The sequence below is a fragment of the Pinus tabuliformis genome, chromosome Q (assembly GCF_031772625.1).
Source record: "Pinus tabuliformis cultivar Carrire ecotype Pingquan chromosome Q, CPIR1, whole genome shotgun sequence".
NCBI lineage: Eukaryota > Viridiplantae > Streptophyta > Pinopsida > Pinales > Pinaceae > Pinus > Pinus tabuliformis.
The window spans coordinates 133,487,996-133,560,084 of NC_142296.1; the positions used below are offsets into that span (position 1 = coordinate 133,487,996).

At 36.6% G+C, this 72,089-nt stretch overlaps 1 protein-coding gene and 1 pseudogene across 1 annotated transcript; both read left to right on the top strand.

Annotated features, from left to right (window-relative positions):
• The first annotated feature begins 8,066 nt into the window (after positions 1 to 8,066).
• LOC149218619 (pentatricopeptide repeat-containing protein At4g18520, chloroplastic pseudogene) lies at positions 8,067 to 9,285 on the top strand (annotated as a pseudogene).
• A 4,899-nt stretch (positions 9,286 to 14,184) lies between these two features.
• On the top strand, positions 14,185 to 43,105 carry LOC149218620 (uncharacterized). The gene is made up of 3 exons (XM_089386599.1): positions 14,185 to 14,239; positions 29,741 to 30,060; positions 42,869 to 43,105. Exons 1-3 carry the CDS (start codon positions 14,185 to 14,187, stop codon positions 43,103 to 43,105), a joined length of 612 nt encoding a protein of 203 aa, XP_089242725.1.
• The last annotated feature ends 28,984 nt before the right edge of the window (positions 43,106 to 72,089 follow it).

Below are 72,089 nucleotides of genomic sequence, written 5' to 3' on the forward strand. Positions count from 1 at the left end.
TAGGCTTTTGAATCACCAAAAATGGATGAACACAGCCCCCAAATAGCTCAAGCACTGAAATGGCCCTGGTGGCCCTGAAAGCTTCCTTGAAGCTAAATAGTGAGAAGAATGCCTCAACAGGAAAAAAGAGCTGTAGAAATGGATTCAGAATACTAAAAACCTTCAGGAATGACCTTCGTTCCACATTCACTAGTTGCAGAATTCCCAATGCAACTCCCAAACTGATTTGGCTCTAATGGCTCCTAAAACTTCCACGAAGCAAAAACACCTGCCAATGACCTCAGATGGTTGTGAAACATGTGCCAATGGCTTCAGAAGGTTGAAGAGACCCAAAATGAAAAAGAAAAATTGTCCAGAAAGGACTTTCCTAGCCAAAGTTATGGCCATTTACTCCCAACTGCCAGCTGGTCCTAGAAAGACTCCAGTTAAATTTAATTAGAGTCGAGACAACCCCGACAGTTTGGCAATCCCGCCATTTTTTGGAGCGCTCCGCCAAAAACTCCGCCACTAAACTACCCGTGATCGCTAGTTAACAGTTGGGCTTTAACGTGCATGTGACTGAGTTAATGTAACTGGCAGTTCCCTTGGATTCCGTGCGAGAACATGCGGATTGACGGGCAGTCTAACCGTTTGTTAACTCCGGACTTGTGGAATGTGACCACGTTTAACATATAAAGCGGTGACCATTACATAGCTGCGCAATTTAGGTAATAGGCCAGCGGTCCTGGGGGCTGTGGTCGTATGCATGTGGGTTGGCCCTTAGGGGCTGGCCCCCTTGTGCTTCCGCCCAAACCAAACAAAACATTTAAATATTGTAAATCCACCGTCATAACAAGACCTTGAGTCATGGCATGTTGGTAAGGCTTTGCAATTGTATGTATGAAGTGCGGGTTCAACCCACAATTCAACCAAAATTTTAAACATGCGCCCAAATTGCTGATGTCACCTTGGCCACGTGGCGGCTTCCGGGCCTACCACGTGGCAGCCTGCCATTTGTTGCTTAGAACGGAATATTTTCTTTTGAATTTTTTTGAAAAAATTCAAAATTTCAATGTTATTGGGCAATTTTTCTTTTTAGCATAACTTTCTCATACAACGATCCTTTTTCGAACCGTTTATAGCGTCGGAATCAAGAGAATGAGATCTATCCGGGCGTTCAAGTTCGAACCAGTTCTGAGCACTTTCATTTTCGAGCATTTTACGACACTTGGTCCTGAGCTCTTGATCATCCGCGATACAAAGGTCGCATTGAAGATACCCCTAGATAAACAAAGAAACCAATAAAGGAGGATGATAGAATTCTTAATAAAATGAAAATAAATTTATAACTCAGCTTCCAAGAAAGTCGAAAGCGAACTCCAGAAAGATATAACAAAGAATAAACATAGAGATAAGAACTCCACGCAAGTTTCGACAACCATATGAATCCAATGAACTCACTCGAGACGCTCCCCACTCTTAACTAATTTTTGGTTTAAATTTGGTAATGTTTATATATATATATATATATATATATATATATATATATATATATATATATATATATATATATATATCTTTTAAAGATACTTTACCATTAGCACTTGGTTCAAGCTCATTGTCTCAATTTACCATGAATATGAGAAGTTCAATCGATTTACGCCTCCTCCATCAACGATTGGGTTACTCCACCTTCGGGAGACTCTTTTTGAGTAGTTAGAGTTTTGGCCATACTCCTCTCCTCCATTATGATATACTCTTCATGATAACACCAATGGCTCAAATATGTGTGATGTGACAATTTCTTAATATTATTTTATCGTCATAGATCTATGGGCTCCTTGTCACATTAACCCACATATAATCTCATTTATTTTAGTGATTTGTTTACTTCGTCCATTGTGAATATGCTATATACAACCTCACAAGTCCTTGTAAATTCTTCTCCACATAATTGACTATGGATTCTTCACTTGTTTATGCATATCTTGAGCACGACTCCTGAAAATAGATGTGTTATGCTCAGGAGTCGTGCTCAAGATATGCATAAAGAAGTGAAGAATCCATAACATTTGTTGGCATTTTAGAGCGTAAAAACTAATAAACAATAGAAAAACACTCACAAGGTTTAGAATAACACACAGCGTATATTTTATGCGGTAAAACTCCACGTAAACATCCACTAGGAAAATTAGATATTTTATTATCCAAGATGAACAACTACAATGAGACTTACAACCCACTTAACCCATCTGGTGGAGAGCCTTGAAATAACTATATTTATATTTTTATATTTATATTTATTATACTAAATATTAAGGGTCTTTTAAATCAATTCCATTAGAATAAAAAAAACATTATTATTTAAGTAAATTTTGATATTTCCAAGTTCTCTTTGACTAGTCCTTTGTTCTCATTTTCTAGCCTATAGTATAAAAAAAAAGATGTAATAATCCTACATTGAATGTTAAACCTGAGAAAGTATAATACATCAAATGATGGTATATTGATAAAAACCATCACATATAGAAAATAAGATTGATTTGCAATTAGTATGCCTAACATAGTTAAAAGAAAATAACTATAAAATTTTGAGGTAAACTTGAAATTGGAATTGAAAAAGAGTCAAAACTATAATTAAAAGATTTGTAAAAATCTAAATTTACATTAAAATTGAGTTTCCATATATTTTTCAATGTAAGAGTGGATACTCCCTGATGTGGTCATTGGAAGTTGTGTCAAAAGAGGAGATGCATGGAAGGGGGGAAGCCCACCACCTTGTTCCCTCCCATCACATTTAAGATGGGTGGATGGCGTGCCTATCCTACCCCACACAACCACACATGTTAACCAACATTGATTCCCTTCACATTTAGATGGAATCCTATATTTTGTCTATGAATTCTTCGCTGGGTAACCTCGGCTCCATGTTCTTCTATAGATCATGGAACAATCCTACCTTGCAGGTGGGATATTTGCCATAATGTTCTCTTGTGGATTTTAAATCTGTCTATCATGGCCTCATGTCAAATGGTAATTCCTATGGCTCATATTCGGTAAAATGGGAAGTTGTCTGCCATCGCACTAGTTTAGTGTGAATTGTATCACATGGTGGTATTGGATAATAGGATGTTGACATTTAATGCACACACCTACTGTCAACCATTTGTTTTAGGAGAAATGAGACAATGATCAAGGAAGTGACCTCTGAAACATTAGCAATAGCAATAAAAAGAGTCAGAATAATGGTAGGAGGAAACTGGCAAAGCCTTGTCCTCATCTTGAAGCATATCCAAGCTTGATGGGTGGGTCGCTGATTAGTAATTCATTCCATGCCGAACTTTATATCACTTTTAGTTTTATAGTATTTTCATGGTGCGCCCTAGTTCATAGTTTATAGAGTGCCTTGGTAGTGTGCATTGTTATTACTGTCATTGGATTCATATGGTTGTCGAAACTTGCATGGAGTTCTTATCTCTATGTTTATCCTTTGTTATTTCTTTCTAAAGTTCACTTTAGACTTTCTTGGAAGCTGAGTTATAAGTTTATTTTCATTTTAATAAGAATTCTATCATCCTCGTTTATTGGTTTCTTTGTTTATCTGGGGGTATCTTCAATGTGGCCTTTGTATCGCGGAATACCATGCACCACCAATCGATGCATTGTCGCGAGGGGTCTGGGGGAACAGGCCCTCAAGGTTGGTTGTGAGCTCAATCCCAAGTCAGAATGCAACAAACATAATCAATTCTTCCACCCCTCAGTAAATCCAAGAGGAAGTCTTCCAACTAGAAGCCTTGACTACCAATGAACACCAAGCATACCTTGATTCTAAAATCCAAGCTAACATAGCTCATTGGGTTCTTGACCTTGGGAATACAAGGGGACTATGGAGCCATTATCTTAGTTTCACTACCCTAAGAAACTCTTGGGTAGGGTCCTGAAGGAAAAGCACAAGGACCATAATGATATGATCTCCTTTTTGAATGAAATTTAGTGTGTCCAGTGGAACCAATGGTAATGTCTCATGAGTATCGATGCTCTTTTACTGTACATATATGACCATATTAAATGTGCCATGAAGCCTCTAACCGCAACAAGTATAAGCATCGAAGATCAAATCCCAGTCACTTCATCATATATTTGATTTTTTATTTAGTTTCTTAGATATTTATTCCCTTAACTTTTAGAAGATTTATTTATTTCAATAGTTGTGTATTTATTAGTAACAAGTATTTATGTTTTGATAGACCTAGACTTTTGTTACGTGTCAGTACTTAAGGTTACCCTTGTGATAGACAACGATAGGACTTAATTTTATATGGTTTTGTACGATGATATTTTAAGGCAATAATGAAAAAGAATAAGAATGTAAGAAAGTTAGTGATATATTGCGCAATGATAAAGAAAAATTATAGATATTTTCGCAGAGATAAAACTGATGTAAAAAATTTATGAAATAATGTAAAATTACAAATAAGTTTAAAAATATTTTAATTTAAAATATTAAAAAAATTTATCATCACTTTCGAAAACTTAAGCTAAATTTAAAAAAAATCTATAGAATACGATATTTAGTATTTAATTATTAAATAATTTTAATTGATTATTTAAAAAAACATTTTACATATATTTCATCCGTAGTGAACATAAAGCTCATAAGCAACAACCTTCGTAATAATAATAATAAATGGTTAACTTTAAATTACACATATTTTATTAAATTTTTGTATATATTTGTAGAATTAAAAAAATGATTAAGATTGTTTATGCATTGAAAATTATAAGAATAAATAAATATATTTAAGACGTGAATTGAAAATTTATAAAATTAATTTTTTATAATAAAAATGTTTATAAAAATAAATGAATAAATATGTTAGGTCCAAAACCAAAAATTAATTTTACTCATTATAATAAAAATTGATATCTTAAATTTAAAATAAAAAATAAAAATATTATGTTTTTATATAAAAAATTACTATTAAAATTAATAATGATTAATCCTAAAAAAATAAAAATATTATGTTTTTATATAAAAAATTACTATTAAAATTAATGATGATTAAGCCTAATTTTTGTATTCGAGTGTATATAAGAAATCAGTGTTATATCGACACTGATATATTAATTGATACCAATTGGCAACACTTAGGAACCATTTCCGCATAGACTTTAATTGCAGCTATGCCACTTTATTAAATATATTAATGATTTCAACGACGATAATTACTTGTCGTTAGGATCTTTGTTAATAGGACTAGATATATCAACACTCTCGGCAGAGTTTGCACCATAACATGAACTCAACGACGATAATTACTTATTGTTAGGATCTTTTTTAACAGGACTAAATATATCAACACTGTTGGCAGAGTTTGCACCTTAACATGAGCACTCTTGGCAGATTCCGAACCATTAACATACCAATTAGTCCAAAAATGACCTGGATTTTTGTTCCAGATAGTCTATGTCTTTGAATAGTGGGACCTTGAACTCGTTGGCATTATGATGCACCATGTATGGAAATGAACGATAAGTGTTACCATGCCGACATGTTACCTAAGCAATGTAAAACCAATAACAAGCCTTTTAGTTTCTCTTTTGGATCTACTCACAAGGAATTACATAAAAAGAGTAGTAATAGAGCTTTTACCTTCCTTTCACTATTTACATAACAATCTGAAATTTGAAGAAGTATCAACACAACTTAACCAGTCGCTCTCCCAAAGAAGGTGACGGGAACAATTCCTAATAGACAGCCAGGCAATGTTTGAGGCCTTGAATCCTTCATTAAATTGATTGAACATGACAGCCCATACCATTCGGGCTAGTTAATGGTGCATATTTGAGAAGATGGTTAATAATGATTAAATAAGCCTCTTAACTTGAATACACTACCATTCCACCCTTTCAATATTAATAAATTAATTTTAAACTAGCATATACATCAGATGTTGCAAAGAAAAAGTGGTAAGGCACTAGAATAGAAACTAATATAGGTTGAAGTGTCTTGTAAAATACATGCAATATTGCACAACATTATAATGTTTTGAAATTATATATTTACAATGTCCAAGATAGTTCGATCAACATTTATTACCACTACAAAGAACAATAAAAAGATCTCGAAACTAGAGAGCTTATTCTTCCACGTTCTGTAACATGAAAAAGTATAAGAGGTAGGTGCAACCATACAATCTATAGAGCCATTTTAGCTCTTTATTTACATAAACATATCTTCCTAAAATAAGGAAATGTCAAACACCTCATATAAATATACTGGAATCTTCATGATATGAAGGCTACAACAAGAAATTAGAACATGGGCTTGGTAGCTAATACAAAATTTTGAAAGATGATAACATGACCTAGCATATGCCAAGTCAATGTTATGTTGAAAGGGGCTAGAATAATGTCTGAGAAAAATGCATGTGGGAGCCTATCCTCAACTTGTTTATCATCAAAATCACCCAAAACACAAGGCTAGAAAAACATGTATAAACAAAATCCACATGTTGGGCCACATCTCCAATAATGCTTCAAGTATAGCGTTTGAAGAGCACCATCTACTTAGTTCATCTGTTTGATATCGAAAGGATTTCCAGGTCATCATTGGTATTTATTTTCGAATATCCTTTCCTCAAACATTGAAATGGAGTTCATCCATGACACTAATGAGAAGAAAAATTGTCTTTCCATATAATTGCACAACGCCCATATGCAATTTTCAAACACATAAAACAAAGATTTTTAGAGTGAATTTTCTTCCGATTTCATTGAAATCCAAGAACATACCTTACATTTTCAGTGTAGTTCTTGAGGAAGATGGAACTTGTTCCTGACTCTGCAGTTTCAAATAATTCTCTCAACAACTTAACATTAGTCTCTGTAGTGAATTCTATCAATAATTCAAGGTGAGAATACAATCTATAATTTGACAACAAAAAGGCCCACACATGAAAATGTAATATCTTCCCATGTGGAGAAGTGTTTCCAACCACCTTCATCTGTAACAACCTTAGAGCATTATCCATGGGCACAAGGATTATCAAAAAATTTAGTGTCAACAGTATGATTAGATAACAAAATTACTAGCCTTGTCACATAAAAGCAACACAACTCAAAGCTTTTCTCTGCCTAGAGTTAATATATAACCAACATAATGGATAAATTCTATAACATGAGCAGGTCTACAGGAGTTCTTGAAAACCCACAACATCAAGGGAAGAGTTTTTAACTATCTCCATGTGAGTTGTCATACAAAGAGACAAAGAATAGAATTTAGAAAATCAGGCCCACAACATAAGATTGTAGAGCTTTGTGTCCTAAGGGACTTACATGATTGTTGAGTAATACAAGTTATTAATTAGCATTTTGTAAGTGAAATAAAAGTACATTGCATCCAAATCCTTTGATATTAAGGAATTCCCTAGGTGCATGAGGTTCTAGCTTGTAGTTTCCAGATATAGTTGGCATTTGGCCTTGAGAAATGTAATGCCTACCAATGCTTCAAGTATAAATATTGAAGAGAAAAATCTACTTAGTTCATCTATTTGATGTATGGTGTCAAATTTCATCAAAATTCACAGAAAAATACATTATTTTCTAGGTGAAAACACCTTCCAAATTTTTTTTCCAAATTTCTTCAAAATTGCTGAGGAAAACCATTATTTTCTAGGTGTTTTTAGAATACTATAATTTTGAGCAGCAACAATAGGATCATGGCATGGACGTTAGTATGATATGCAAGTACACCACATCATCTAGTCCAATTTACTCACCTCTCTTACAACTCTAAATTTGGGCTCCTCGTGGCTTCTATTATTCATGATCTCAAAACAAATGTTGCCTCTGCACCTACCCCTATGATTGCTACACTATATGAAGAACCAAATAAAAATCAAATGCTAGAGTAACAAGCCAACGATGTTTCTATTGAAGTGAGAGCACTCTGTAGGAAGGGTTGATTGAAGGAATCTTTGGAACATTTAAATGGTGCTATAGTCGATTTAGACACCTATATTTCCCTCTTGGAACTTTGTATCAAGATGAAAGCTTTTTCAGAAGAAAAAATAGTCCATACCCACATGGGTTTGAATGGGATTGAACCAAATGGAATGCTAGAAACTAAGCTTATTGCCATGTATGCCAAGTGCGGGAGTATAGAGGATGCACGACTAGTGTTTGACAAAATTACTGAACGAATCGGGCCTTCATGGGTTGCTATGATTGCAGGTTTTTCCAACCGTGGTGACTATGAGGAGGCCCTTAAGCTCTATTGTGAAATGCAAGAGATTGGTATGCAATATGACAATTTTGTCTTTCCATGTGTGTTGAAGGCTTGTGCTGGTTTGGGTAATCTGCAGCAGGGCAGGGAGATTCATGGTCAAATAAGCAGAAGGGGTTGTAGGAAAGACATAGTTGTTGAAAATGCTCTGATCGATATGTATAGCACATGCATGGTTGTAGAAGATGCAAGGCAAGTGTTTGACAAAATGTCTCAAAGAAATGTAGTTTCATGGACTTCAATGGTAGCAGGGTATGCTAAAAATGGATATTGTGACCAGGCCTTGGATCTCTTCCATGAAATGCAGTTGGTAGGTATTGAGCCGAATGTGATATCATGGACTACACTGATTGCAAGGTATGTTCAAAGTGGGTGAGGTCATGATGCTTTGGTGATGTTTTGTCGAATGCAGAAAGCATGCATTGCATCGAGTTCCATCACCATGGAAAATGTTCTCTGCATGTATTGCGTATGGGGCTTTGAAATAGGGGAAAGAGATTCATTTGTATGTTATTCGAAGTGGATTTGAGTCAAATGTCATTATTGGGACTAAGCTTCTGAACTTCTATTCCAAGTTTGGAAGAATAGATAATGCATGCCATATATTTGATAGAATGCCTGAGAGAGATGTTGTACTATGGATCGGGATGATTGGAATGTGTACCAAGAATGAGTACAGTGTTGAAGCATTGAAACTCTTCTATGAAATGCAGTTAGTAGGCGTAAAGTCGAACACCTTCACCATTACGAGTGCTCTTCCAGCATGTGCCCACTTAGCGGTATTGCACCATGGTAAAGAGATTCATGGTTACATAATCAGACGAGCATTTGGGATAAATGATATTGTAGGGAGTGCACTGATAAGCATGTATACAAAATGCGGGAGTGTAGAAGATGCGCGTAGAGTGTTTGACATTATAAATCGAAGAGACGTGGTCATATGGACTGTTATGATTGCAGGGTATGCAATGCACGGGCATGGTGAGGAAGCCCTCAATCTCTTTATACTAATGCAATAGGAGGGTGTGAAACCAGATCATATTACCTTTGTTGGGGTGTTATCTGCATGTAGCCATGCAGACTTGGTGAATGAAGGTTGGAAACACTTCAATCTCATGAGTCAAGAGTATGAGACCACACCGAGAGTGGAGCAATATGCCTATATGGTTGATCTCCTTGGTCATGTTGGATGACTAGATAAAGCTTGGGACTTCATTAGCATGATTCCATTAGAACCTAGTGCATCTGTGTGGGGGGATTTGCTTGATGCCTGCAAAATTCATTGCAATATAGAGCTAGGGGAGAAAGAAGCAAGACACCTTCTTGAGCTAAAGCCTGAAAATGCTAGAAATTACGTGCTTCTGGAAAATGTCTATGTTGCATGTGACAGGTGGGATGGCTTTTCAAAGGTGAGATAAGTGATGAATGGCAGAGGGTTGAAGAAGCCCCCTCATTGCACTTGGATTGATGTTAGAAATAAGGTATAAATTTTTCTTGTAGGAGACATATCCCACCCACAAACAGACAAAATCTATGAAAAGTTAGCTAATTTGACCATGCAAATGCAGAGTGTAGGTAAATTAGTAGACAAGCTAATTATGGTAGACCCACATTAATCTATAGCTAAACCAAGGCCCAACCCAAATAAAATGACAAGCATTTACAAAAAATGATGTTGTTGAAGAAAGGAAGTAAAGCAAATTGGAATTTGGTGATGCATTAACCTCAGGATTTCTTACCTATCATCATCTTGGCATGCACATAAATCATAAAATGCCTATTTTCTTGAGCTCTCTTGTAGTCAGAATCTTCCTCTGGATGCTCCTGTGGTATATACTCACCACTTTTCTCGACCTCTCTATTTTCCAAACAAAAAAAGTTAGATAATCCTTGGGATCTGCATCATAGATTTGTTTGGCATGCAGAGCTTACGCAATATCTTTATACATCATCTCCATTGTCCTCCTCTGCCAATCCAAGATTGCCTGCACAGAGCCACTCTCTGGTACCCCCTCTGGCCACATTGGCACAACAATATAGACTCTAAATTGTTCTCCTACTTCTATCTTGGTAACTATTTTTAAAGACAATTCCTTGGGAATAATAAAATGGCAGGAACCAAATAAGAAAACCTCTAATTTAGTTAGGTAAGGGAATATACGAACAAAATTTATAATTATAACCAACTGAAGGAAATTGTTATCGAGTATGAATGTAGTTTGCTCATTTTTGAGACAACATTGGCATACTTACATTGTATACAAGAACTTTCAATGACAACAGCAACTCTATAACCCTCAAGTAATTATATCCCTCCCTACTTAACACACAAATCGCCCATGTCATAAAACACAAAACTAAGATGATTGTCACAATGCAAGACCACATGAGTCATGCATGTTGATACATATACTCCCCCTAGAAAACACCCAACCAAGCAAGAAGGCAGCTCGGGAAATATAGCCAATGACAAAAAATATGGTTTCTTAACTTACAGTCCTTGTTATTGATAACCATTTACAATGGTTTTGAATTTAAGATGACAAAACACAGAGTTCAAATATAACTCCATGTTTATCAAAGATCTTTGCTCTCATTGTGACTAGGGATGTTCACCACATAAGCCACTTCCTAATTTCAACAAACACAATTTATCATATTTCCATAAAGGTCACAAGAAAGCCTTGTCATGTTTTCAGTATATCAAATTACATAAAGAAGATATGAAAATCTTCACTCTTTTTTCTTGGAACATAACAATGAAAAATAAATAATGATGTCTGTGTAATTGGCAGGGATACAAACACAACGAATACATGCCATAAAGAAATATATCAACTACAAAAATCATAATATTAGAGCTTCACATACCACTTGAATGCCAAATATTGAACATTGTGTTATTAAAAAACTACAAATACATAAATAACATAGCTCTATAGGTATCGAATGTAGATGTTATTGACCAAAAGATCAATGCCTAACAATCCCTGTTAGGTTATTGCACAAGAGGTTACCATGCAGATTGATATCAGTTTTCTAGTTTGCCTATTAATCTGCTTGACTAAAGAGAAAATTAAGAGAAAAAGGAAAAAATTTTCACTAGATTAGATATTTCCACAAGCTTTGTGTGAGCTCTAAAGACGACTGTGTGTATTTTAGTGCAAATACCAACAACAGGAAGAAAGGGAAAGAGCTCTAAATATAGTATGGGTTACGAAAGACCAAACAACTATTGGAGTACTACTGCTCCAACTCTCTATGTGGTCAGAATGGGTGGCAAGTAGTCTGATTTGGTGCCCAATTCCTGAGCCTTTGTATCTGGAAAGAATTATGTGCCAGGTAACTCTGTCACTTCACCAACATTTGTGACACCCACAGGATACATCAACAAATGGCCTGACATATTACTTTCCAAACTTTCACTACTATATAAATCCCAGTATTGTTCTGCTATTTTTTTCACTTTCTTGATACATTCTAGGCTTTCAGGCTGAATCTATAAATCTAGTGTGTTTGTACCACAGAGACATCCTGAAACCATGGATTTTCCCTCTGGCTGGCCCATTAACTGCCAGATGATATGGTTGGTAAGCCCCCATTTCTATCTCAGAGTCTCTTGCACCATCCATGGAATGTTGGTTGATATTTTCTGATCCAATAATAATGTACTCATCGTCAACTGCATAAAAGAAACAAGCAAGGTGTCAGAAGAGAGAATATCATCTTGAGAAAAATCCACACGAGACTAAAATTCAAGCCTATCAAATCAAATTCATGCCACCAGTACATTGAAAAGTTTATAAGTTGCAGAACAAAAATTATAGAGCAAGAGGTATGCAAGGACAATATAATAAAATGAAGACAAAAAGATTACAATGGGTTCCGCCAAAATTTTGGGATGTGCGGATGCTGCTCCACATCTCTAAATTTTAAGGATTGTCAAATGAGATATGGAGATGCATACTGGGGCATATGAAGACAACAAGATTTTAAAAATTACCAATGACACTGAAATCCATCCTAAAGTGTATGGAGGTACATCCAAACTTAAAAGATTGTCAATGAAGATTGTTAATGAGGACAAGGGATCCCACATTAAGAACCTTTCTTAATTATTAAAATTCCAAAATTTAAATATATACAGAACATTAATGATACATAATGTTCAACGTCAAAGGAACTTAGTACAAGTCGTACTTAGCACAAGTGGTATGGTTCTTTACTTGATAAAATCAATAACAAGGCTGAGTTTGGATGGGGTGTATCAATAGGTTTATATAAAGTGGAATTAGAATTTAAGGATAGATGCTTTAAGATAATTTGTTTTTCTGTATCTTTTTAAGTTAATATAGGGTACTTCCGAAAGCTACCAAAATGTGGTGATTTGGTTCCTACCCACATTCCCTGGCATCCTCAATGTACCCAGAAACACAGTGAATGTTCTGAGAGCCCCCACACTCTAGTGTATTGCATGGTGTATAACAAAGAAGTTTCTCAACTATTCTCCTTTCTTCTAGTGTCTCACGATGGGACTAGATTTGAGTAACCAACCCAATTACATGTGTAAAAAATGAGTCTACATTCTTAGAATCTTTCATATAAAGTGTTTCAAAATCTCTTCTCCACATTTGCAGTGTTGTTGTCTTGACTTTTGTCATGCCTTGGTAGGTTGTTTGGATGGTGTCCCATGCTTGTTTGGAATTTGTTGAAGCTGCCACCCTTGGGAAAATACTTTCATGAACTATTTGGAAAATGTAGAAGAGGGATTTTGCATCCTTCTTCCTGTTCTCCCTCAACAAATATTGTTTGTCTTGAGACAAAGCATTGTATGATCCTGCATCTACTAGTTCTTGAAAACCATTCTCCACCAAATCCCAGATGTCTAGAGAAGAAAACATGGCCTTCATTGTAATAGTCCAATAATCATAATTTTTTCCATTAAACTAAGGTATCTGAGGATTAGTCAAGCTTGTGCTTGATGTTTCCATTTCTGAGTGTAAAAAAAACCTTCTAGCTACTGGTAGATGTGCTAAAGAACAATCTTCCCTCAAAACAATTTTAACTGCTTGTAAAAACACTTGTTTTTACACTAACAGAGTTTAACCCGCTTTGATACCATGTCATAAAAATTTTACGAGGAAGAGGAGAGGAGTCTCACTCAGAATTAAGTTGCAACAAGGTAAGTCTTCTGAGAATTAAGTTACGTCCAAGTAAGTCGTATGTTTCGGCATGGAAATTGCAACTACAAAGAGGCTTAATAAAACAGAGGAAATAAGTCACCGGAAACAGAGTAAAAGCAAAAGGGTTGCGGTAAATTTACTCATGAATGTTTAAGACCACATCGTAACATAACATACTCTTGATTATAATATAAAACATAGGAAAATACATTCACGTGATAAATGGAGGCTGTGGCTCCAAGTGAAAATACAAAAGACTTAAAAGACACATCACTAGGTTGCAGTGTAAATGTATACAAAAGACTTAAAAGACACATCACTAGGTTGCAGTGTAAATGTCCTAAACTCCGTAAAATTGGTTTTCACAAGCCCTCCAATATTTCCTCCATCATTGTCTCCTCACTACCTCACAACTCTCGCTCTCTAACTTGCCCAACATTATAAGTGAATTTTACATCCATATTTATTTCAACATACAAATTTGACATTAATACATGACAGAGACAAAATAATTAATACTCAACATGGACAATTTTACATAGTAATTGGTTTTCTAAATTTGCAGGTGTTGTGGAGTGCGGAGTGAATTCTAGCCCATATTTATTTACAAAACTTCATTACATTCATTAAACTCTTACCTGTGTTGTGGAATGGTCACTAATGTACTTCTACTCTGACTTCAGTGCTTTCGCGTGCAAACAAAATCACAACCATGCACTGGTTCACTAGGCAAGCATGGTGTTTGTGAGTGTGTTTAAGACGGTAATTGTGATTATTGAGCATGGTGTTTGTCAGTATGTTTAAGAGGGTGGTTGGGATCATTATTTCCAACACATTTGCTCTCTGCTAATACGATTAGAGACAACTTACCCTTTGTTTGCAGAAATATTTTGTCACTGGATCGACGGGTCATCTACTGTGTACCGTCTATTTAAGTTCATTTTAGAGAGAGGACGAGGTGACAGAAGTGTGTAATTGCCATCATATATTTCATAGGAATTGTTTGTACAATTGTCTTGATAATCGTCATCAGACGACTCGCCCACTCTGCACATATTCTGTTACGCTGAACACAATACTGAAACAACGCTGAATAATTCGTGGGTTCTTCATTGGAGCATTTATATCTTCGCTGAAGATTTAGCTATTTCCTCGTAGCAGAGATATTACATGAAAATGATTGAGAGAACGTCGACGATAAATACCATTTTAGGTCGGCGTATTTGTAGAGGCAAATAAAAGCTAATCAATGATGGAATATTATGTTTGCAGGTGAGGGTCTTGTTTCTTTGCCCAAAAAGAGTGGCCAAAACATTTTTCACGTCTCATGCAAAAGCTCATTAAGTTATTTTACGTGGCATCGTTATCGATAGCCGTAACCTTAAAAGTTGTAATGTCTAATTTTACGAGCTACACAAATAAGTTCCAAATAATGAGGGTGAAGGCATATTGTAATGTCTAATTTTACGAGATACACAAATAAGTTCCAAATAACTAGGGTGAAGGCATATTTTACAGCCCCGAGTAACCCCAATGTGTAAATATGTCATATTCTCAAAAAATAACAATTTTAATTTTGGTTAATGTTGGTTTAAATATGGCATATCCTGAAAAAATAACAATTTTAATATTGGCTAACGTTAGTTAAAACATTAGCTTGAATATTTAAATTATATATAACTTTTTTAGTAAGATGAATTCTTAAAATATAACTATGTATTGTTATATACAATTTTAATGGATAATAGCTTATCTCATGCTTATCATATACATGAATTTAAATGTATCATAAATTTAACTTTAACAAAAAAATTTACTGCATTAAAGTTCCAAATTAAGTAAAATTTTAAATAATTTTATTCTTTATGGAAATACCATATCTTAAATCAAAAGAAAAAGGTTAATTGAAAGCAAAGAATAAAAAATCTTATAATTTTTTTTTAGTTAAATATTTATAAAATGAATCTTTAAAAGGAAAAACCATATCCTATGAATGTATTAAAATCCTTAAAGACAAATATTTCCACATCAAAATTGTAATATTTGAAAATATTAATTTGATGTAGTTTTATTATAAATTTTGTTATCATCCCATGAAAAAACCATTAAATCTAATATTAATATTAATATAATATAATATTAATATTATAATATTATAATATAATTAAATTTAATAACTTTGGATTAATACAATATTAAATTTAATATAATATCTAATTTGACATATTATAATATATATATATATATATATATACTATATATATATATATATATATATAATAAAAACATAGAGTCTAGATAGAGGTGGAGAGATAGAGTGATTGAGGTGGAGAGAGAGAGGGGTTGAGAGGGAGAGGGGAGTGGATAAGAAAGACATAGAGAGAGAAAAGTGGAGAGAGAGAGGGGGAGTGACAAAGGAGAGATGGTGATAGAGTGTGTAAGTCTTAGGGTGAGGTAGAGAGACAAAGAAAGAGAGATGGAAGGAAGGGGGCAGAGAAGGAGAGATGGAGGGAGATAGTGACATAGTTGGAGGGCGAAGAGAGAGAGATGGGAGGGGAAATAAAGGGAGGTGGGAAAGAAAGGTAGAGAGAAGGAAGAGAGAGAGGATGGGAGAGAGAGAAGGACAAATGGAGTTGGAGGGGCAGAGAGAGGGAGGTAAATGAAAGACATAGAGAGAGAAAGGTGGATAGGGAGACAATGAGTAATAAGGGAGATAGGGACAATGTGAGAGGAGAGAAGGAGGGAAGAGAGATACAAGGGGGAGAGAGGGAGAGAAGGGTAAGAGAGAGGGATAGGGATAGGAAACGAGAGGGAGCAATAGCTACATATAGTGAAAAAGTGTGTATGTTTTGGGGGTGATATAGAGATACAAAGGAGAGACAAAAGGAGATAGAGATATAGATGGGAGGTGGAGAGACGGAAGAATAGAGAGATAGAGATAGGGAAGTGGAGAAGCATAGATATATAGATATGGAGAGAGAGAGAGAGAGAGAGAGAGAGAGAGAGTATATGTGTGTCTGCGGGGGTGAGATAGAGAGATAAAGAAGGAGAGATGGAGGGAGATAAGGATATAGATGGAGGGGGGAGAGAGGGAATAATATTTCTTGCACTAGATGCATTGATTTCTATGTAGATGATGATTTCTAATCCTCTTTTATTAAATTGATTAGATCAATTGATTTCAATTTGCATGTCAATTTCTAATTGTATTTGATTTTTGCACTAGATCCATTGGTTTCAGTGTAGATGTTCATTTCTAATCCTATTTTCCTACTTTCTCTGGATGCATTGATTTCAATGTAAATGGTTATTTCTAATCCTATTTGATTGTTTGCTCTAGATGCATTTATTTTAGTGTAGATCTTGATTTCTAAGCTTATTTAATTGTTTGCACTAGATGCATTGATTTAAGTGTAAATGTTGATCTCTAATCTTATTTGATTGCCTGCATTATATGCATTGATTTTAGTGTAGATGTTGTTTTTTAATCCTACTTGATTTCTTAGATTAGATGGATTAGATATTTTTAATCTTCAAGCTGATGAGATGCAGGGGGGAGAGGGAAGAATATTTCTTGCACTAGATGCATTGATTTTAGTCTAGATGATGATTTATAATCCTATTTAATTCCTTGCACTAGATGCATTAATTTCAGTGTATATGTTGGTTTCTAATTATATCTTATTGTTTTCACTAAATGAATTGATTTCAGTGTAGACATGGATTTCTAATCCTATCTGGTTGCTTGGACTAGATGCATTAATTTTAGTGTAGATGTTCATATCTAAACTCATTGTATTGCTTGCACTAGATGCAATGATTTTGGTGTAGATGTTGTTTTCTAACACTATTTGATAGCTTTCATTATATGCATTAGATGTTATTGACCTTGAGGATGTAGATTATTAAAAATATATATTTCAAGATATATTTAGTGTTACATAGAGGAACAATATTAGAAATTAATTAGTTCTCAAAAGTTGTGATATCTAGACTTAAAATGAAATAGATATGCAAAACCAATCCTCCTGCAAAGTGCAAATTAATCCTTCATGGGATCGTCTCCCTTCTTCATCACCAACTAATTAATAATAGACAAGTATATATATTCAAAAGTACATATATTCAAAATTTCTAATAGATAACTCCATACAACAATGTATTCAGAAGTTTTATAAGAGGAAAATATATATTTATAAACATTCAAAATAAATCAAAACATTCTTGAAGGAGATGTGATAATTGTTTGGACAAACAAATAATGTAAAGATTTTATAAATATGACCACTCACTAAAAAAAATCAAAAATACATTATTTCTTGACTTTGCAAAATAGACTATAGAGGAAAAAAATCATCAAAATATTCTTGAAGGAAATAAATTATTTCAACCATTAGCAAAGAAACAAATTATTTCAAGAGTAATCTTGACACAGTAAATTATTAAAACTACTCTTCAAGATATATTTAACAATACTTGGAGGGACACTATTAAGAATTAACTAGCTATCATAGGTTGTGATACCTATAACTAAATGAGATAGATGTGCAATATCGATCCTCATGCAAACTATTGACAAGATTGTTCCCCTTATTCATCACCAACTAATTACTAATGGATAATTACATACACGTAAACAAATAACAAAACTGTAATATTCACAAATATTATCATCCAGATCGAAACACATGGACACAAACCACTCAAAACATCCAAGCAAAAGCATATAAACCATTCAAAGCAAGAAACATAGAATAAATTAAAGAAGATCATGATATCTAGGTCATGCCAAAAAAAGAAAAGATAATGTGAATTTTGTATTTAATCTCAAACATATACATAATAATGATAATCTTAAAATATGGTATTGTTTCCCTCAACTGGAACTAGCTTAGATCCATCTAACGTCAGATATATCGTGCCTGAGAGGGATCAAATCCTTCGAGGTGCAAACATTTCCTCAAGTTCTAGACTCCAAAAAAAGAAGTTTCTGCCTCGAGTGATTTGATCCCTATAGGTGCATGATAGATCCGATGTTAGATAGATCTAAGTTGTACTTAACGATACTCGGTTTTTTTTTTTTGAACGGTTTTTAGCATACAACACTAAATTGGATTATTGTCAACACCTAATCCTCTGCAGTTGGGTGAATTTGGAATGTGAACAGTCATCAGAAGATGAACTAAGCAGTCACATTCTTTGTATATAACAATAGCTACCTAATGAAATAAATCGAATCATCTTTTCTGCCTAATGGAGTTACTACCTGGTCTGACATGGTATCAGAGCCAACTCCTTTTTTTAGCCTTTATGTCCTTGTAACTCCTGGTTTGCTCCACTGCTCCCCATATAATTCAATAACTGATTGCCTGCTTCTGTTTGCCATCCCTACGCTCTTTGTCTGACATTCATCTGACATGGGAACGTTTGTGCTCCCCTTATACCTATGCTCTCTGCCTGACATGGTATCTCTGCGCTGAATTAGGTATTAAGGCAATGGTCACAGTAATAACTGTGCACTGCCTGGTTTGAATGCCTAAGACTGCACACTGCCTAGTTTGAACTGCCTGGACATGGTATCGGCCTCATATGCTTGAACAATTGAAATTTCATATATCTGAACGCTGTTACGCATATAGTTTCTTTTTCAATAAAAACGTTGATGTTGTTAATATGCCTGAGACTGCGCACTGCATATTTGAGACAACATGATATGCCTGCTCATGTTTTGTTAATAAAACTGATATGCTTGGCTATTGTGGTGATAATACCTGAGATACGTGGAGATGTGCTACTGGAGTGTGAGATAACTCCTGCATTCTCTACTATTTTTCTATCCCAATCAGTTATTGCCTCAATTTTGTAAGACTGTACAGAGACTGTGCATTGTTTTTAGATGAGCGTTTCCCTGTATTTTTTGATGAGCGTATCTTTTCTCCTCCATGAAAACTAGTCAATGTCATATTTCTACCCATATCCAAATAAGAGCATAAAACAGTTAAATCTAGTTCCGTTGCCCGCATTCCAGTTAACATAATTAAATGTTTTGTTGAAAAATTAGATAGATATGTTTGCTTGAAGTGTAACATATCTGCTGGAATGCACATGACTGAGCGCACTCCTAGTTGAGTCATTTTCCATCATTGACATTTGTAATCAATCCACTTGTCCACAGCTCGGAATGCAGCATGCACACTCGTAATCCACCTTCGGTTTGAGAGGATTGAAACATTGTAGGATTTTCTGAGAGATGATTTGGTTAATGTGGATGATTGAAGCGCTGGATGTGATTTGAGTGGAAGCAAATGCCTCTGGTCTGACTCTTGGTTCATGAGGTGTGACCAGTTTCAGGCCCAAGTTTCATCGTTGCCTCAATACTACATTCAACACAGCGGCTTTAGCACCGTTGAATAATATTTTTTTTTTTGCTGCGCTGGATTGAATAATATGTTCCCATACTTCTTTCTTTAAATGTCTGGTCAATATACAGAGGTGTGAAATTGTTGTATGGTGAATGGTGTCAAATACATTTTCAAATGCTGCTGTTTCATTGGTGCGGTGGGCGTGGAATGAAATTTTATTAAATTTTTTATGGAAATATGTTATATGCTTGAGAAGTGGAAGGTGTAACATATATACTTTTTTCTATCAGCAGAAGTAATTTCTTTTCTTATAGAATGCATTCAATCATCTCCATGGCAGGAATAGTTCTCACTGGGAAGGAGAACTATCTTGAATGGTACCGAATGATAAAACACACCCTCATCTTCAATGAGTTGTGGAAAGGAGTGTGTGTCAAAGAAGGAGACAAAGACCCAGTACAGCTTACCTCAGACAAAGAGCTCGTGATTTGGGAAAACAAGAACAGAAAAGCTTATGCATTAATCGCAGCATCTATAAATGAAGAGGTGAGTCACCATATTTCATCATATTCAACTGCCTTTGAAGCCTTACAAAAGCTGAAAGAACTCTATGACTCACATTCTGCACTTGAAGTTGTTCAGCTCATGATTAAACTCTTCACTCTTGAACAGAAAAATAATGATCGTCTTACTCTTGCATCTGAAGTAAAGTCTATAAAGCATGATATCAATTCCACTAAGGTTGACCTGGATATCCCTCTTATTGCTTTTCTCAAGGCACTCTATCATACCTACTCCAATTATCTTGAGTCTTTGCAAGCAAATGGAAATCTCAAAGATATAACCTTTGACTCTCTTGTGAAAAAGTTTGCTGAAAGAGAGAAAGCTTTTGGAAATAATACAGCCCCTGAATCTTCTGAAGAGACTGTGTGCCTTGCTCATAAAGAAAAACATCCTGCTCAAGATTCTACAAGAGGAAGAGGTGGACGAAGAGGAAGAGGAAGGTATTTCAGAGGCAGGGGGGGTAGATATTCTCAAGGAGAAAAGGCAGATCTGCACTGCATTCACTACAAAAGAAATGGATCACATGATGCCTCTACATGCAAGCTACCATGGGACAAAATTGAGCAGAAAAGAAACCAACAGAAAGGTAAAACTGATGATACAGACAAAGGTAAAGCACCTGAATCCGCTCACTATATTGAGGCACAATGTAACATTGGAGTAAATGAAGATTTTTTTAATGCTTCACTTGCTTCTTCGAAAAATGATTGGTTACTTTATTAAGGAGCAACCTGTCACATGACTCATAGAAAATATTTTTTTGAGCATTTCACTGACAATGTTGATGGAGCAGTATACTTTGCAGATCAATCAAAAATCAAGCCATCAGGGCTTGGCACAATCAGGCGTAAACTGCCTGGTCTTCCAGACTTTCTTCTGGATCATGTTCTATGTCTCCCATAGCTCAAGAGAAAATTTTTGTCCTTGGTCCACATTCACCAGCAAGGTCACTCCATTCATATGTTTGATGGCAAGCTTGAGGTAAGAAAAGCATCTGACCACTCACTTGTCATGAGGGAAATAGAAGAAGAAAGGCTTCTCAAACTGCAAGGAACCTTTGCTCATGCACAACATTTCTCATATATTTGTCATCCTGAAGAAGGTACACTTCCATCAAGTTTATTATGGCATGCTAGATTTGGACATTTAAACTATGACAGTCTCCGCTTATTGTAGAAAAATGGTGTTACTAGTTTTCCCACAATTCCTAGGAAACATAAGCAATGTGATGCTTGCATTCTAGGAAAGCATAGCAAACAGTGTTTTCATGATTCACATTCAAGAGCACATAGGAAGCTTGAACACATTCATTCAGATTTATGTGGTCCAATGCCTGTTCCTTCTGCAAATGGAAATAAATATATCATGACATTTATTGATGATTACACCAGAATGTGTTGGGTTTATTTATTGAAGAACAAATATGATGCTTTTCAAACATTCAAGAATTTTCATAAATGTATTGGAAATGATGCACAATCTCATATTGGGTCTATTCGCATTGATAATGGAAAAGAATATACATCAAATGAATTTGAAAACTATCTTCGCCAACACGGGATCAAACATCAAACAACTGTGCCTTATAATCCCCAACAGAATGGTGTAGCTGAAAGAATGAATAGAACAATCTTGAATATGGTACGATCAATGCTTTTCTTCAAAAATGTAAAGATAATGTTTTGGGCTGATGCTATTCTATGTGCTGCATATATAAAGAATAGATGTCCATCTAATGCTATAAGAAACAAGTGTTAGGATATTCTGACACATAGGAAATAGTTAAGTACAACTTGGTCTAGTGTAGAGTTAGGTATAGAGTTAGGTAAAGTGTGTTTCTTTACCGTTGTACGTTTTGTAACTTACAATCAGACGGTCACGATATGTAGTGATCCGACGGTTCATTCTCTCCTCGATATTACCGACACTTGATCTGTGGCTTGACACCTGATTGGTCCATGAATTCTATTTAAAGCGCATGGAGGGTCATTTGTAGGGTAATCTGTGCATGAGAGAAACATATGTAAATTTTCATTCTTTTATTAATAAATTTCCTGAAGTGGCCGCGTTGGCTCAGGCCGTGGACTGTTTCCTTCTTTGAGGGTATTAACCACGTCAAAATACTGGTGTATTGATCTGCGATCTGGTTGTGAGCGGTGTCCTTTTGGTGTTCTATCTGAGGAACTTACCCTGTAAATTCCTACATGGTATCGGAGCTATTTGAGGGCCGCGTTCGTTGGTGATCCAAATCTGAAGCTGATAGAACTGCATCCGACTGCCGTTTCCTAGATCTATTGTTTTTGACTACTTTCGGGCCGAGAGGACTTCTCTGTTGTGTTGGGAGCATCTGTTCCAGTGAGGAACCCCTTTCGTTTCACGCGAAAAGGTTTCCGGTAGCCCTAGCTGCGTCATTTTTAAGATCTGGAGGTATACAATGTTTATTTGCAGTTTACTGTTATTTTCTCTTTGTTTATTTCGGTTTTGGTTTATTTAGCCTTTTTATTACCGGATCTATACCTTTCATTTCTGCGTATGCTCTTTGCCCTGCGACTCTGTGCGATCTGGGCAAATCAGAAACAGAAAGGAAGGATTTTTCTCATGCGTATGCTCTTTTCCTTACGCCTTAGGGTGATCTCGGAAAATCAGAAACATTGAGGAAAATATTTAGTTTCCGGCCAAAGCTAACTTTCAGCCGCAAGGTTCATTTTTGAAAATATTTAGTTTTTTGGCTAAAGCTAACTTCGAGCCATAAGGTTCGTTTTATTTGCATGTCCATGTTGGGTTTTGTGTTTTTTGTTTTGTAGGGAAAAAGAGCTTTCTCAAAGCAAGCACGCAACCCAAAGCCCCCGCCCCCCCTCTCTCTCTCTCTCTATCTCAAATTTTTTGTATAGATCAATTGGTTCAAAGCTATTTTAAGAGAGTAGAGGTCTTGGGTTCAAGTCTCCATTTTTTGGGGGCGGACTTTTTCATTTCCTTACATTCCCGCACTTCGTCGGCAGCTTCAACAACTTTTTTTTTAAAAAGCCATAACTTCTTCATCCGGAAGCCGTTTTCAGAGCCGTTTTTTTTAAACCAACCTAATTTTTCGAGATCTATCCATTCGAACACTTATTTTCAGCATCTTTAGCTTTACTTTCCATTGAAATGGAAAGTCAATACCAAGTTACCCTTGACAGCACCAACTACTTCCAATGGTTGGCTTACATTGAGGATTTACTTAGAAGTAAAGGTCTCTATAGAATAGCCTCAGGCCAAGAAAAGTAACCGAAGGATGAAGATAAGGTTGCTAAATGGGAAAATAGGCAATATCAAGCACGTGGATTGATAGGGATGTCTATTTCTCCAGATCTTAGATTCCATATTGCAGAAATTGATACTCCTGATGAAGCAATGAAACAAATCAATAAGGTTTTTGGGATTAAAAATGAAATTAGAGCCCATCAACTTGAAAATGAGTTGCTTACATTGGAACCTAATAATTTTTCTTGCATTGAAGATTTCTTGTCCAAGTTCAAGACCCTTAGATATCTTTTGGAAGGTGTTAAAGTTAAGAAAGAAGATAGTAACCTTATCTATTCCATTCTTACAAAGTTGGGACCAGCCTACTCTGTGTTTGTTTCCACCTTCCATTCTACAAGAGAAGCCTTCATTTATCAAGGAACAGACTACAAGTCCCCTTCCTTTGACTCTTTTTGTGGTTCTTTAATAAGAGAACAAGAAAAACTCTTACACCTTGGTCTTCTTAATCTTGGAAACTCTTCCAAGAAAGCGTTAGCTGCCCAGCAGCAACCAAATTCAAAGAATCCTGAGAAGTCATATCCTAAACAGAATGGTCCTAAACCAAACAAGGGTCCTAAGAAATTTCAGCCCCAAAATGAAAAATCATTTCAAAAAAATGATAAGACAAATAAAAACAAAGGGAAGAAGACTGATAGACATTGCAATTTTTGTAATCGAGATGGCCACTTAGAATCAAAATGCTTTAAGAAGATGGAAGCCTTGGAAGCAGCTATGAATGAATATTATCATTCATTGTTGTCAAATGATACATGGGATCTTGTTCCTCTACCAAAGGGATGAAAGCTTGTTAGATTCAAATGGGTTTACAGAACCAAGTATGGACCAGACGGGAAAGTTGATACACATAAAGCTCGTCTTGTTGCTAAGGGTTTTTCACAGGTTGAAGGCATTGACTACACTAAAACCTTCTCCCCTGTTGCCAAAATGAACTCTATCCGCCTTGTTCTTTCCCTTGCTGCCTCTTTCAAATGGGAAGTCCATCAGATGGATGTTAAATCTGCCTTCTTGCATGGAGACTTGCAGGAAGAAATCTATATGAACAAACCATTGGCTTCATACAAACAGACTCCAGCCTTGTATGTCGACTTAAGAAATCCCTTTATGGTCTCAAGCAAGCTCCTCAGGCTTGGTATGCCAAAATGGATAGCTTTCTTTTAGAATCTGGCTTTTCTAGGTGTCATTCTGACAATACTGTCTACACCAAGAAAGTGGGCAACTCTCTTATCATCCTTGTTCTTTATGTTGATTATCTTATCCTTACTGGTAGTGATCCCAACCTTATAAACCATGTGAAGTCTAGCCTTAAAAGGAAATTTGAAATGATAGACTTAGGACACTTACACTATTTTCTCGGTCTTCAAGTCTTGCAATCCAAGGAGGGTATTTCCCTTTCCCAGTCCAAGTATGCTTCTGATATTCTATGTCATTTTCACATGGAAGACTGTAAGCCAGCCCCTTCTCCCTTTCAGTCTGCAGTCAAACTTTCAGTCCATTGTAATTCTCTTGAAGTTGATGCTACCTTATACCATCAACTTGTAGGAAAACTTTTGTATCTAACCCATACTCGTCCTGACCTTTCCTTTGCTATTGGCCTTGTTGCTCGGTTCATGCAAAACCCCCGTGAAAGTCATTGGAAAGCAGCTAAAAGAATACTTCGTTATGTTCGAGGTACAGTTCAGTTTGGGATTCATTACAGTGCCGAAGCAGCTTCTCTATTGGTTGGTTTCACTGATTCCGATTGGGCTGGTGACCCTCATGTTCGGAAGTCTACTGCGGGTTATGTGTTCACTCTTGGTTCAGGACCTATTACATGGGCTTGTAAGAAACAAGCTGCCATTTCTCTTTCATCAGCAGAAGCAGAGTATCGTGGTGCCGTAGAAGCTAGTAAGGAAGCCTTGTGGCTTCGTTAGATCCTATCAGAGTTTGGCTTTCAGCAGCAGCATCCGACTACACTTTGGTGTGATAATCAAAGTGCCATTCAGCTATGCAAAGATCCAGTCCAACATTAGCGTAGCAAACACATTGAACTGCACATGCACTTCATCAAAAAGCTCATTCATGACCATGTTCTTGAAGTGCAATATTGTTCAACAGATGATCAAGTGGTAGACATCTTTACAAAGGCTCTCACAGAGGCAAAGTTCACTAAACTTTGATTTCTGGTTGGAGTTCAGGAAGTTGTCACTAAGGGGGGATAGGCTCTAGTGCCTCCTTCCTTCTCCTATTGTGTCATATTTGTAAATCCTTCAATCCTATCCCAAGTTGTTCTTAAGGGGGGATGTTAGGATATTCCGACACATAGGAAATAGTTAAGTACAACTTGGTCTAGTGTAGAGTTAGGTATAGAGTTAGGTAAAGTGTGTTTTTTTACCGTTGTACATTTTGTAACTTACAATCAGACGGTCAAGATATGTAGTGATCCGACGGTTCATTCTCTCCTCGATATTACCGAAACTTGATCGGTGGCTTGACACCCGATTGGTCCATGAATTCTATTTAAAGCGCATGGAGGGTCATTTGTAGGGTAATCTGTGCATGAGAGAAACATATGTAAATTTTCATTCTTTTATTAATAAATTGCCTGAAGTGGCCGCGTTGGCTCAGGCCGTGGACTGTTTCCCTCTTTGAGGGTTTTAACCACGTCAAAATACTGGTGTATTGATCTGCGATCTGGTTGTGAGCGGTGTCCTTTTGGTGTTCTGTCTGAGGAACTTACCCAGTAAATTCCTACAACAAGACTCCTTATGAATTGTGGTATGCACATGTTCCTTCGGTAAAACATCTCAGGATCTTTGGTTCCACCTGTTATGCTTTGATACCAAAGGTACATAGAAACAAAATTGGTGCTAGAAGTCGTAAGTGTATCTTCCTGGGGTATTCAAACACCTCGAAAGCATACCGCCTCTATGATGAAGTAAATAAAAAGTTTGTTGTATCTAGAGATGTAATTTTTCTTGAATCATCCAAATCTCACAATGTTGTTGAGCGGAAACTTGATCGCTTGGATAGATTCGCAAAAACAAAATCATTTCAAGAATTTGATAATCAAATTCCACATCTTGAAGTGGGGATTCCTATACTAGATCAACATGTGGAATCTTCTTCTGAAGAACACTCTCCCCCGACTAAAACTCCAACAATGGATGATGCTTTAAGTGATGTAATTGATAGAATTGGGAGACTCAATCTTGATTCAGTCCCAACTCAATCAACAGAGCAGCCTGAAGCATCTCAGAAAGGTCCCCCAAAGTGGCTGACAAAGACACTTCAAAGTGTTCATCCTGATGAAATTGGAAAAATAGGAACTAGAAATTCAAACCGACAAAATGGAGGTGATGTAGATAACTCTAATTCACCTGTTGATATGGATGTTTCTTATGATTGTGAATTGAACTTGTTTATAGATTTTGAACCAACTTACTTCAAAGAAGCTACTTCTCATGATAAATGGAAAGAAGCGATGTAAAAGGAGTATGATGCCCTCATAAAGAACGACACTTGGAAGCTTGCTGATCCTCCATTTGGAACCAAACCAATTGGCTACAAGTGGGTCTACAAGAACAAGTACAAAGCTGATGGCTCACTTGACAAACACAAAGCTAGGCTTGTGGAAAAAGGTTTTGCACAGAAGGAAGGGGTCGATTATGAGGAACATTTTTCCCCCACAACAAAATGGGCCACCATCCGGACACTCTTTGCACTAGCAGCTCAGAACGGTTGGAAAGTCCATCAAATGGATGTAAAAACTGCCTTCTTGAATGGAGATCTAAAAGAGAATGTTTTTATGTCCCAGCCTGAAGGATTTGCTGTGAAAGGACATGAACAAAAAGTATGAAAACTTGTGAAGTCCTTGTATTGCCTCAAACAAGCACCGCAAGCTTGGTATGAAAAACTAACTGAGCATCTTCTGAAACTCAACTTCAATCATTTTGATCTTGATGATGCAACTTTATTTGTCAAGAAAGTTGGCAAAACAGTTGTATATCTTGTGGTATATGTAGATGATCTTTTAATGACAGGGAACAATGAAAGCTACATTGCATACATAAAGAAAGAATTGGGGAAAAGTTTTGAAATGACTGATTTGGGCTATGTTCATTGCTACCTTGGCATTGAAGTAACCCAACATCCAAAATCCATATTTCTTTCTCAAAAGAAATACATTGGATATTTTTTAAACAGATTTGGCATGACAGAGTGCAATCCTCTTTCTACTCCAATGGAACAAAACTTAAAGCTCACATCTATTGAAGGAAAGGAATTTGAGGATGCAACAAAGTATAGACAGCTTGTAGGAAGTCTCATATACCTCACTACTACCAGACCAGACATTTCATTTGCTGTTCGAATCCTCTCCAGGTTTATGCAAAAGCCTTGTGAGAGACATTGGTCTGCTGCAAAAAGAGTTCTAAGGTACTTGAAGGGAACTCAAGACCTTGGAATCAAGTATACACAGGTGGACGACTTCAGCTTGATTGGATACTTTGATTCAGACTTCGATGGAGACAAAGAAACTGGGGTATCTACTTCAGGATATGCTATGAGTCTTGGATCAGAAGCTGTCTCTTAGAGATCACACAAACAATCAGTTCCAGCAGATTCCACAACAGAAGAAGAATACATGGCAGTAGCTGAAGCAACGAAATAATTGTGTGGCTCAGGAAAATTATTGAAGATTTGCAGGTAAAACAAGTACAGTCAACTCCACTCATGATTGACAACACCTCTGCAATAAAGTTGGCCAAGAACCAAAAGTTCCATGATCGTACAAAGCACATCAATACTAAATATCATCTGATTCGACATCATGTTGAGGCCAAAACAATCCATCTCTGTCATTGTTCCACAAATGAGCAAATTGCAAACATCTTCACCAAAGCGCTTGGAAGAGAAAAGCTTGAAAGATTCAGAACGATGCTTGGACTCACCAACATCCCTTCAAATTAAGGGGGGGAATGTTGACACCTAATCCTCTACGGTTGGGTGAATTTGGAATGTGAATAGTCATGGGAAGATGAACTGAGTAGTCACATTCTTTGTATATAACAATAGCTACCTAATGAAATAAATCGAATCATCTTTTCTGCCTAATGGAGTTACTGCCTGGCCTGAGTTGGACACCTAATCCTCAATGGGTTAGTGTGGAAGCCGAATGGACAAAAGGAGTCCAAGAGACCTTGGGATGTGAAACCCAACGGTCAAACAATGTACTATAAATGTATATCATTTGTCAATAAAAATTGTACTGCATGTTTTATCTTTCATATTTTCTCTTGCTGCCCATGTGTGTTTAACATGGTATCAGAGCGTGCGATTACTGGTCCTGCCCCAATTTGAGCCACTTGTTTTGTGGTCTCTATATATATGTCAGTTCTGCGTTACCTGACCTCTGACTCTGCCTTATTCCCCTCAAACCTGAAATAACCTGCCTCTTCCAGCACTGCACATTTGTCCATACTGTCAATTTTTACAGCACTGTCATTTCCTGTTTTAGTGTTGAGGTCTGACGGTGCGACTGTAGAGATACGCCACTAGCTCCTAGTATGCGTATGGTTCGAAGTTGAATGGTATGCGCATGGTTTTTGAATATGAATGATGTTGAATTAATGCGTTATGTTATAAGTTGAATGCGGTTTTGAATCATTTGAACGTTGTTGAATGAATCTGCTGCACCACACAAAGATACCTGTATTGCTTTAACGTTTGAATGGTATATGTGTTATGATATATGTGTTAAAATGACTTTGGTATAACGTTGTGGCTTGAACGTTGAATGGTATAACATTGTGGCTGAATCATTTGAACGTTGTTTTAATGTTGTATATATTGAATGGAGTCCAGTTATATAAATCGTTTGTTTCATTGAGCATTGAATGGTATACACCGTAAGTGTGCAAGAGTTCAGCTTATTAACGCTATTTGGTCCAGCGTATATATGGTATTAAACTGCCGTGTTTTCGTTTGACACAACGTTTGAGTGGGAATATTGAATGTGTTTTGATATGCGCTGTCTAATGAGCTTTGGTATACAATGCTTGCATATGCGTTGAATTAACATGGTATAGACAGAAGTATGTGCACATTATATCCCCACCGTGGAGACTTTTGTGAAAAGGTTCAACATAATCCTGACATGTGGTACAGGTATGGGCCTCTTTGGATTTCCACAACTCTTGTATTTGCGGTAATGGCACTAGGAAATTATGCTTCCTATTTGTCTTCCATAAAGAGTGAAGATAAAATTGACTGGCATTATGACATTAATTATATGAGCTGGGCTGCGTGCTTGATTTATGGATACATCTGTTTGGTACCCGTCAGATTTTATTTCCTCCTCCGTTACTTGGGCATATCAACACCCTTGGTGCAGCTGTGGTGTCTGTTGGTCGCTCTAATTGTTTTCACAATTCGAGCTCCACATAAATTGTCAACCCGAGGAGGTCTTTTTATTTCAAAGATAATAACGCACTGGATATGCTCAATTTCAAAAGCGGAATCGATGTTGTAGTAAAAGAAAGATACACACCTGTTAAATTCATCAATCTACTAATTCACACTCTACTTAATCAAAGCTGAAGTCAATTAAATTATAGCAGAACCGATTTCTCTGTTACAGCAAAGGAAAATCAATCTACAAAGAAAGAAATCATTCAATCATATCAGGAACAGGACCCTATTCCTTGGTGAGGAACTTCAGCACCTGCTGCCTGGCACTTAATCACACTGTAAGAAAAGTAACTTCAAGAGATCAAGACCCTATTCCCAGGAACAAGAACCTTCAGCACTTGTCCTCTTGTTTCTAATCACACTGCAGGCAAAGGAAAGCAATCAATGGGAGCAAGACCCTATCCCTTTATACAGGAATCTTCAGCACATGCTCTCAACATCATTCATTCGTGCATTCGATACGTGTAGCGCTAAGAAACAGAGTATTGCAAAACTGTGTAACTAGTGTTTCAACAACAGAATTAAAGGAAGTGCAAACACATAAAGAAATAAACAAACTACAGGAACCAAAAGGGTGAATCTTGTGAGGAAGGCGGGCCCTTTCCTTCTCACAAGATTCCCCAGGAGAAAGAATTAAATTGAAACGCTCAAAAGAAGATTTTATTCATCTGTCAAAGTAACTGATACATTACAGAAGGAGACTAGCTCCAGTTCTCACACAATACTCTCCTGTAACTTACAATTCCACCCCCTCTAATGATGATGTCTCCTCTTTTTAAAGAGGAGACATCTTTTACAATTTACACGAGAGCGAATCTTCATCATCTCGATTCTGTTTTCTTTTCCAAAACATGACTATTCTGTTCTTTCAAAAAGAGATGCTGTTACAACCGAGACAACAAAAGTGCTATCTTCAGGATAATCCAGGTAACCGTATCTTCGTGTTGCTGCTACTATTCCACAAAAAGTTCTTCCAGAATCGCAAATTACGCATAACGGGATTTGCGTGCTTGACGGCTGTTTCAGCAATTGAGTCAGCTGTTTCAGCAACGGAGTCAGCTGTTTCAGCAACGGAGTTAGCTGTTTCAGCAACGGAGTCAGCTGTCTCAGCAATGGCCGCTCGTTCCCAACAAGGCATATAACTTATCTGCGATCTTTGACTTGTGTTAGCAACAATGCACTTCAATTAATGATAAAATATAAGAGTATTGCGGAATTAAATGTAAGACAGATTAAACATATAATAAAGAAGAGGTTTCTATATACCTTGGGATAAAGTGGATGAAAAAGACAATGAAGTTCATGGTTTAAGAGTAGAGTGGTGTCAAAATATATAGCAAAAATGATACATAGTGGAGTCCTAACATCCCCCCTAGCTAAAAATGTTTCATGTCCTCAGGCAACCCCTAGTCTGAATCAGAGTCTGAGTACTGGGACTGAGCATGCAAATTACTCAAGCAGTAGCTGGAGAAGGTGGCATCTGTAGGAGCTCGGAATCCGCTGTTGGTCTGCAAATGTTGCCATGCCAAGGCTTCCTCTCTGTCAGTCAACTGGTAATGACATTGATATTTGTCTGAAGGCAGCCATAAAATTGGAAAACGGAAATGATACCCGATCCAGTTTACTCCACAATGTTGAATGCAATCAATGTACTTAGGGACCCTGGATAATGCAGCTTGAAGATTGAGAGGGTTAAAAGGATGATAATCCTGTCTTTCCTTACATGACTGCTGCCAAAAGATATCATTGGCCTTCAATGCAGCAGTACCCTTCATTCTAATGTGCTGTTGACACTTAAAAAGTATTGAAGCCTGTAATTGCTGCATGTACTCGTTCATTCCTGGCTTCTGCAAGAATTCATAATATTGTGCTATAAACGTGGCTGGGCCTACAGGCTCTGGTCTAATCCACAGAAGTTTATTCTCCTCATTATGACTGCTTGCAGTGAACGCAGTCTGCCAAGTGAGCTGGTTAGACAAAAACGAAGCAAATGCTCTGATTTGTATATCTCCTGCAATTGGAATAAGATTAACTCTCCTATCTTCAGGAATGGCCTCATTATGAAGGTAGAGTTCACACAGCAGATGCTGGTCACTTTCAGGGGCCTCCTTAAAGGTCTCAACAAATTTCTCTGAAGTCATTAATTCATATGGTCTGCCATTTGCTATTGCTTTTAATTGGAAATAAACTAATCGTTCAGAAAGAAAGAGCGAGTAGTTTACAGAGGGTTTGCGCGTAACCATCAGTTTCCGCACTAATGAAAACATCAAGGCTATCTTTGCCTTAGACTCTCTGACTTCCTTTTTATACTCCCTGTGCTCTTGCATTATTTGGTCCCAGCTATCCCAGTTGGCATATACATGGTTCTGCCATTGTAACTTATGCTGTCGTAATATTATATCTTGTTCTTCAGCATATTGCTTCTTCCATTTGTTCATCTGTTCCAATTGATTCCATGGCAGAGTCTGTGTCTTGGCATCAGAAGTAGTGGGTTGGGACGTTGTTTCCTCTGTCTGAATGGCTGCATCAGAAGTAATGTGTTGGGGCATTGTTTCCTCTGTCTGGATGGCTGCATCAGAAGTAATGTGTTGGGGCATTGTTTCCTCTGTCTGGATGGCTGCATCAGAAGTAATGTGTTGGGGCATTGTTTCCTCTGTCTGGATGGCTACATCAACCTGCAAAGGATGGGATATCTGTGGTTTGATTTCTTCTTCTTGCTTTATAGAGGGTCCTACTTGTTCTTGTGGAGCAGTAGGGCATTCCTCTTTTATTCCACCTGTCGTAGATGTTTCAGGGAGCTGGATTTTAACTACTTTGTAGCCTGCATCCTGGTAAATGCTGCCACACTCCTTGCACATATATTCCATACATGGCTCCTTATTTTGCATTGAGGGTACGTGTGCTAATGTATGGAGATTCAGTTCTCTTTCAAAAGCCTCTCGAGCCATGGTTAGTTCAGTTTTGTAAGCTTCTAATTCAGACTTCAGGAACTCATTTTCCTCCAGTAGAGATGTCATAGTATGTGAACCTTGTGTGCTGATTGGCTCTGTTGGAATATTTTGTTGATGCACAGTCGTAGCTGGTTCTTGTACCACAGTGGGTGGTTCTTGTGTTTCATCCACTGGGCGAGAAATAGGTTCTTGTGCTCCAGTGGCTGGTTCTTGTGTTTCAGTCACTGGTGATTTCCCACTATCGTCCTGCTTGGTGTATTCTTGTGCCTCAGTGACTGGTTCTTGTGTTTCAGTCACTGGGCAAGTGACTGGTTCTTGTGGAGCAGTCACTTCTTGGCCCATAAACAATGTCATATTATCCCGGGGCACTGGTTCTTGTGTGGCAGTGCCTTCGGACGAGACGGGTTGGGAAGTTTGGGATGGGGATAAAGATTTTAGTAGAATAGTGGCAAGGTCAGGGAAAATGGAGGTGGATTTTGTCTCAACAGTCGTTTTCCTTTTTCTTTTTGGTAGGAAGGCAGCAAAATTACTGCCTTTCCTTTTCTTTGAAAGGGAGGGTTTCTTTCTGGGGACAGGGTTTTCCGGAGGGGTAAGAATTTGAGATGTGGACCTTGTCCGTGGTCTGGAGCTTGCGACTGTTGAGGTTTTCTTCTTTTTCTTAACGGGTGAGGAAGGGGGTGTTAGAGAGTCGTCACTAGGGACCGAAATAGTGGAGGCAGTTGGTTCTGCTAAATGAGGCGAGCTCGGGGTTGGGTCAACTGGAGAATGCGGAATTTCTTCCTGTTGTTCTTCATGAGGAATTTCTGGAATGTCATGAGGACTTTCAGATGGTTGGGCTGTTTGGTCCTGCTGAGGAATTTCCGGAATATACTGAGAATTTTCGGGTGATTGGGATGTTGGGGCTTGTTGAGGAATTTCGGGCGGCTGGGGAATCTCAGGTGCTTGTTGAGGAATTTCGGGCGGCTGGGGAATCTCAGGTGGGGCGTGCAGAGGGGGATTTTGCTGAGCAAAACCCCTCTGTATCAGCAACTGGCATAAACGGTGATGGGTAAGGGATGACATTGGAGATTTAGCTCGTTTACAATAATAAGACATGTTTTTAATACAACCAAGCAGATAATAGGGGATATTAATCAGTCGTCCATTCCTCAAGTGATTCATCAAAACAAAATCATGATTGTACACTACCTGATAACGCCCCTCACATGTTAAGTAGTGTTTGATGAACTCTGCCACTGATGGCCATGGTTGAGGAAGTGAATGCAGACTAACCCCGCGGCCTCTGGGTTCCACTTGCTCATCCGGGTGCAGAAATTCTTGCTGCGCGTTAAGAACGACCTGCTTCCTGCTAAACCAGCGAGTACCCTCAGCTGGCAACCCTGATACCTGAACTATGTCATCCTCTGTCACTGAAATGCGAACCCCTTGGACCACTGAAAAATTGTCTTCAAGGTTTTGTGCAAATTCTAAGACTTGTTCCTGGTTAAATTCCCCCAACCTTTCAAAATATACTGTCCATCCCGCTTGTTGGAAGATCTGATAGACTTCAGGAAACAATTGAAGAAGACTTATGGAGCCGGGCTCATGTCTAACGGCCGACCCTCCCATGGCTGTAGCTTTGAGTTTTCCGCAGAGGCACAGATACAGTAAACACAGACCCTGATCGCGCTAGTTGTTGCAACAGAGGCTGCATAGTCTAAATGACGGCAGAAATAGATGTGACAACGGGCGGCAGCTTGGTTCATGCGAAATTATTGTTCTATCTTTGGAATTCCCCCCCCCCTACGTATGGTGTAATAATGATTGGACGTGTAAAGATATGCAATCATTATAAATGAAATCCTCTCTTTAATATGATTTAACCGAATTACATTAAAACCTTATACCTTACATTTTACCTTTGATTTAATAATTCGAAGTGTCGGTTGCTTCAAAATAGCTTTAATGTACATGGAAGAATCTGTAGATTTTTTTAGAACGGGAGTGTAATTGAATCTGGTACGTGCTGAATAATTTTCACCAAAAGGATCTGAAGTATAATCGTGGAGAACCAGAAAGCTCATATAACATCAAAGAGGGATACTGTTTTGATGATAACAAGTTGCTGAAACTGGTGTTTGAGCAACTGGAAAATGAACGATACGTTGCTGAAACAGGTGTTTCAGCAACGGGAGAAATCAATAATACGTTGCTGAAACAGGTGTTTCAACAACGGGGAAAATTAATGATACGTTGCTGAAACAGGTGTTTCAGCAACGGGAAAAATCAGAGAAATGGGATGAATGACTTAGGTCTGTGAATGGAGAAAATATTTGATAAGGGATCATTTCAGCAGTAAGGGGTGGGAAATACTGACTGAAGGAGGATATTTCAGGGATGGTGGGAGTGGGAATAATAGAAATAATGTGGGTATGGGGGGATATTGCTTTAGGAAAAAAAGGGTAAAATGATGGGAAGAAGCTTCTTGATTTAAAGCTTCAGATCTTCTCATGATGAATCTGTCCTCCTTATTGCTTTTTCCAGAATCTGCAAAATTCAATTGTAATATGCCAATCCTTGACAGGGATTATTAGTGCTAAATCTAATCTAATACTAAAAATATAGTGCAGAAAATTAAGTGTTGTGAGGAGCAGAAGACTCCCCTAGAAAAAGATAATGAATATCAGTCATGCAAGCAGTCTTGAAATCCTCTTTAGAAACAGGGCGCTTATATAGACGGAGCCTATGGCCATTGACTAGTAGAGGTGTTTTAGCATCATCAATTGTTACAAGTCTTACCGTTCCGTTTGGAAAGACATCATCTACTTCATATGGTCCAAGCCAACGTGTACGTAGCTTTCCCTGAAAATTTTCAAACCGAGAGTCATACAACAAGGCCCAATTACCTTTTTGGAACTGCTTGTGTTTGATAATTTTGTCATGCCACTTCATCCCTTGTTGTTGTATCATGTTTGTTTCATGAATGGCATCTAATCTCTTTTCATCCAACTCCAAAAGCTGCTGCAATCTAGCTGTCTGCACATCATTCAAATCAAGATTAACAGCTAAAGCAGTCCTTAAAGTTTTAATTTCAAATTCCACAGGAAAAACAGCATTTTTACCATAAACCAATTCATAGGGAGAAAAACCTGTAGTGTTTCTCCAAGTAGTCCTGTAAGCCCATAATGCCTCAGGGAGCCTTTGGGACCAATCCTTTCGGTTGTCCTTCACTGTTTTAGTTAGAATGGCCTCTAGAACTTTGTTTGTGCTTTCCACCTGTCCATTGGCCTGGGGGTGGTATGGTGTAGTCATTCTATGTTGAATATGATATTTGTGAAGGGTAGATTTAAAACCATGAGAATTGAATGGAGGTCCTCCATCAGTAACTAGCTCTCTAGGAATTCCAAATCTAGTGAAAATCTCTTCAAATAAGAAGGCTAGAACAGCCTCTTCATTGGCTCTAATAAGTGCTTTTGCCTCCACCCACTTAGTCATATAGTCTGTGCAGACTAATATATAGGTTCTTTGATTGGATGGAGGGTTAATGGGTCCTATGAAGTCCAAGGCCCATCTTTCAAATGGTTCAGAAACTACCTGGGGGTTTAATGGCATTTGGTCTCTATGATTGGGTTGACCCATTCTCTGGCAGCTGTCACAAGCCCTTACATACTTCTTTGCATCCTTGAATAATGAGGGCCAATAGTAACCCATCCTCAGAATTTTATGTGCTGTTCTTTTATCAGCAAAATGGCCTCCACAAGGGCCATCATGACAAGCTTTCAATATGTCGTACACTTCATCTTCTCTAATGCATCTTCGGATCTCCTGATCAAGCCCAGTATAGAAGAGACACCCGCTTATCCAGCTGTACCTGGCACTTTGTTGAACAATTCTTCTCTTTTCTCTATATGACAGGTGTGCTGGTAGTTTTCCTGCAACCAAATAATTAGCAATATCTGCATACCATGGAGAGTGAGCAGAAACTGCAAACAAATATTCGTCAGGAAAACTATCATCTACTGGAATATCATTGTCAGTTTTTAACCATGAAAGAAAATCAGCCACCACATTTTCTTTACCAGGCCGATCTACAATTGTAATATCAAATTCCTGCAATAATAATAGCCATCTGGTAACTCTAGCATTTGTAACAGATTTGTTCATTAAGTATTTAATAGCTGAATGATCAGTGTGCACAAAAGTAGGATAACCAGTGATATAGTGTCGGAATTTATTAATGGCATAGATTACTGCAAGGAACTCTTTCTCGGTAACTGTATAGTTAAGCTCAGCAGGGGTCATATTCTTACTGATAAAGTATATAGCATAAGGAAGATGATTTTCCTCTTGTCCCAAAACCGCTCCAATAGCAATGTCTGAAGCATCAGAAGATATGTGAAACGGAAGATTCCAGTCAGGCCCCCTCAAAATAGGAGCAGTAGACAACTGATGCTTCAGCTCTTCAAAAGCTTTCTGACAAGAATTAGTCCACTTGAATTCAGCATTTTTCATAAGCAATACAAATAATGGAGAAGCTATTTTAGAGAAATCTTTAATGAATCTCCTGTAATAACCAGCATGTCCCAGAAAACTTCTCACATCAGTTTGAGTTTTAGGAACAGAAAGATTCTGAATGACCAATATTTTAGATGGATCTACCTGAATACCTTGAGATGAAATAAAATGTCCAAGCACTATTCCCTCACTCATCATCATATGGCATTTTTCGGTACTTAAGGAGAGGTGAGCTTGTATACATCTTTTAAGTACTTTCTCAAGGTTTTGTAATGCCTCTTCGAAAGACACACCATAAGGGGTGAAATCATCCATAAATATTTCCATACAATCATTCAGCATATCGGAAAAAATTCCTATAACAGCTCTTTGAAAAGTTGCTGGTGCATTGCACAACCCAAATGGAAGAACTCTATAGGCGAAAGTTCCCGAGGGGCTGGTGAAAGTGGTATTGTCTTGGTCTTGGGGTGCAATTCTTATCTGATTATACCCACTGAATCCATCTAGAAAAGAAAAGAATTTCTTCCCTGCAAGGCTGTCCAACACCTGATCAATGAAAGGTAAGGGAAAGTGATCCTTTTGAGTAGCTTTGTTTAAAGCTCTATAGTCGACGCATACCCTCCATTTCCCGTTTTTCTTAGGAACAATTACTAACGGGGAAACCCATTCACTGTCAGATATGGGGTATATAAATCCTGCGTTAAGCAATTTTTGAAGTTCTTCTTTAACAATTTCTTGTAAATTAGGATTCATTCGTCTTTGGGGTTGACAAACAGGTCGGCATCCCTCTTTAATGTAAATTCGATGAGTACATAATTCAGAAGAAATACCTTTCATGTCCGTGTAATCCCAGGAAAATGCCTCCTTATATTCGTGCAATAACTTCATTAGTTGCTGTGTTTCAGCATCTGTGAGATCAGGATTTATGTTTAATGTCTTGCCGGGTTCAATTTCAACTGTTATGCTTTTAGATGAGATCGTGGTTAAAGTTTGGGATGAATCTTCAGGTTCAATCTTTTCTTGTGCATCAGTTTCAAAAATTGCAGTTAATTGATTGTGTGTTTCAGCAATGACAGAAGAAGGTTCACAAATAAAATTATTGATTATCTCATCCTCTGTATTGTCTTTAAGAGTTAAAGCTTGTCCTATAGTTAGAATAGGCTGAACAGCATTATCATCATAATCCATCCATATAGAATCTTCATTATTGACTACTGGCGTAGCGTGAGGATAAAGAGTTAATTGTTTTGTTTCATAACCATTAGAAATTGTCATTGAACCAGATCTGCAACTAATAAATGCATCAGCTGTGGCCAACCATGGCCTTCCTAGAATTAAGGGATGTCCCCCCAGCTTTGTTTTAGTCTGCAATACAACAAAATCAGCTGGATATTTCCAGGATTCGACTGAAATGAGTAGGTCTTCAACAATTCCTTCTGGTTTAATTGTGGAACGGTCAGCTAACTCTAAGATGGTGGGTGTATCTCTGATTGTGTTATTCAGCTGTAACAATTGTGAAGTTTCCAGAGTCATTATATTAATTGCTGCACCTAAGTCTACCAGAACTCAGGGAATCATTGTTTTACCAATCTGAACTGTGACAGTAGGATGGCCAGGATCACCATATTTTACAGGAGGGGTTTTTCTGGTCATTAATGCAGACAAGTCTCCCATCACATGCACTGTAAGGGGATCCTTGGTTTTCCTACCAGGTTTCTTAACACAAATATCCCTTAATGTTTTGGCATAAATTGGTACATCTCTTAATGCTTGTAAAAGTGGAATTTTAATATACAAATTTTGCAATTCCCCCATAAAATTAAAAGCAGGTGTTTCAGTTGTTTTGGTTAAAACCAAACGCTCGGGGAATGGTGGTTCTGTTATTTCAACATTTTTGTTAGGAGGTGGTTGAGCTTCTTTTTGTTTCTCGGTTTCATTTTTATCTGAATCAGTTATGTCATCAATAATAGGCTCTACTATTCTTCCAGATCTCAAATGAATATCATTACATTGCATAGTAGGAAATATAGACTGATTTTGAATATCAATGACTTGCACAACTTTATTGTTGGGGTTAGGATTTGGTTGCACAGGTAGTTGGGGTCTCATTTGGTTGTTTGGTGGAGCATTTGATGGCAGAGGGAGTGATTGTTGGAATTGAGGCAATTGATTTGGGTACGGGAGTGATTGACTATTCCAATTTGGGTTCCAAGGATTAAAAGGAGGTGGCTGCTGTGGAGGCCAAGGAGTCCACATTGAAGGGTCAACAAAGGGAGGGTTTTGCATTTGCATGGGTGGGAAATTCATTTGATTAAAAAGTGGGTATTGCATTTGGTTGAAGGGGGGGTAACTTGTTTGGCCAAAAGCAGAATAATTGTTCCAACGATTAAATGGCATACCAGAGTTCGTACCTTGCCCTTTAGGTTGCCATTGTCTTCTTTGAGTTAGCAGGTAAACTGCTTCAGCTTCTTCTTCCGTTGGCTGCAACGCTGCTTTTATTCCTGGTAGAGATGGACACTGTTCTGTCTCATGATCTTTCTCACAAAGGGTGCAAATTGGTATTTTATCTCTTGGGCATTCCCTTAGTGGATGTTTGTCTCTACATTTCGGGCAAAAGACAGCCAGAGTTGCTTCTGCTTCGGCCTGCTTCTTCTTAACCTGCAAAGTGTCAATCTGCGAAGCAAAAGAACTTAACATTTCGGTTTTAAATTCTTCAAGTAAATTACCTATTTCTGCTCTTGTTGCTCCTCCATTGGCTGATTTCTGCACCCTTGAATAGGTGGAATCTCTTATTCTGTTTCTTGCAGCTCCCCTAGAGCACCTTTTAGCAAGTTCACAAATCTCATCATATGATTCTTTAGATATATCTCCCTTAGCAAGCATATTTAACATATTTAGACAATCATCCCTTAAACCTCTAAGTAATATTGTTTTACGAATTTCCTTACTTATATCCGGATGATCAGACCTCTGTATGTTGTACTGCAGCCTTTCTATGTAGTCCTCCAGACTTTCATCCGACTTTTGTGCCATATTGAACAGTTCATCCTTCTTCTCTCTCGTCCGGCAGTAGTCTTGATATTTAAGCAGAAATTTTTGTTTCATCTGCTCCCATGTTGTGATTACCTGACTTCCAAGGCTCATGAACCATCTTAAAGCATTCCCTTTTAAGGTGGCTGGAAACAGCTTCAACTTTTGAGCATTAGTAACATAATCATAACTTCTGCATAATATATCAAATTCAAAAAGAAATTCGTCAGGATCTTCCGTGGATAAACCATGAAAGTTAGGTAGAGCAGACAATGGAATATTTTTCATTGTTCCTGCAGGGAGATCAATGATGGGAAATCCCAAGGTAGAGAGGGAATTTTCATCCCTTCTTTCTTCTTCAGGACCTGCACGTCCTCCTCCAAAGAGGAAGGCATCATTGTTATCTTCCATTGTTGGCCCTCCTACTGCACTTTCTCGATCGTCAGAATCCTCTATTGGTTCTTCAATGTTCTCTATCGGTCGTCCAACGCTTTCTACTATTTCCTCAATGTGTTCTACTGATCTGCTAATACTTTCCTCTGACTCTTCAGCACTGACTGCTGGTTCTTCTGTATTTTCAGGACCCACAACTTCCTCTGTTCTGTAATCTGACTGAGGGGAACGCTGGAATTTTGATTTCCGAGAACTTAATCTTTGTGATGATTCAACCTTCGATACAATCTCGTCAATAAAAGTTTTTCGTCCTCCCCAGCCCTTGCCACCTGTGCGGTTATTTTTCTTCTGGTTTCCTCGTCCTCTCATGCAATCTGCACATTAAAAAGAAAAGATGAATGCTTTTGAAATCTACAATTACCTTCCCCGGCAACGGCGCCAAAATGTTGGTCGCTCTAATTGTTTTCACAATTCGAGCTCCACATAAATTGTCAACCCGAGGAGGTCTTTTTATTTCAAAGATAATAACGCACTGGATATGCTCAATTTCAAAAGCGGAATCGATGTTGTAGTAAAAGAAACATACACACCTGTTAAATTCATCAATCTACTAATTCACACTCTACTTAATCAAAGCTGAAGTCAATTAAATTATAGCAGAAACGATTTCTCTGTTACAGCAAAGGAAAATCAATCTACAAAGAAAGAAATCATTCAATCATATTAGGAACAGGACCCTATTCCTTGGTGAGGAACTTCAGCACCTGCTGCCTGGCACTTAATCACACTGTAAGAAAAGTAACTTCAAGAGATCAAGACCCTATTCCCAGGAACAGGAACCTTCAGCACTTGTCCTCTTGTTTCTAATCACACTGTAGGCAAAGGAAAGCAATCAATGGGAGCAAGACCCTATCCCTTTATACAGGAATCTTCAGCACATGCTCTCAACATCATTCATTCGTGCATTCGATACGTGTAGCGCTAAGAAACAGAGTATTGCAAAACTGTGTAACTAGTGTTTCAACAACAGAATTAAAGGAAGTGCAAACACATAAAGAAATAAACAAACTACAGGAACCAAAAGGGTGAATCTTGTGAGGAAGGCGGGCCCTTTCCTTCTCACAAGATTCCCCAGGAGAAAGAATTAAATTGAAACGCTCAAAAGAAGATTTTATTCATCTGTCAAAGTAACTGATACATTACAGAAGGAGACTAGCTCCAGTTCTCACACAATACTCTCTTGTAACTTACAATTCCACCCCCTCTAATGATGATGTCTCCTCTTTTTAAAGAGGAGACATCTTTTACAATTTACACGAGAGCGAATCTTCATCATCTCGATTCTGTTTTCTTTTCCAAAACAGGACTATTCTATTCTTTCAAAAAGAGATGTTGTTACAACCGAGACAACAAAAGTGATATCTTCAGGATAATCCAGGTAACCGTATCTTCGTGCTGCTGCTACTATTCCACAAAGAGTTCTTCCAGAATCACAAATTACGCATAACGGGATTTGCGTGCTTGACGGCTGTTTCAGCAATTGAGTCAGTTGTTTCAGCAACGGAGTCAGCTGTTTCAGCAACGGAGTTAGCTGTTTCAGCAACGGAGTCAGCTGTCTCAGCAACGGCCGCTCGTTCCCAACAAGGCATATAACTTATCTGTGATCTTTGACTTGTGTTAGCAACAATGCACTTCAATTAATGATAAAATATAAGAGTATTGCGGAATTAAATGTAAGACAGATTAAACATATAATAAAGAAGAGGTTTCTATATACCTTGGGATAAAGTGGATGAAAAAGACAATGAAGTTCATGGTTTAAGAGTAGAGTGGTGTCAAAATATATAGCAAAAATGATACATAGTGGAGTCCTAACAGTGTCTTTATGGATATTCTCTGTTTATCTTCATTCCAGCTTCGATTCTGTTAATCTTCCCAACTGAGTTTTTAAGATGGACTGTTATTGCTCTTGCTGGCTTAGCGGCAGCAAGCTTTGTAGCACTGAATATGCGATCTTGCATGAGTGGAAGTGAAAAATGGATTACAGCATGCATAAGTGCATTTTTAATGCAAATATTCTTGGCCTTTGTAATTAAGCTTTGTTTCTTTGTATGAATGGGAAGGGCACACTTATATATTTGATATTGGTTCATTTAAAATAATGTTAAAATTAAATGATGGGGCATTGTGTCATTGACATCTGAGTATATGAAATCAGATACTGAAACCCATATATAAATGATTGTGGAAATGATTCAAGAAGAAGATTTTGGGCTTAAAACGAGAATTAAAAGGGCTATTGTATTGAGGTTTGGTTGAGACAAAACTTTGTGCAATTTAATGTGAAATGGAAACCATATGGATAATGGCCCAGAGTGAGTGAAATGCCAAGCTTTTGATTGAATCCAGCATATGTGAATGTAATTGTGGTAATGAATCTGAATTATGAAAGCATTCAAAGTTGATGGGATTGATAATTAAAATATGAATGAGGATGAAGGAAAATTCACATATAGTGATTGATTTTTATTGAGTTTTCATGAACCATGAAATATGTGAACAGGTGTTTGATAAGCTTCCGCATGCAAATGATAAAATGTGAATTTGCCAGGAATTGAAAGGTAAGCTTCCACATATTAATTGAGATTGCCAGTGGTAGAAATTTACCAGACATTGAGATACTGATTGAGCATAGGCCGAGATGCATGTTCATATGCATTTGCTACTATGAAACCCTTGAAATTGCAATGTTGACTTAGTTTATATCTGCATTGTTCCACATAAGATTATGAGATTATGTACAATTCTTTCTCTGGGAATCTGTAATCCCACAATTGTAGCTGTTCCACATGTTATCATGAATGGTTACAGTCGCTATTGAACTTGACTATTCTTTTCCACTGGTTGAGAAAGTGAAGGAGTATTTGAAGGATTCAAGCAAGTTTCCAGTTGTTGCTGCCCTAGTGTGGCTTTGTATTTAAAATTCATTATAGTGCATTAATTCCTTGCTTCAACTGGTGCATACAGAGTTTGGTGGGCTGATTGTAATCTTTTATGGAGAAAAGTTTTGTCGGTTGTTTTGTCAGAACATAATGCTGGACGTGAGTAAACTCTTATTTTCATGTAATGGAGTGTAATCGGTGCTTGCTGGTTGAACAATGATCATTTTCTGCACATGTATAAAGGATATTGCTGTGTACTGTGAGTAGGTATTACTTTTCTGCACTAAGTAGTAGTTGTAAGGTGTAAATATGACATTGAAGAAAAAAACATGGCTAGAACCAACGATGTATTAGAGTTCCTCAAAACTCTAATGTCGTCTACTACTCATGATACATTAAAAGTCAGCAAAGTTTCTCTCACAGATATTCAGGTTTGTCTACAAAATGCATAGGAAAAGATTGATCTTTTGCAGCTCGAAACAGCTACAGCAAGAAGAGCTACATCAAAATAGACATCATTCTGAACCTGTTTTTGTTCAGAACATTGAGACAACCACCCATCAGCAACAAGTCAATAATGTTACAGTTCATTCAAATAAAGCAGCAGTTGTAAATGCAGATGCAGAAACTCAGTCTACACTTCCCAAGCCCATCATCAGACATTGGGAACAGCTTGTCCACAACAAGCACATAACTGGTCTTGGATATGACAAGGACTTGTCCTTTCATATTCCAGACTACTCCAAGCCCATTCAGTTTCAGAGTGCTGGATTTATTCATGATAGTTCACCTGCTCCTCATGACAGTTCACCTCCAGCTATTCCCAATTCTAGCCCTCTTCCATAGCAACAACAACAACAACAAAAACAACAGACCGTGAAATTCCAACACTGTGACCGAGTTGGCCATATGAAAGATCATTGTTTTGATCTTCATTCATGTAAGCACTGTCATAAAACTAGCCATTCTTCACAGAGATGCTTCAGAAACAAACGTCCTGCAAGAACAAAGATTCATCTTGGATGGATCGCTTCTTGGCAATGGGCATCAACAGCCAAGAAGATATTCCAAACACATGTCAAAACTTGTTCCAGAGTATTGAACAGTCTTGCAGTTGAGTTTTTTCCATCATCTCACCTTCCCTTTGACGGGGCGGGGGGGGGGGGGGCAAAATGATGGTCATCTACAAGCTTCAAAGTCACATCAAGCGATCCTAAGCCACAACCTGCCACACCAGTTTCAGAGTTGTAGCCAGAAACAAAGATGCCGGTAAACATGCCTTCAATTGGCAATCTGGGACACTTCCTCTAGTAGAAGACTTCAGCTTCTTGCCAGTTTCGGAAGAATTCTAGGAACAAAATTGAGGACACTTCCTCTAGCAGAAGACACGAGCTTCTTGCCAGTTTTGGAAGAGTTCCAAGAATTGCATTAAATATTCCAGAGTTGTTGGTCATCCTTAAACCATCACAGGTTGAGACTTCCCTTTCAGGTTGAAGTTCTCCCTTTTATGCGGGGTGAGACCTCCCTTTCATGGTTGAAGGTTTCCCTCTTCAAAACAATAGGAGCACTTCTTCTAGCAGAAAACTTCAGTTTCTTTCAAGTTTTGGAAGAGTTCCGAGAACTGCACTAAGTGTTCCAGTGTTGGTGGTCATCCTTAAACCACCGCCCTTTATACCAACATTTCAGAGAGCACGTTCAGCCTAGTGCTGCCATGCATTTTTTCACATTTTGTATTACAGCTCTCTTCTTGGACTCATACATAACCCTTCGGATTAAGGGGGGGAATGTTGGACACTTAATCCTCAATGGGTTAGTGTGGAAGCCGAATGGACAAAAGGAGTCCAAGAGACCTTGGGATGTGAAACCCAACGGTCAAACAATGTACTATAAATGTATATCATTTGTCAATAAAAATTGTACTGTATGTTTTATCTTTCATATTTTCTCTTGCTGCCCATGTGTGTTTAACATTAGGTAGCTACTGTTATATACAAAGAATGTGACTGCTCAGTTCATCTTCTGATGACTGTTCACATTCATAATTCACCCAACCGCAGAGGATTAGGTGTCAACAATTATGTATTTTAAGGTAACCCATCAAACCAGACCAAGGTGTCTATGCTTTTTCTTGGGAACGGAGTTTAAGATATATAACAATATGTATTTTAAGGTAACCCGTCAAAACACACCAAGGTGTCTGTGGTATATATAGATTCTGTAAATAACGTCCATGGTGCATCTTTCTATATACACATGTACACAATAACATAGAGAAGTAAATTTATTGTGATAACTGTAATGTATGATTGGCATGGCATTTGAAATTTCATATTCATCGTCGTTAGTCAGCGTAACATTGGTTTCTTTTAAATTAATCTGTTTAATTTAAAATTGGTATTTATTTATTTTTAAATTTAAATCAATGAAATTATAAAAAATATAATTAAAATAAATTATATTAATAAAATTAATATTATAAAATTTAATAAATGTTTACATTATAATAAGTTTACATAATTTGAAAGTGGAAAGTTAAGAGTTTTTCTTAAATTAAAGTTAAGCGATTGAGGTAGTAGTTCATATATAGTTATAAGCAAAGATATTATATTAAACTAGTTTAAATTTATGGATCTTGACTCCATACTTATTATGGAAGGAATTGTTATCTCTTTCATTTTGAAAATACATTAACAAAATGTTTATAGTAATACTATAAAATGTTGTTATTTATTATTTTGATTATAAAAGGAATTATATAGTAATAAAATGTTTTAACATTTTTATCTTGAAATGAATTATATACTAATAAATATTTTAATCATAACTTACCATAACTTCTAATATTTAATTGTTTATATCATATTATTTATTATTTATTTCATGAAAGGAATTATACACTAATAAAATGTTTTTACAAAAAATTCTATTTTTTCAATTGCTTTATATAATATATAGCTAATTGACATTAAAATATTTTATTTAACATGGAGATTGAAATATTTTATTTATAGTCTAGTAATGATTTTTTTAAAATATTTGTTCATTTATTTCTTATTAAAAATAGAATGAATTACACATCCTTTTTATTAAGAAGTAATTAAAATTTATACATTTAATTACTTTTACTCTATATATTAAGTTATTATACTTAAAAAACGAGAGAGAGAAACATAGTTACACAGAAAACACAAATTCCCTTGTATGTTTATTGATTAGACAATGGTTACATATATATGAATAGATCACTCACTATATCTGATAGAAGCGGATATGATTAAATAAAAATAACTAACCTAGAAATTTTCAATAGTTACCAACTTGTAAAACATCTATCAATATTAATTATAATGCCCTTGCTTAATTCTTACATTTCAAATACTAAATTCACAAATTACAAAATTGTAATAACAACATGGATCTTTGTCTAATCTACACTTCTACCCACTTTCAAGCATCACAGACTACTCTCTTCCTTCACCACAAGTTTGAGCTTCCCACTAGACTCATATAAGATACAACAACTTCTCACAATCAACAATTCCACAAGAAAAGAAGTCAAGTAACTATATCACTTTATGGACACACATACATCTCCTGAATGTATGGTCTTCTATTGTATTCACGAGTTATATAGGAATAAAGTATGGATACTAAATATATTTAGAAGTTAACCATACAATGTGACCTCTTAAAGGCACAAACAAAATAATCTATAAGTTGGTGTTCCTTGCTTCAAACGATGCATCAACTTATAACAAACCATAAACATGAAGAAACTATTGGGTGTTCTTGTCTCATGGTATGCATCACGAACCAACAATTTAAATTATGCTACTATGTTTTATAATTTTGGTTCTTCATAATTCATTAGAAATAAAAAAATAAAATCAGAATAACAAATGTGAACATTGCACAACATGCAATCAATTTCAAAACCACACCATACAATAAATCTAGATATAGATGTTGCAAATCATTCTAGAAAAGTTTCAGAGGCTTCGAAGTGAATTCTTTATCACTATTAGGATCTCCAAAATTTTTAGAGATAACTATGTTAGATGATTTTTTTAGTTTTCTATTCAAAAGGAATTTAGCATGAATTTGTAGCTTCTAGGTATAGAAGTTATGTACATTAAACTTCGCAAACTTAAAAAACTCAATCTTTCAACATAAACTAATTTTAAAAAATTATTACCTCGTGGAAAATACTTGTGTGGCCCTTGTCGCTTTGATATTTGAGGGAGATGACAAATATTCCAAGTGCACCTCATGTGCTAGCATTATCAAAATGAATCATGCTAACGATGGTGAGTATGTAAGTGATTGCATGACTAGAGGCTAATTCAAGCTTCACGAAACTTTGTTATACATAGATCTACATATAACAACCATTTATCACGTTGCATGACCTTAGATCTATTATCTCCCACACCTCTAACTTGATCATGGTCTGGAATTATCATTACTTGCTACAACAACATCCTTAAATCATACCTATGCCTTCTCACACAACTAATCGATATACATACACAAGAATTAGATCCAGAAAATGTAGATCCACTTAGAACAACCATATGCAGCTCCTTAACACATGTTCAAATAATATATCAGATGGACCCTATCATATCTTTGAACTTCTAGTTAATACCAACTTAAAAAAAGAGAGAGCATAATATAGTTACATACTAAACAAAAATCCTACTATATGCTTATTGATTAGACAATGGTTAGATATATATGAATAAATGGCCGACTAGATCCGATTGAAGTAGATATTGTTAACTAAGAATAACTAACATTAAAACTCACAATAATTAACAACCTTTCATACACTTGTAAGAATTAATTCTAATTAACAACCTTTCATACACCTATAACCATTAATTATAAATAGTATAAAATTATTTTATTTATAATTAATATTAACTATAAAAATGTATATGAAATTAATGTTCAAATATATCTCTGAACATAAAAATTCAAATATCTTATTTAAAGATAAAATTATAATAATTTTAAAAGTGAAAGAAGAGTAAAAATATCATATTTATTATGTTACTTAGACATTCAAATGTTTTATTTATAACAGACAATGAATATATTCTATCTATGGTATGGTTTATGAAACAATATAATTTAATTACTACGCTCTTTTGCCAAAATTTGTATCTAAAGTTGTGAATGAACAAAGTATGTTCTAATTTTTTTTCACATTTATTATGAAAATATTTATCGCATTTATGCTCAAAATATATAAGAACGAATAAACCACATTTGCATTTATGCAAAAAGAATCAGTTCCTAGATTTTCGCATTTATGCTCAGAATGAAAGGAATAGATAGAAAGTTACTTTTATGTTCTTTGTCGGCTGATCGGATTTTCCATTTGATAATAAATAGGCACTGTTTGGCGCCTTGATCTAGTGATAGTCAATCTTGATACGAGGATAGTCATATTGTTAGTTTATCATTCATAAATATGGATATGATTATTTATTGCAAATCATATAAATAATGACATACCTTATAATTCTTTTGATCTTCCATATTTCTTCCATCATAGGATCCAAAAATTCATAATAATTATCGTATTATAAATATCGATAAAAGATCTGGCCAACACTTCCTGAACTCAATTAAAATGATCAAGATTCATATAAGATCTCAGATATTGAATATGAATATGATCATGATCATTCTCATTCATATTCATATTTATATTCATATTTCAATATTTATGAATATGAAATATTGAGTATACTTCTATGAAATATTGACTATACTTCTATTTATAGTCAGCTTTGATCCATCATTTTATTCATATCCATTTAGGCGGTTAATGTTTCATTATATTGTGAAGAATTTTAATTTTGAAAATTAGATTATGGATATTTTTAATAATTATGTATTTTTTTACCGTTTTTATCATGTTATTTTTTTGAAAAGGGGTTTCAAATTTTCTATGGGTTTAGCTCGGAGTATCTAAATTTAGGTTTTTATATTGTTCATCTCGTCACCTATTCATATTTTTAATTAGTGATTAAGGAATTATGTGGATATGGTTAATAAATAGAAGACATCTAATAATTAATATTAATTATTAACCATAATATAATATTTATATTTTATATTACATTAATAGTATTAATATTAATTTTATGATTTCAATGTAGATGTTAAATTCTAATTCTTTTACACTGTTTTATCTAAATGCATTGATTTTAGTGATCTCAAAAAGTAATTATTTTTTATGTGCATTGATTTTTTTGTTACAGTAATTCATGCAACCATGTCCTCTCATAGTAACGAGATGGAGAAATTCTTTTTAGAAGAAATGTGTGACAAAAAAAGACAAGATCAAAGAAAGAAGAAAAGTGAAGAACAACGAGAAAATTGTAGAACATATCAAAGAGAATATTTAAGAACATATCGATAAAGAAATGCATAAGAATTGACATCTAAAGAAAATGAAGAACAAAGTATGAATGGAAATGAACAAGTAAGAGAAAATTGACAGAGAAAATCAATAGAAATCATAGCTGAAGAGCAAGAAGAACAAAGAAGAAAGAAAAATTAACAAGTAAGAGCATGTCGACAAAAAAATGCATTAGAAATGACAGTTTAAGAACATGAAGAACAAAGGGTAAATCATAATGAACAAACAAGAGCATGTGGACAAAGAAAGGCAATAGAAATGACAAATGTAGGACAACAAGAAGAGAGAAGAGAATGCTAAAGAGAATATCGACAAAGAAAGACACAACAAATGGTAGAAGAAAATTCACAACAAAGAGGAAATAAACAAGAAACTCCAAAGGAAATAACCACTGAAAATCATGAAGAACATAGGATAAAAGGAAATGAACAAGTAAGATAAAATCGATAGAGAAAATCAATAGAAATTATATTTGAAGAGCAAGAAGGACAAAGAATATAGAGAAATAAAAAATTAAGAGCATGTCAACAGAGAAAGGCATTAGAAATGAATATTGAAGAACATGGAGAACAACGGATAAAGAATAATGAACAAACAAGAGCATTTCGACAAAGAAAGGCACTAGAAATGAATCCAACCTAGATCCATCTTAACTCTAGATCTATCCAACACTGAGAGGGATCAAATATCTTGAGGTGAAAACCTCTTTTTTGAGTGCAAAACTTGAGAAAATGTTTGCACCTCGAGAGATTTGATCCCTCTCAGTGCTTGATAGATCTGGAGTTAAGATGGATCTAAGCTAGTTTCAGTCATATGCAAGCAAGGAAAATCTATTGAACATATGATTAATTTTATCAATAATATGTAAATACATGTAACATTAATAAAATAATTTTAAATCTGGTAAATATGTCTGAGATTTATCTAGTCATTTTAATTTTTAATTTTGTTAGTTACCTCAGTTTGTTTAGATAAAAAATATTTTTAATAACGTTAATGATGAAAAATGATGAAATAAAAATTTTGAGTACAAGGTGACAATGTAATAGTGTTGAATGATAGAAAATGTGAGTAATGATAATGTATTAAATTATAAACAATCTTCATTGTGATCAATCTCAAGCTATTTTTGTGTATTATTTTTATTGTCACCCTTGAAATCGTAAACCATTTAAATATTTAGTTCGAGTTGTTGTAGTAAACATCATACATTATCTCTCTTGCTCTACAATATTAATAGGTTGAATTACTATAACACAAAAATCAATGTACATTCTCAATATTTTTTTGTTTTTACACCGGAATCAATGCAGAGTGTTAATCCAATCACTTTAAAACTAATATGCCATCATACATCCAATTACATCAAATCAAAAATCAATATCTGCACTAAAATTAATGCATATAATGCAAGCAATCAAATATGGTTAGAAAACAACATCTACACCGAAATCAATGCATCTAATGCAAGTAATCAAATATGATTAGAGATCAACATCTACACTCATTAAATGCATCTAGTGCAAGTAAAAAAATACTATTAGAAACCAACATCTACACTGAAATGAGTATATCTAGTGCAAGAAATCAAATAGGATTAGAAATCACCATCTACACTGAAATCAATGCATTTAGTGCAAGCAATCAAATAAGATTAGAAATTATCTACATTTAAATCAATTCATCTAGTGAAAGCAATCAAATATATATAGAAATGAACATCTACATTGAAATTAACACATCCAGTGCAAGAAATCAAATAGGATTAGAAATCACCATCTAGACTAAAATCAATGCATTTAGCGCAAGAAATAAAATAGGATTAGAAATCATCTATATTGAAATCGATGTAGCTAGTGAAAGTAATAAAATATCATTAGAAATCAACATCTACAGTAAAATCAATGCATAGAGTGTAAGAAATCAAATAGGATTGGTGTTCAATATTACAAACTTGAAGGTTTATGGAAAATTTGCAAGTAAATTTTTATGTCTTTTAGGCAATGGATCAATTTGCAAAAGTACATAAACTAATGGTTTTTAAACTCACTTTGTAGGATAAAAATAGAGACAAATATATACCATACACAACAACACAAGACAACAAAATGATAAAGGAGTTCACCCCTCTTGAGCTATATCTCCTCCTCTAGCTTCCAATGTTGGGCCTCTTTCATTACGTGCTCAATTATGTGCTCTCATGGATTTACAGTGCTTAGAATAAAAAATTAATGTCTCCAATGGCTCCAAAAGACCAAAAAACCCCAGGCTGGGCTCTTGTTGGGCTCAAATTGGGAATAAACTTACAAATTCATGGATCAAAGAAATTTGCTACTAACTCATTTACAAACTGGCAATTTTGGCTAACAATCCTACATTTTCCACCATTTTGGAGACCTTCGAGTGACAATTTCTCCCAGCATCGGTAAGATTCACACTAGAATAGGTGCATTTTATCAGATAGTTAGTTTCCCAATAATGCATTAGCGCCAAAAAAATTCCTTCGCTCCTAGTCGTATAACACGTGGCTAGGCGGCCAAGCTAACTATGCCCCTGCCACTGTGCACCTTCTGACACTCGGTGTGGTCACATTAATGCCCATGAGGCTGGGGCCTGGGCTAACCGTCTACCCCAGTCGAGCTTGTTAGGGTCCTATAATAATAGGATACATAATTTTGAATTGGCTATGGTTAGTCTTGTAATATTGTACATACTTTTGCTTTCTGTAAAATGTTTTCCATATTAAAAAATAAAAAAATGTAAAGAGGGTACGTCCTAAAAGAAATATCAAAGAACAAAAAGAATAAGAAAAGATCTAAAAAGTGAAAAAATATGAACCCCAAAAAAAAAAGAGACCATGAAAGTGTGCAAGTCCAAGCGCCACTACTTTTTACTTTACTGTGCAAAATAATGGTTGTGTGCAGCTTGTCATAAATACCACAACCCATGATAGTCAAATAGTTTAATCTTGGCTACTTCATGCTTTAAATTTCATGTTTATAGATAGAGAATAAAGATCTAGCCAAACTATTTAATCATGGAAGATCAGTAGTTAGGTAGAGAAATAAAATGTACTCAACAGCTTAATCTGAGCCATTGGAAGATATAAAGTTAGAATTAGATAGTTTTCTTTTCAAAATGAAGAGGAAAGAAAGGGCTTGCTAGCTCAAATGCACCCAATAAAGTGAAGAAAAAATGTTAGGATAAGTAAAAGGTAGGTAAAATAAAGGTTGCAGAAATACAAGGTTGTCAAAGCATAAGCACATTTATCATTCTTAATCCTATGTTTTAGTGTGCAAGAGCAATTATGAAAGTGAAAATATGTTCACAGGCTAATTTAATTAATTTTCCCTCATTTCATTTCACCCCCCATTACATACTTTCTAATTTCCCATTATCCCATCATTTCTTAAGGATATACCCTTTTCCCTTCATTTTGACCCTTACCCCTTGGTTTCACACATTTCCCTAGCAAATTACCCTCCAAAGGTCATTTCCCAAACCAAAACCCCTCTTCCCTAGTGTGAAACCCATTTCCTTTTGAAAGAATCATTTTCCCCTTACTAATTTCCATATTTTATCTAAAAAACCCATAAACCCCCCTTGTCCTAAGTTTAAATTCCCCCTCTGCATTACTTAATTAAATCCGCCATACCATATTTCGCCTAAAAAACCCATAAAACCCATTTATTCTAATTTTTGTTCCTCCCACCCCGGTATTATTTAATTAACTCTGCCATTTACATTTTTCCTGACATAAACCTGTTTAACCCACCACCCTTGGTGCAATTAACAGACCCCGCCACATTGAAACCATAGTCCCACTTTATTAAACCCACTTATATTTAACCCTGTCTTATTCATTAATTAATTACAGTTAAGTGTAATTAATCCCCTCGGGCCCCGCAAATCTTCGCCCTTATTCCCTCCATGCATTTCCACCACATGGCAACCGTTAGATCTTGCACCTCCAGATGTGACAACGCTCATCCATATCGCGTTGATTCTCTTTCCTAGCTTTATTAGCTCAGGAGCACGTGAGATTCGTGGTTTCTCTCGATCCCCTTTCGGTTACATGACAACTCTAAGTGAACTCACGTGCTCTCAAGGAAATACTACCTGATTGCCAAAAGTGGTGAGATGGCCCTTGAAAGCGCCTCCCTGCGTAAAATGAAACCATTCACTATTCATTTATGAAATTCTGCACCAAATCTAATTGTTACCCATTTAAAGGCCAAAAAGACCATTTTGACTCTTTTTGCGTGTTTTTCACTGCAAAATATTGCTTAGCAATTTGCGCCACCCTAAGCCTCTACAACCAAATTTGACTACTGATTACCTCTCAAACACAGTCTGGACTCCATCCACAGACATCTCAGTTCAATAAAGCCATTGATTTCCTTCCTCGCAGACCTATGCTTTATTGGTGATTGTTTTATTTTGCAGGTGATTAGCAAAACGGGAGCTTGGATAAATAGTTTTGGTACTAGATCCAAATCCTATTTACTCAAAGATTCGCAAGGAACTGTATTCAAAAGGCTTTATTGAGAAGGAAAAGACAATTATCATAGAGCAGAAGGAAACAATTTACACAAATAAATGTTAAAACAGAGATGAAATCATTTTCACCAACAGAGCAAAAGATTCTTACAAACTACTCTCCAAGAAACATTTTGTATTCTAGATGTGTCTTTTAGAAAAATTCATTTTTACTAAAAACACAAAAGCATGAAAGAGTGAGGAAGATTTACAATAAAAGGTAAAACTGAAAGCAGGTAACAGAGCATACAATTAAAAGAATAAATAGATGAGGCAAATGAAATTGTATTAGATGAAAGGCCATAAGTAAATATGACATCCAGCGTGAAGACCAAACAACCAAGCAGCTTAAAGGGAAAAACATCAAAGACTAATGGACAATAGGACCTAAATAGCAGGGACAATGAACAATAGTTCAACAGGTGTCTCTATCTTATTGCATGAAGATATTCTTTTTCCTAGGTTAGTTCTCAATGCAGTCTGAGATATTTTGTAAGTTATTTTGTATAAATACTTCATAATTCGAAGTATTCAGTGTGGATTGCTATACATTTATAGAGTTATTTTGATCTTAAACTTGAGGTTTATTGTACCAATTTTCAAGCCAACAGACTGGAGAAAGTAATAGAAAGATTGCACTACAGGATTCATGAGATGAGCTATTGCAGTGAAGTATCTTCTTTGTCTGGTTTTGTTACTTTCTTATGTGTTTCATAAACTTAAATCTTATCTAAATTTGAATGAATTAATTGGAAATTTAACTCAGAATTTATTTAAGTACACTTTGTTTTCCACAGTTAATCATTTATATGTTTTCCTCTGATATCCGAATTTGAGAACCCTTAATTACTCTCCTATTCCGATTGACCTCTTTCATTTCACTTCATAATCTAGCCTAGGGAACCCTTACTTGCTCCCTGAATCTGATTGGAAACCATTTCACCATGAAGCCTTTGAGATCTGTAATAACTCCTCTATCTTGCCCTGTAGTCACTATTTTTAGAACTTAATCTAGTCCTATTTGTTTAACATTTGACCCCATAGCCCAATGGTAAAATACAACCTTTTTTCATCTGAGTAAGTAATCCCACCATTCAAATTCAAATCAAAAACCCAAGAACAATAATAACTTGCCTAAAATTAAATAACTAGACAAAGTTAAACTAAAAAGAGAGAGCCCTCTCTGAGATTAGGAAGGCTAGATCCTGATCTCCATAGTTGGTTTGTGGTTACCTCTATCATTTATTTTTCTGAACGACTTAGAAGAAATTTAGGAGTGATAACATCATTGATGACCATACTAGGACCTCAATCCTTAATCTGATAAAACTTTAAGGAAACTTTAAATTTCATCTTGAGTCCCTTAAGGTCATTTTCATAAGTTGTTTTTGAAAAATTTCATAAAAATAGTTTAAAAAGTTAGAATTTTGGCTTCTAAGAAGATTCACTATGCCAAGGAAAATCCAGATCCAAACCCTACTATTATAGTTGATGACATAGATAGAATTTTAAGAAAACCAAAAGACGTAGAAACTCAGGCATGTAGTAGCCAGTTAGTCAAAGGAAATTAACTCCTTGAGGAGTTGTAAACTTGAGAGGAAATTCCTTTTGATTTGTAATTTGACCTCTCATCATTTAGAAATAAATATGAGAATGCCATTCATGAAACTGTGTTAGACCCTGATTTTATTCAACTTATTGAAACAAAAAAGCATGCCTATCCATCCGCATTTAGATAAATTTGTCTTGGACACTTTTGACAAGTTACAAGATTTAACCTCCACATTGATAAGCCATATAGATGATGCTTACATTCAACAATATGTTGAACTAGCTTCCCTTACTACTACTAGTTCTAAAATTTCTGCACAATCTTCAATCGTTGTAAATACACCTTCATTTACCACCACCTCACCAATAGTATCCACCACAATCCATTCCCATAAACTAATGATTCATCAGCCAAACACCTCATCCTCATCTAGTTCATCTCCATCCAGTTCAAGCCCTTCCTCAAGAACCACAACTTTACCCTCAAGTCAAACCAGAATCTTAGCCATGGCAGACCGATATGCACCTCTAGTTTTACTGGGACAACTCCATGCCATGCCCCAATATTATCAAAGCAAAATGTTTTCGTTTGATGCTACTAGTCAATACACCTCTCAACAACATGTGAACAAAATGAATGACTATTTTGAGTTGCATGAGATAGATGAATCAGATGTCCAAATGAGTTTGTTTGCCCAAAAATTAATTGGGGATGTTAAGAAATGGTTCAAAGATTTACCTGCCAATCATATTGCAGACTTAGCTACTTTTCATAGATTATTCATTGATAGATGGGAGAGAAAGAGAAACCCCCTGCAATTACTTTCTGAATATGATAACATTGGAAGAGCTCCTAATGAGTTAGTTCAGGATTATTGTACTATGTTCAATAGCATCTACAATGCAATCCTAGCAAATATTAAGCCTCCACCTAACCTAACATTAATCAAATTCCCTGATGGTTTTGACACTGACATGTCAAACGAGTTAAGGGAAAGAAACCCTGAAACATTGGAACAAATGGAAAGTAATGTTGTTACCGTAGAGGCCAACATATTAGCCAAGAAAGCCAGAATGAGAAATGAAAAGAGAGTTATAATTAAAGAGGAAACTTCCACTTTTGATGGAAAAATAGATAGTTTAACGAAGAGCGTAGAGAGAATAATGGATAGATTAGAAAACATGGAAAGGAAAACTCAATCAGAGAATCAACAACCACCCCCAATAAGAAACCCCAACTTTAGGAAGAAATCTAACATTGGAAATAATGTTATACCAGATCAGCACATTAGGCCTCCCTTCCAAGAAAACTATGCTAAGGGTTCACAAAACCATAAAGAAGAAGATGAAGCCCAGATAAACTTATTAGGAATCAAGAACGAAGATGTTGTTTTTATCACTCAAGAAGAATAGGAGTTGTACATGCTACAACATTGCAATTAGAATCTCATGAGTCCTTTGACTTTAAACAGGGTTATCAGTCAGCCATATATGAGTTTCAAAAACAATATAGCTTAAGAATTAAAAAGAACAATGAAGCTCCCACTAAAAAATCAATCTAGGCCCAAACTAAAAAGATAACAGAAGATCCTGTTACTAAGATTTTACAAATCCTCCCTAGGTGAAAACTGGAGACTTCTACCCCAAAAATTGTAAATATAACCCCTACTTAAACTCAAATTGAAACAATTACTGAAATATATCCAAATAAGAAAAATAAAAGCAAAACAGCTGAAACACAAACTGAATTTCTTAGTACTGGGAGACAAGATGAAAACACACAAACTACATTTGTTAAGGAAGATCTCATCCAAACAAACAAAGCTCAATTCCCTTTCAACCTCAAAATTAAAATAGCAAAATTGAAGATATTAGTTCCCTTGATCGAGTTAGTAAAGAATGAATCCTATAGATCACAGATAACTGAAACTTTAAATATAGGAGAGGGAGAAGATGTTGTCAATTTGAATGATGATAAACCTAAATTATTGTTTGGCCCTGAGGAGAATGGTACTCATAAGCAACAGGGAATCCCTTCTTTCTACATTAGCCTGAACATTCATGACAAAATATTACATAATTCTATGTTAGACTCAGGGGCATCCCATAACTTGATGCCAAAAGAAATCATGGAGAGACTGAACTTAGACTTCACCAGACCATATAAGGACTTGTTTTACTTTGACTCTAACAAAGTTAAATGCCTTGGTTTGATCAAGGATTTATGTGTAACTCTACTCCAATGCCCAGCAAAAATTATTGTAATGGAAATAGTAATTGCATACATTCCTCCATAATATGGAATGTTGTTATCTCGCTCATGGGGAGAAAAATTGTAGGGATCCTTGCAATTAGACATGTCATATGCCACCATATATGTTTTTGGCCATCAAAGAAAATTATATAGAAGGACCTTGATGAAATACATGGTGAGTAGTGCAGAAAAACCATAAAATTTCCCAATATACTCCATGCCTTTTGATATGTACTCTTTCATCTTGTACAATTTAGACCGTGACAAAAAGAAAATCACAGCTAAAGAACTGAAATAGAAAACAACTGGTAGTGAAAACATTTTTCATGAAAAAACTATGGCATCTAGATTTTGATGGATCTATGAATAGGTTAGGGGCTGGTGCAGGAGTGTGGATCCATAATATGGAGAATAATCATTCTAAGGGACATGCATTCAAGTTGAACATCCAGTGCACGAATAACATGACTGAATATTAAGCCCTAATCTTAGGGTTACAAATGTTTAGAAAACTTAGAGCCAAAAGAGTTTCTATAATGGGAGACTCAGAACTGATTATTAGATAAATTAATGGTGAATACTCTGTAAACAATCCCAGATAGAGTCAATATAGAGAGATTGTCGTATATTTGATAAAAGACCTTTTGGAAACAAATTTTTCTGCCATTCCTAGAAAATGGAATATGCAAGCCCACAGTCTGGCTACTTTTGCTAGTACTTGCAAGATGCTCTTTCAGCCCAAGCATCAGTACACTGCTGAAGTGAGACATAGGACTATCATACTAGACAATTTGAAGTATTGGCAGATTTTCTCCCAGGATTCTCAGATTTATAACTTCACGAATGTTGAAGGTGAGTGTCAGAATTGTAATATAGATACAGATTGTACACTAGACAATGACATAGATAGTGACATAGATAGTGACATAGATGTAAATATTTTAGAAATAGGTAAACCCACTAATTTCACTAAATTAGAAGTAGATAACTTAGAAAATGTAGAGATAGAGGAAATAATGAATGATTATCCTGAAATTCTTAGCCTTAAAAATAATATTTTTCCTAAGGGATTAGTCCCCTTAGAAGATTTGTTTGATTCCAACAATGTAGCTAGTAAGCCGAAAAAGGAGCCTTTGAGAGCAGATATAGAAGAATGTGACATAGGAACTGAAGAAAAGCCTAAACTCATTAAATTATCAAAAGCCTTACCTCCATATGAAAACGTTAAATACATAAATCTATTTAAAGAGTTTCAAGATGTATTTGCATGGAGTTATGAAGACCTAAAATCTTATGACACCAACATAATTCAGCACAAAATACCTATCAAAGAGGATCATAAGCCATTTAAACAGAAACTTAGGAGAACTAATCCAGTTCTTATGCCTCCTATTGAGAAAAAAGTTAAAAAGAATGTATGATGCCAAAATTATAGCTCCCATTAGATACTTAGATTGGGTTTCAAACTTAGTCACTACTATGAAGAAAACTAGAGAAATCACACTTTTTGTTGATTTCAGAAATTTAAATAAGGTCTCATTAAAAGACAACTATCCTCTACCAAAAATGGACCATATCCTTTAGAGGATAATAGGCTCATCCAAAATTTCACTGCTTGATGGATTTTTTGGATATAACTAGATCTTAGTTCAACCAGAGGACCAAGCCAAAACTGCATTTACTACTCCTTGGGGTACATTCATGTACTTGAAGATGCATTTTGGATTAATGAATGCAGGAGCAACATTTCAAAGAGCTATGGATATATATTTTACCAAGGATATCCATGACTTCCTAGTGGTATACCAAGATGACATCACAGTCTTTCCTAAATCTGATAATGAACACCTAGATCACCTGAGAAGAGTTTTCACTAAATGCAGGAAATTTGGTATTTCATTAAATCCCAAAAAGGCACTCTTTGGTCTAGAAGAAGGAAAGTTGTTCGGACATATCATATATAACGATGGAATTAGAATAGATCCTGCTAGAATAGAGGCCATTTTGACCATTACCCATCCTAGAAACATCAAAGAATTACAGTCATTTTCAGGAAAAATTAATTTTATTAGGAGATTCATTTCAATTTTAGTAGGATTTATTAGAGAACTAAATAACATGTTAACAAAAGATTCAACACTTAAATCGATAGTGGAGGCAAAACAGTCCTTTGAAGCCATCAAGGAAGCCCTAACCAATACTCCAATCCTTATAAGTCCTGATTTCCAAAAAGATTTTGTAATATTTTCTTTTTCTCTAGAACACACCATTGTAGTAGTCTTGTTGCAAAAGAACGACCAAGGATATGAACAACCAATTTCATTTTTTAGTAAATCCTTAAGAGATGCCACACTCAAATACAATATTATGGAAAAACAAGCATTAGCTTTAGTAAAGGCTATTAAAGACTTCAGAGTGTACATTTTGTATTCTCACATCATTTCTTATGTTCCAAATTCAGTATTTAAGGAAATTTTGACACAAAATGGGCCTGAAGGAAAAAGAGGAAAACGGATTGCCACTACTTTGGAATATGACATAGAAATAAAGCCCACTAAACTTATCAAAGGCCAAGGTTTAGCCAAACTCATGGCTGAATCAAAAGTCAGTCCCTAGATATAAATTTCATTAGTGCCCTTCATGATCAGGAAGAGATGGAAACTCCATAAATCAGTGAACCTTTTACAAATTCACCTTGGTATGCAGATATTATATTTTTATTACTAAAGTTACAAGCTCCTCCTAGTTTAACAAGAACTAAAGCTAGATTTCTGAAAATGAAGTCATCAAAATATTGTATCATAGATAATGCTTTGTTTTGGAAAGAAAATGGTGTTATTCTTTTGAATTGTTTAATTAAATATGAAGCTAATAAAATTATGCAAGAATTTCATGCAAAAGATTGTGGAGGACACATGTATTGAAAGACTACTGCTGACAAAATTCTGAGGGCCGGTTTTTACTGGCCCACTCTTTCTGCAGATGTTAAGAAACATGTGACCTCATGTCTTAAGTGCCAGATATCTAAGGGAAAAAGAAAGCTTTTACCTTTACCTCTCAAACCCATCTCCACAGAAATTCCATTTCAACAATGGGTGTTAGACTTCATTGGAGAAATACACCGAGCCTCCTCAGTCCATCTTAAGTGGATTTTGACAGCCACTAATTATTTTACCAAATGGATAGAAGCCATCCCTTCTAGACAAGCTACAGACTCTGCCATTATCTCCTTCCTAGAAAGTAATATCCTGTCAAGATTTGGATGCCCCCAAAATCGCATTACTGATAATGCAGCTGCTTTTAAATCCAAAAAGATGGTAGATTTCTGTAACAAATACCACATCACCCTTGGCCACTCCACTACCTTACCCTCAAGGTAATGGACTTGCAGAATCCTTTAACAAATTCCTGGTCAATATCATTAAGAAATTACTGGAAGACAAAAAAAAGAAATGGAACAAAAAGTTGGTCAATGCCCTATGGTCAGATAAAGTAACTACCAAAAAGTCCATTGGTACATATCCCTATCACTTCGTATATGGGATGGATGCTATTTTTCCATCCTCTTTGGGAGTGCCAGTGATGAATATCATCTAGGAGTTGCAGGTGGAACAAAATGATATCTAGAGAAGGATAAATCAGACCATATACTTGCAGCAGACCAAAGAAGAATTATATGTAAAATCACAAGTAATCCAAGAAAAAATAAAAAAGATATTTGATAAAAATACCAAAGCTGATGATTTTCACATAGGTGATAAAGTTCTTAAATGGGATTCAAGAAGATAAAACAAGGGCAAACATGGAAAATTTGAATTTCTATGGCAATGCCATTATGTCATTTATTGTTACATAGGTAACATTGATTTTTTCTTGAGAGAGATAGATGGATCAGAGCTACTAGGAGGACCTGTCAATTGTAGAATGCTGAAGCATTATTTTTCCATAGTAGTTCACTTTACTTTACTCATTGTACATAACATTGTAGAGTTTAGATTGGATTGGATGGTGAACTGTTGAAGTTGAAGCTAGGAGAGAAGGCCCTGAGCTTTGAAGGTTTCACCATCGTAAATATGAATAAGGCAGAAATCACAGAAGAAAAGTTTATAGGGTAATTGCAGTCACAATTCCAAGGCTATTGATCTTAAAGTTCTGGACATTTCACCAGGAAATTCCATCCCCATGTGGAGCCACTGTTAGGGTCCTATAATAATAGGATTCATAATTTTGGATTGGCTATGGTTAGTCTTGTAATATTGTACATACTTTTTCTTTCTACAAATTTTTTTCCATATTAAAAAATCAAAAAATGTAAAGAGGGTATGTCCTAAAAGAAATATGAAAGGACAAAAAGAATAATAAAAGGTCAAAAAAGTGAAAAAATATGAACCCCAAACAAAAATAGATCATGAAAGTGTGCAAGTCCAAGCGCCACTACTATTTACTTTACTATGTAAAATAATGGTTCTGTGTAGGTTGTCATAAATGCCACAACCCATGATAGTCAAATAGTTTAATCTTGACTACTTCATGCTTTAAATTTTATGTTTATAGATAGATAATAAAGATCTAGCCAAACTGTTTAATCTTGGTAGATCAATAGTTAAGTAGAGAAATAAAATGTGCTCAATAGCTTAATTTGAGCCATTGGAAGATATAAGGTTAGAATTAGATTGTTTTCTTTTCAGAAGAAAGAGGAAACAAAGGGTCTGCTAGCTTAAATGCACCCAATAAAGTGAAGAAAAAATGTTAGGATAGGTATAGGGTAGGTAGAAAAAAGGTTGCAAAAATACAAGGTTGTCAAAGAATAGGCACATTTATCATGTTTAATCCTATGTTTTAGTGTGCATGAGAAGTTATGAAAGTGAAAACATGTTCACAAGATGATTTAATTAACTTACCCTCATTTCATTTCACCCTGAATTACATACTTCCTAATTTCCCCATTTGTTGTTGGGAAAAGTATCTATTCAGAACGCCCCTATCCAACTCTAAGGTGTGATAGTGCCTTAGCAACAAACAAGGAAAACTATTTTCGTATTCTTCTTTATGAAATGTAAACGAAGAGGAAGGATGTAACTAACCTGTGTCTTTCGCTAGTTTGTTGATCCACTCGCTCTCCTCTTTGTTCACTTCTCGCTGCCTGCTCCCTTACTGGCCCAGCTTCACCAAGTTCCTGCAAGATCACAGAAGAGGAAAACTACACAACAGACATAGATTTACATTCATAACTAGCTTAGGATCAAATTTAAGCTAAACATGCAAATATAGCAAAGCATCATTGATACACAGCATGTAGGAGAAACTCAAATAGTTTTATTGATATGATAAGAAAGTCCAAGAGGAGATACAACCAAGTGAGTCCTGATCCAACATCTACCTCCCAGCAAAGGAATCCCTTCCTCACCTCCAACAAAGCATAAATCACCCAATGCACTAATCTCAATCTCAAACAAACAAAAATTCTCTGCAAAGTTCAAAATTCCAGCCTCTGGATCTCTAGGATGAGGGATCCATATATAGATGTAAGCAGAGAGGATGAGTCAGCTTATGTTTTGACTTGTGGCTTCTCTCTGTTAGTTCTTGCTTCCACTTGGAGGCTGAGAGCCTCTTACTCATCCTTGGTCGAACTCAGTGAGGCAAGTGTCATTGAGGAAGATTCTGGAAGCTTCCATTGTCTGTACACCTCGCGGAATGACACTGCCATTTGGCATTTCTCGCTCAGCGCACCCTGGTAGTGCATTTAGGTGCGTTGCAACGCACCTAGCTAGTGTACTGGGGTGCTTTGCAATGCAGGCAGCTAGTAGAGCATCTGAATTGATCCTGAATTGACTGATTCTGAGTAGTTTTTGGTGGAGAACTTCTGGGAGAAGCTGTCATTGGTTGACCTTGTTCCTTTAGGGGCAGGAACAACTCTTTTAGGGACTTTGGATCCCTTGGATTATGGACATTTCATGCTCAAAGCTGCAAGGCACAAAAATGTCTATAACAGTTGCCCCCTAAAGTATGAGGCCGTTTATCGAGTGAAATGCTTTATTAGGAGGATCTGAAGTTCTTTCAATGCTGGGAGGAGACCTGTAATAAGATACAATACAATACATTATTTTTCATACTGTTTTCATGATCTAGATGAGGCGGGCATTCCCATGCTCAGCTTTATAAATTCATTTTTATGTACATAGGACAGACAATCGTCAGATGGTAGACTGATGATTCTGATGAAATCATCATCCTTTTGGTAGGATGATTATCTGTGCTGCAATGATGTACATGTCAATGTCTTTATTTTTCCTGAATATATATCGCAGCCCGGATGGATGAAACTAGATCCGGGGTCTTCAATCTCATCCGATCTTCACTCTAAGTACAAGTCAATCCATGTGAGAAATGTTTTGAAGTCGAACATGGAAAGACATCGCTTGATTACCAGTCAATGATGTAAACTGTTAACAAGCGCGAGAGGAATCACCAATAATGATAATGACCCTCAAGGTACTGCAGTACAATTCACGTGGTGTGAATAAAGGACTTGGCGTCGAACACCACGCAAAATCTTTTGGTCGAAGGTCATTGATGTATACCTGTCGCCGGAAGTGAGAAACTTGCCATTGAGGCATGCAAGCTTCAAAGTACTGAAGGGGTGTTCCTAGATCAACTTCTTGGATAATGAGCTGATGTCGACAAGAAGCGATCCGTCAAAGGAGGGCCTTGATGTATCCCACATCAATGACATGGAATGGAGCAAATGGTTTTGATGGAGTTGAAAATGATCTGATGATATATGGTTCAGGGTGGCGGTCATGAAAGGATGGATTATAATGTATGGTAGTGGATGGGACATGGGTGACTTCTCTAGATGACTTCTCTTGAACATATCGGCGACACTTGTATGATGGATTGGTAGCATTTACCCCAAAGGTGGATGGTATGGTGAGACCATGGTGATGTGACCGGTGAATGAAATAACCCAACCCGACTCAGGCACGGAGTGGAAGTGTCATGTTCAAGAGTGACCTGCTACCAATAAAGATTCTTTGAGTTTCTTCCCAATTTTTCCCGAGTCATTGCTGACCAGTACCTCTTTATTTTTTTCAAGCTTGAGGAGGATAACATATGCTTGTTCTATAATTTTCCCTTCGGGCAAACCCATCGCTATGTTTTAACGAGCCTAGCGATAGTGAAACTCGTTCTCGCCTAAAGACAAGTTTGTCGCTATTAATGTTTTTAACGAGTTTAACGACAAAGATAACTCGGTCCTTTTCATTTTTAGAGAGTCTGAAAAGGTACGTAAAGACAACTCCAGAAGTCCTTTTTCGTCATCTAATCCCTTAAGTCCGAAAAAGTATAAAAAAATACAGAAGGGATGAATTCTCGATAGTTTTAACGAGCCGAACAAAACAAGCACTCGATCTTTTTGTGCAATAATCCCTCAGGTCCAAAAAGATTAAAATCTAGAGGAGGGATAGCACTTCCGGTCGCTTTAACGAGCTGGAAGGCCAAAACTTGGCAATCTTTTCATATTTTACGAGTCAGATGAAAAGAGCTTAAAGAAGACTCGTCTTTTGAGGAACGAGTGATAAAACGGGTAGCAGCTGATTCCAGGTAAGGGTTGGAATTTTCCAATCACGGCAGTGTCATAAGGATGGCTAGTGAAATCACTCTTCACAGCTGTTCCTCAAAATGGGTAAACAATCAAATGGAGGTGAATGATCGGCTAATGGAAAAGTGGAGGTGACGGTGCAAACACGACCAAGGCTTTAATGGCTGATAATTTTACATTCACGGTGGTTATATACCGGAGGATAGTTCATTTTTTAACAAGCTTAAACGCGGGTTGAAACACTTGCTCGATCTTATGTTTATTTTTTAACGAGCATGAACTATGTGCTAAAACTGCTCGATCTTATGTTTATTTTTTAACGAGCATGAACTATGTGCTAAAACTGCTCGATTAATCCAGTCATATGATAAGAATGTCTCATATAAAACGAAAACTTTTAGATTTTTTCCCCACATCCTTTCTTTATGCAAGTTAGGAAACGACTAATCCCAAAAACAGATAAATAACCGCTCTTTGCTTGCACTCCAAAAGGTTTGCATGCCCCCAGGTATAAAACAGAGTTTCGAGGTCTCCCTCTATTCGAGCTGACAACTTTCATTTTATCAGGAAGGGCCACCCTTTATTCGAGCTGACAAAACATTTGTTTTATCAGGAAGGGTACTACCTCTTACAGGTTACCCAAAGATTGTCCTATTCACACAGCAAATAAAACACTTCTCCGGTGATGTTTACCGAGATAAACAAAGGTGAGTGAAAACGAGCGCCAAACACATAACTTTGACAAAAGAATCTTATTCCAGAACAACCCCTCTTCCAATCACGGACGGGGTACGGACTAGTCATATTCTCCCGCGGAAACCTACCCTATACCCAATGTTTTCCTGGCGAAGCAGACCAGGACGCATGCCCCCTGGGTTCCAGTCATATCCTTCCGAATCACTCGCGCTCATCGGGAGGACAGACCATGGGTTGAGACATTTCTTGCGTGAAGAGACCATTTAGGGATGGTATATGACTATTTGCAATGCGTGATCCAGGAAATGAAAGCTGGTCCACGAGCTTGACCACTCTTCCTTCGTGCGGAAAACACATTACCCTAAAGAGTGAGGAGACGATGGCTCCCATGCAATATATATAGTCTCGTCCAAGGAGTAGGTTATAATCCAAGGGTCCTTGAACGACCATCACGTTCATTTGAACGGTCTTCCCTTTCAATATTATGGGCACATTGGGGAGGATCCCTAAAGGTCGACTGGTTCCTTTATCGAAGCCTGTTAGATTTCTCATCTCAGGCAAAAGCGATGGCAAACCAAGTGCTTTACAAGCAATAGAGGAAAGGATACTCACATATGCCGCCTCATCAATGATGGTGCCAGCCATGACCATTCTGTATATTTGAACGATAATTCGGAATGGTATGCTTGCTGGCAAACAGGGTCTGCCTAGTTGGTTCCAGTCAAAGGATACAACTAGGTTGCTTGGTGGTGGGATCGAGTAGACGGCCGGGTATGGCTCTGACGAACTTCCTTCCTGCGATAAAGGAATGGGTGGATTGCCCTCATGTTCGTCGGAGTCTGTGTTGATGAAGAGAATTTGGATGGTGTCATCCTTATCCTCTTCAGTGACTGTATCATTCGAAGATAAAACCTCTGAAGGCAAAACCAGGTCAACTACCGCCTCTACCTTTTGACTTTCGTCTGGTATGGATTCAGTCGGTTTATCCTCAATGATAGACGCTCCAGCTGATCACTTGAGCGGGCCAGCTGGATTCTCAACTAACGAAGGACCCAACAAGAGTTTTTTATATCTAAGAGGAAGTCGTAACGGTGAAACCAGACGATCATCCAAAACTATTTTAGCTTCGCCTAAGAAGGGACAACGGTGGAGGGCATGGTTGCCTTCGCACAGTCTACAGGGTGGTCTAGCCCTCCCTTTTTGTCCTGGAACTTCACTTTCGCTAGTTGACGTTGTACTTTCAACATGGCCATCAGAGGTTGACGACATTGGATTGTGCAAACGGGGAGACCAGTCCCTTAGTATCTGAGGGATGCAAGGACAATCTCTGTGAAAGTGGTCTCCCTTGCAAATGACACATGGCGATTTAGGCTTGGTCAGTGCTATGTGTGGATTTTCATTAGACGACACTTGTTTTCCCTTATTTGCCTTTGGCTCCTTCTTCTTTTTCTCTTTCTTCTTCTTTTCCTTTTTCTCCTTAGGAACTTGGTTTTTAGCTTTACCAGTCCCGTCATGCGAAGAGGAAGGAAGAGAGGAAGAATTAGAGGAAGTAGAAGGTTGGTGGGAAATTCTGGACTCGTCTAACTGCTGATTCGACTGTTCAGGAATAGTGGTGTTCTGAACAACATTGGTTGAGAAGAGCCAGACCGGCAAGCCAATTGTCAGTCCTAGAAGCGACAATGTGGCCATATGGGGCGCACCAACATCTCCCCAAGAGGAGAAGGGACTAGGATTTCCACCAAGGGGAATTCCTTGGTTGGTAGGCTCCATTTTCTCAACCTAAAGATCAACGCAGGAAAAAGGGTATGAATATTCCATTTAAAATAAATTTTTATGATGCTTGGACACAACTTGCTTTTTCAATTTTAAAGAGTCGAGAAAAAGCAAAAGATGACTCTAGTCTCCTTCGATTTTTAATGAGCCCGAAGTGACAAGTGCTCAGATGGACCTTTTCCGTTAAGGAGTCTGAAAAGGAACGAAAGGGACTGCTATGGAGTTCTAGGTAGAGGGTGTGCCAAACCAATCGCAAAACCGCAGAATACTTTTTAAGGTACGGGCGGTCAATCTTCCCGAATGCTGTGTTCAGTGTATTGCGATCAGTAGGGCGGCCGACATGGCTTCCTATGGATAAAGGTTTTATGCCTATAGGGGTCTCCCAATATATACTCGACGGTACGTGGGAGCACAATCCGTAGTGGCACTTGTCATCTCTCAGGAGGAATCACCCAACCATCAGTGAGGCCAACAGTTACCAGGTTTTACGACGCCGGAACACGTCTCTAGCCTAGACCTCTATGTTGTGTGTTAAGTTACAAAGCGTTGTTAAGTTCATTCAATTTATTTTAGGTTGATCTTTCTTAGAAGTTTGCCTTTTTGGATCACCACGAGATGTAGATACAATTCCTAAATGCAGTCTAAAGATGATAAGCAAGCTTTTATCTCTTTTCAACAATGAAAATCCTAGCTACAAGGGGAAAAGAAAGACACAATCTTTTTTCAAAGAGAAAAGAGCACACTGTAAATGCACTTTTCCTAAATCAAATCATACAAACTGTCAAAATGAAAATGCACTTGGGCATGTATTTGTTTTCACTTTCTTAATATTGATGCCTAAAAAGAAAGTTGTTGTACAAATTTGAATTCGATTTCAAGTGAAAAACACAAACAAGCTTCTTTCGAAATCAAAAAAAAATAGAGCAGATTACGACACTTTATGATTTTGAAGTAAACACTTGTTTCGACACTAGAAATTCATAAATTCAAACCAAAAGACAAAAGTAAAAGCATAATCAACTGTCAACAGCAAACAAACTCACTCCTAAGATCAAAACGACACTTATGACAAGTCTAGATCTAAGGGCGACAGTATGACTAGTTTACTTTTGTAATGGGAAACTGCAAATGATGTAACAAATACACAAAAACAAATACAGTTTCTTTTATACAACTGAGGAGGAATTAAGGCAAAGAAAAGGGGTTTTCAGATAGGTACACTCACTGATAACAGGCTGCAAAAATCAGAGATAAAATTGAACAAAAAGAAGCAAAGAACCACAGCTGCACAGGGCAAAGGTTGATCAGCGCACCTGTTGCACAGAGAAACTGAATTGCAGCGCAGGTAGCCCTCTCGGGACCTACATTGAAATGCAGAGTCTCTTCACAGAGCCTGCGCTGAAGCAGAAACGAGAATTGTCTCTGGGTCACGGTTTGCAGTTTAATCTACGGTTTTTGGCCGGATAAAAGCTATCAATAAGGTACAATTAGAGGGATGATTTAAAGGAGGACTAAGATCTATCACAAAGGGTAGTTAGAGCATTTGTGGATCAGTTTTTCAAATCATAAAAAGGCCCAGTGAATGGACTAGAGTAGCAGATCTCTACTTTGCATTTGTAAATGGCAAATGCAGTTCGATTCGCCACTCCTAAGTTTATGAGAAGAACAACAATAGAAACACAAATAAACTAACTAGATACAGTTCCCAGTGGAGTCGCCAATTTGTTGTTGGGAAAAGTATCTATTCAGAACGCCCCTATCCCACTCTAAGGTGTGATAGTGCCTTAGCAACAAACAAGGAAAACTATTTTCATATTCTTCTTTATGAAATGTAAACAAAGAGGAAGGATGTAACTAACCTGTGTCTTTCGCTAGTTTGTTGATCCACTCGCTCTCCTCTTTGTTCGCTTCCTGCTGCCTGCTCCCTTATTGGCCCAGCTTCACCAAGTTCCTGCAAGATCACAGAAGAGGAAAACTACACAACAGACATAGATTTACATTCATAACTAGCTTAGGATCAGATTTAAGCTAAACATGCAAATATAACAAAGCATCATTGATACACAGCATGTAGGAGAAACTCAAATAGTTTTATTGATATGATAAGAAAGTCCAAGAGGAGATACAACCAAGTGAGTCCCGATTCAGCATCTACCTCCCAGCAAAGGAATCCCTTCCTCACCTCCAACAAAGCATAAATCACCCAATGCACTAATCTCAATCTCAAACCAACAGCAATTCTCTGCAAAGTTCAAAATTCCAGCCTCTGGATCTCTGGGATGAGGGATCCATTTATAGATGTAAGCAGAGAGGATGAGTCAGCTTATGTTTTGACTTGTGGCTTCTCTCTGTCAGTTCTTGCTTCCACCTGGAGGCTGAGAGCCTCTTACTCATCCTTGGTCGAACTCAGTGAGGAAAGTGTCATTGAGGAAGATTCTGGAAGCTTCCATTGTCTGTACACCTCGCGGAATGACACTGCCATTTGGCATTTCTCGCTCAGCGCACCCTGGTAGTGCATTTAGGTGCATTGCAACGCACCTAGCTAGTGTACTTGGGTGCTTTGCAATGCAGGCAGCTAGTAGAGCATCTGAATTGATCCTGAATTGACTGATTCTGAGTAGTTTTTGGTGGAGAACTTATGGGAGAAGCTGTCATTGGTTGACCTTGTTCCTTTAGGGGCAGGAACAACTCTTTTAGGGACTTTGGATCCCTTGGATTATGGACATTTCATGCTCAAAGTTGCAAGGCACAAAAATGTCTATAACACCATTACCCCATCATTTCTTAAAAATATACTCTTTTCCCTTCATCTTGACCCTTACCCATTAGTTTCACACATTTCCCTAGAAAATTACCCTCCAAAGGTCATTTCCCAACCCAAAACCCCTCTTCCTCAGTGTGAAACCCATTCCCCTTTGAAAAAATCATTTTCCCCTTATTAATTTCCCTATTTTATCTAATAAACCCATAAACCACCCTTGTCCTAAGTTTAAATTCCCCCTCTGCATTAATTAATTAACTCCGCCATACCATATTTCACATAAAAATCCCATAAAACCCCTTTATTCTAAGTTTTAGCCCCCCTTGTATTATATAATTAGCTCCGCCATTTACATTTTTCCCGACATAAACCCATTTAACCCACCACCCTCGATGAAGTTAACAAACCCTGCCACATTTAAACCATGGTCCCACTTTATTAAACCCACTTACATTTAACCCCGCCTTATTCATTAATTAATTACAGTTAAGTGTAGCTAATCCCCTCGAGCCCCCCAAATCTTCGCCCTTATTCCCCCATGCATTTC

What these genes read in the sequence shown, in the direction of transcription:
- LOC149218620 (XM_089386599.1), top strand. Translation starts at nt 14,185, where the DNA reads ATGGTGTTTGTGAGTGTGTTTAAGACGGTAATTGTGATTATTGAGCAT. An exon ending in GATTATTGAGCATGGTGTTT is followed by an intron (nt 14,240 to 29,740) that starts GTCAGTATGTTT and finishes AACATGGTATAG; the next exon opens with ACAGAAGTATGTGCACATTA. An exon ending in TGCAGCTGTGGTGTCTGTTG is followed by an intron (nt 30,061 to 42,868) that starts GTCGCTCTAATT and finishes GAGTCCTAACAG; the next exon opens with TGTCTTTATGGATATTCTCT.